Here is a 67,614-nt window from a genome sequence, read left to right on the forward strand (position 1 = left end):
TAAGAAAGAGGAAGGATGTGGTCAGTGAGGTTTATTCATATTATGTTACTGTTGCAAGATGACACTTTTTTTAATTTTTATTTCTTATATTTATTATTTCAGATGCTATTGTGAATGTATGAACTGTTTCTCCATTTTTATATGTATGTATGTATGTATGTATTTTGAGATGGAGTCTGGCTAGGTCACCCAGGCTGGAGTGCAGTGGTACGATCTCGGCTCACTGCAACCTGCGACTCCCAGGTTCAAGCGATTCTCCTGCCTCAGCCTCCTGAGTAACTGGGATTACAGGTGCACCCCATCACATTTGGCTAATTTTTGTTTGCTTTTTGTTTGTTTGTTTGTTTTTTAGTGGAGACCAGTTTCCCCATGTAGGTCAGGCTGGTCTCGAACTCCTGACCTCAGGTGACCTGCCTGCCTTGGCCTCCCAAAATGCTGAGATTACAGGAGTGAGCCACCACGCTTGGCCTCTCCATTTATTTAGATCTTTAACTTCTCCACAGCATCTTTTGTAACTTTTAGTATACACATCCTTTATTTATTTTACTAAATTTCTTCCCACTCATTTTATTACTTTGGAGGCTTTGTAAATAAAATTCCTCTCCTCACTTCATTTAAAAATTTTTTTTTGTTAGTATACAGACACATGATTGATTTTGGTGAATATGTCTCCCATCCTGCTAGGAATGTATTGCACTTTTCAACCAGCGCTTCCATTTAGTTTTATGTTTTAATAATTTCACAAGATTACTGTGCTCACTGGTCACTTCATGTAATTAATATTTCTATTAGCCAAGCGTGATGGCACATGCCTGTAATCCCAGCTACTTGGAAGGCCGAGGTAGGAGAATTGCTTGAACCCAGGAGGCAGAGGTTGAGGTTAGCCGAGTTCGCGCCATCGCACTCCAGCCTGGGCAACAAGAGCGAAACTCTGTCTCAAAAATATATATATATGTGTGTGTGTGTGTGTGTGTGTGTGTATGTATGTGTATATATATGTGTATATGTATATACATATATGTATATATGCATATACATATGTGTATGTATGTATGTACATATATGTGTGTACATGTATGTGTACACGTATGTGTATGTGTACATATACGTGTATATATTTATATACATATATGTGTATATATTTATGCGCATTATGTGTGTAAATATATATACATATATGTATTTATATTTATATACATATATGTATATCTTTGTGGATTTACTGGGTTCTGGACTGCTCTCCTTCAGATTTCTTGTGCTAGCTTAATGGCTCTGTTGTCATTGGACGCAAGTTTTATTTTTTATTTTATTTACATTTTAGCAGCTTTATTTAGATATATTGTTCTACTAAAAAACCCTCTCACTTAATATACACAATTAGATGGATTTCGACCTATGCAATAACCCCTTGGAAGACATTCAAGTGCATGCGTTGTTGGCTTTTTGCTTCTCACGGGAACATATTTCAGGCATTTCCATCTCCACGCTACACATGGGGAAATAGAGGCTCACAAAGGAGAAAGGGTGTGGTCCATGTCACACCTGTCCGTGGTCCTCCAGGCTGCAAGAGTTTGACACGTATCTTGAGCGCCCTCTTGTGGTCTCAGTTGAGAAACTCCCTGCTTAGTTCATTTCTTTTCCGTGGAGCATTGGTTTTTCTCATTCCGTATTTGTTGGTCCTCTCCCGTGTGCCAGACACTGTTCGAGGCTCTAGTGGTCCATCAATATACAAAACAAACATCCTTGCCATTGAGAAGCTTTTTTTTTTCTTTTTTATTATACTTTAAGTTCTAGGGTCATGTGCACAACGTGCAGGTTTGTTACATGTGTATACATGTGCCACGTTGGTGTGCTGCATCCATTAACTCGTCATTTACATCAGGTATATCTCCTAATGCTACCCCTACCCCCTACCCCCACCCCTCGACAGGCCCCGGTGTGTGATGTTCCCCGTCCTGTGTCCAAGTATTCTCGTTGTTCAATTCCCACCTATGAGTGAGAACATGCGGTGTTTGGTTTTCTGTTCTTGCGATAGTTTGCTGAGAATGATGGTTTCCAGCTGCATCCATGTCCCTACAAAGGACACGAACTAATCCTTTTTTATGGCTGCATAGTATTCCATGGTGTGTATGTTGACCAGCCTGGCCAACGTGGTGAAACCCCGTCTCTACTAAAAATACAAAAAGTAGCTGGGCGTGGTGGCAGGCACCTGTAGTCCCAGCTACTGGAGAGGCTGAGGCAGGAGAATTGCTGGAACCTGGAAGGCGGAGGTTGCAGTGAGCCGAGATCTCACCATTGGCACTCCAGCCTGAGCAACAGAGTAAGGCTTCGTCTCAAAAACAAACAAAAAAAGAAAAGTCGCTGGGCAACCCATGAAGCTGGCCCTGCTTTAGCCCCACCTCCCTCCCAGGACCTGAGCTCTGAGGGGCACTGTGGTAGGCAGAATAGCCCCACCCACCCCCACCCCCCCACCCTGCCCTACATGCAAGGTGTCCACGCACAAATCCCTGGGACCTGCGAGTATGTCTGCAGATGCAGTTAAGGTTGTTAAGGTTGTGGATCTTACGTCAGGGAGATTATCCTGGCGTGATGGTTAGTTGTTTTGTTATTGTTGTTGTTGTTTTTGTTTTTTGAGAAGGAGTCTGGCTCTGTCGCCCAGGCTGGAGTGCAGTGGCCGGATCTCGGCTCACTGCAAGCTCCACCTCCCGGGTTCACGCCATTCTCCTGCCTCAGCCTCCTGAGTAGCTGGGATTACAGGCGCCCGCCACCACGCCCGGCTAATTTCTTTTTGTATTTTTAGTACAGACGGGGTTTCACCGTGTTAGCCAGGATGGTCTCGATCTCCTGACCTCATGATCCACCTGCCTCGGCCTCCCAAAGGGCTGGGATTACAGGCGTGAGCCACCGCGCTTGGCCGAAGGTTAGTTTTATGTGTCCACTTGACTGGGCTCTAATCTCCAGTTATTCCATCAGACTGCAGTCTGGGTGTCGCTGCGGAGGCATTCCGGAGACGCCGTTAACATCTGCAGTCCATGGGCCCTTATATGGGTGGGCTTCATCCAAGCCACTGACAGGCGTTGTGCAAAACGGAGGTTTCCCAGAGAAAGAAGAAATTCTGCCACCAGATGGCAGCACTAACTCCCGCCTTAGTTTCCCTCCTACCCTATGGATTCCAGGCTTGCGCAATTCAATTCTGTGAAATAGATCTCTTTTCTTTCTCTTTCTTTCCTTTCCTTCCTTCCCTCCCTCCTTCTTTTCTTTTCTTTTCTTCTCTTTGAGACTGAGTCTCGCTCTATTGCCCAGACTGGAGTGCAATGGCACGATCTCAGCTCACTGCAACCTCCACCTCCCGGGTTCAAGCGATTCTCCTGCCTCAGCCTCCCAAGTAGCTGGGATTATAGGCACCTGCCACCACGCCCAGCTAATTTTCGTATTTTTAGTAGAGACGGGGTTTCACCATGTTGGCCAGGCTGATCTTGAACTCCTGACCTCATGATCCGCCCATCTCAGCCTCCCAAAGTGCTGATGCTGGGATTACACACGTGACAAATAGATCTCTTATATACATTTCTTTCTTTCTTTCCTTCCTTCCTTCCTCTCTCTCTCTCCCCCTCCCTCCCTCCCTCCCTCTCTCTCCCTCTCTCTCTCTCTCTCTCTCTCTCTCTCTCTCTCTTTCTCTTTCTTTCTTTCTTTCTGCGAGTCTTGCTCTGTTGTCCAGGCTGGAGTGCAGTGTCTCGATCTGGGCTCACTGCAACCTCCGCCTCCTGCATTCAAGCGAGTGTCCTGCCTCAGCCTCCTGAGTAGCTGAGACTACAGGCACACACCACTGCGCCCGGCTAATTTTTGTATTTTTTTAGTAGAGTCAGCGTTTCTCCATGTTGGCCAGGTGGTCTCGAGCTCCTGACCTCAAGTGTTTCACCCGCCTTGGTGGCCTCCCAAAGTGCTGGGATTACAGGCATGAGCCACTGCACCCAGCCTTTATACATATCTGAAGTACATAATACGTGTAATGAACCACTGGCACACGCTACACACGGACGAACCTGCTTATGTGATGGAAGTCAGATAGGTAAAGCTGTACGATGTGTGATTCCATTTATGCGAGTGTCCAGAAGAGGTAATCCATGGAATCAGAAAACAGGAGAGTAGTTTCCAGGGGCTGCAGAGAGTGGGGCATGGGGAGTGACCGCTTAATAGGGTTTTCTTTTGGGGTGATGAAAATGTTTGGGAACTTGATAGAAGGGATGGGTACACAATTACCAGTGTACCAGTTAGGTAAGTTCCATTGGGAATGTACTAAATGTCACTGAACTGTACACCCTAAGATGGTTAATTTTGGCTGGGTGCAGGGGCTCACACCGGTAATCCCAGCACTCTGGAAACAGAGGCAGGCGGATCACCTGAGGTCGGGAGTTTGAGACCAGCCTGACCAACATGGGGAAACCCTGTCTCTACTAAAAATACAAAATTAGCTGGGCGTCGTGGCACGTGCCCGTAATCCCAGCTACTTGAGAGGCTGAGGCAGGAGAATCGCTTGAACCTGGGAGGCAGCGGTTGTGGTGAGCCAAGATCACACCATTGCACTCCAGCCTGAGCAACAAGAACAAAACTCCATCTCAAAAAAAAAAAAAGGATGGTTAATTTTACATCAATAGAAAATACTTAATAAAAGTCTGTAACATATACATATACATCTCTCTCTCTCTCTCTTTTTGATTATTGAGTTTCTGGTGACCACTGCCCCCTCCCTCCTTACATTTTTCTGTGGGTGCTGAGTCCTGACCTGATTTACTCCATCCCCTGCAGGGACCCCAGAGGGAACTTTCTAACACCTGGATCTTTCCCTGCCATTCCTCCGGGGTCCCCCACGCCTGCAGGGCAAAGTGAGGCTCCCAGTGGCTTTCAGGCTGGCTTCTCCAGGCAAATCAAACTCCACCTGGCATCTGAGAACCTTCTGCCCCACCCAGCTTCTCCACTCTGCTCCGATATCCATCCTGCTCTCCCGGGTTCCATCAACTCTCACTCATCTTTCAAGACCCAGCTCAAGGCTGCTTCCTCGTTATCACAAATTGACTATCTTCTCTCCAGCGCTACAACCCCATCCCCAGCTAGGGATAAAACCACTGACTTAGCCTCCCACCTGGGGGCCTCCCCTTTCTCTCACCAAGCTGCCTCCTACCTAGGCTTCCCTCTACCTCTCCCACTGACCCTGACCCAGCCTCCCACCTGGGCCTCCACCTCCCTCCCACTGACCCAGCCCCCCATCTGGGTCTCCCCTCTCTCTCAATGAGCTTCCTCCTACCTGGGCTTCCCTCTACCTTTCCCGCTGACCCTGACCCAGCCTCCCACCTGGACCTCCACCTCCCTCCCAATGACCCAGCATCACACCTGGGCCTCCACCTCCCGCCCACTGACCCAACCTCCCCCTGAGCCTCCACCTCTCTCCCATTGACCCAGCCTTTCACCTGGGCCTCCCCTTTCACTGAGCTGCCTACCACCTGGACCTCCACCTCCATCCCAATGACCCAGCATCACACCTGGGCCTCCACCTCCCCCCTCACTGACCCAGCCCCCCACCTGGGCCTCCACTTCCCTTCCACTGACCCAGCCTCCCACCTGGGCTTCCACCTTCTTCCCACTGAGCTGCATCCTGCCTCAGGACTCTGCTCTCCCCCTCTGCTCTCTCCCTGCCCACACTGCCCTGAAGGAATTGTCCTGACACCCAAACCTCACTCTCTTGCCATCAGTAGACACGGGTGCTTAGAATGAGATATGACCTTTCTATGAGTGGCTTCAGGCAGGGAAGTTCATCTAGGGGATGTGGCCGCAAAGCCTCAGACACCCTCCATGCTCTTCATCCTTCTGCTGCTTTCACTGTCTGACCTTCTCCCTCTCTCCCTCTCTCTCTCCCTCTCTCCCTCTCTCTCTCCCTCTCTCTCTCTCTCTCTCTCTCTCTCTCTCTCTCTCCATACGGCTGCAATCTGGAAGAAATTACTCTTCTAAACAGCCAGACTTCCCCAGTTTCAGGAAATTCCAAGCTGGGCAGGGGAGGGGCCAGGCTGGGGGCGCGCCCTGTCCCTCCCCACCCCCTCTGCGAGTTCCCCCTGCACGCTCAGTTCTGGCTTCCTCCCGCCCCCACACTCCGCCCAGAGGGGCCTCAGCTTTTCCACCACTGCTTTCCAGTCCTTTAAATCCTAGAGGCAAACTTTTGGGGGATAAGAAAGGCTGGGAGGGGCCTGTGCCAAAACCCGCTCTGCCTGAGGACTGGGCGGTGATTCCGCTTCTGCCTGGGCTCCTACCATGGCCCCCGAGAGGGGCTGACACTTTAGTTCCCGGCGCAGGTAAAGGGGCCTTATGCCAGGGCTTGCCAGGGGTGGGGTCTGGACTCCTAGGCGTGAGGGAGGAGGGGCTGGGGGCCTGGACTCCTGGGGCTGGAGGGAGGAGGGGCTGGGGGGTCTGGACTCCTGGGTCTGAGGGCGGAGGGGCTGGGGGTCTGGACTCCTGGGTCTGAGGGAGGAGGGGCTGGGGGGTCTGGACTCCTGGGTCTGAGGGCGGAGGGGCTGGGGGGCTTGGGCTCCTGGGTCTGAGGGAGGAGGGCCTGGGGGGCTTGGGCTCCTGGGTCTGAGGGAGGAGGGGCTGGGGGCCTGGACTCCTGGGTCTGAGTGAAGAGGGGCTGGGGGTCTGGACTCCAGGAGCTGAGGGAGGAGGGGCTGGGGGCCTGGACCCCTGGGTCTGAGGGAGGAGGGTGCTGGGGCGTCTGGACCCCTAGGTCTGAGGGAGGAGGGGCTGGGGGCCTGGACCCCTGGGTCTGAGGGAGGAGGGGCTGGGGGTCTGGACTCCTGGGTCTGAGGGAGGAGGGGCTGGGGGGTCTGGACTCCTGGGTCTGAGGGCGGAGGGGCTGGGGGGCTTGGGCTCCTGGGTCTGAGGGAGGAGGGCCTGGGGGTCTGGACTCCTGGGTCTGAGGGCGGAAGGGCTGGGGCCTGGACTCCTGGGTCTGAGTGAAGAGGGGCTGGGGGTCTGGACTCCTGGGTCTGAGGGAGGAGGGGCTGGGGGCCTGGACCCCTGGGTCTGAGGGAGGAGGGTGCTGGGGCGTCTGGACCCCTAGGTCTGAGGGAGGAGGGGCTGGGGGCCTGGACCCCTGGGTCTGAGGGATGAGGGTGCTGGGGCGTCTGGACCCCTAGGTCTGAGGGAGGAGGGACTGGGGCCCTTGGCTTTTGGGTCTGAAGAAGAAGGGGCTGACTTTCGGGTCTGGGGTGGGATTAAGAAAGCTAAGAGCTAGGACACCTGGGACCTGAGGGCGAAGGAGGTGGCTCTGCGGACCCGGGTGCCTGGCTCCTGAAACCCCCTCCGGGTTCCTCATGACACTTTCTGTACCAGGTGAGATCCCGCCCGGAGGAAGAAGGAAGAAGGCGCGGGCCGAGGATTAGGGAGGTGGAGGCGGACGCGGAGCCAGGGAACCGCGGGTCCAGGCTAGAGCCGCAGTGGTGAGCGCGCGCCTGCCCCTCTCTGGGAGGACCGCGAGGTAAGGTGCGGTGGGGGACAGGGGTCCTGGGTCCTGGTCGGGAGGGAAGAGGGGGCAGAAAGCGCAGGAGACGGCGGCCGCTGAGTTCCCGGCCGCAGCCACGTGGCTGCAGGAAGCGCGCAGTGAAGCCCTTACCGGGCCGGGGGTCTCCCAATCTGGGGTCCCCACCCGCCTCCCCGCAGCTCCCACGGGTCTGAGAACCAGTCGGGCCGGATCTAGAGCGGGTTGTTATTTCCGTCCTGGCGGGGCCGGGACTGAGAGAGGACAGAGGTGAACCAGCTGTGCCCACCACCCCTGCAACTGGAGCCGTAGCCCTGCCCCAGCAGAAAAGAGAGGGGTGGGTGGAGGCCGGGGGAGAACGCGAGGCCAGGGGCTCCCGGGGCTGCACGGTCGCGCCCCGCTTTCTGCCTGTTCCACGTTGGTCGCAAACAACAGCCCCTCTGTCCTGAGGCCTGGCAGCGGGAGGGACTTTTTCCAAGCATGACCTCATTGCTTTAAACACGACTCAGCCAGAGGGAGGTCAGAGGCTTCTGTTTAAGAGGACACCCAGGCTGGCAGAAGTGAAGTGACTTACCCAGGGTCTCAGAGCTAGGGCGCAGGGGTGGCATTCGAAAACGACTTCCAACTCGTTGTTCTGGTCTGGACTGGAAAGGAAAAAAGACAATCAAGGGTGTCAGAGGAAATCCCTGGCGTTCATATCAAATCAGAACATGATTTTTTTTTTTTCCCATGGGGTGGCGTGTCCATCCTCTCCTGTGGGGAGCTAGAGTTCATCTGGATTCCCAATCTGGTGCCCAGCATTTGCTGCTGTGTGACCCAGGGCAAGTTACCTAACCTCTCTGTGTCTCAGCCGTCACGCATCTGTAAAATGGGGTTGTCCTGAAGATTAAATAAATTAGTTCATTCATGGGGAGGCACTCAGGCAGGATAAGCACTTGGGAAATAAAATTTCGGCCCCCTGAATGTAGTCTTTCTTTTCTTTTCTTTCTTCTTTCTTTCTCTCCTTCCTTCCTTCCTTTTTTTCCCTCCCTCCCCTCCCTCCTTTCCTTTCCTTCCTTTCCTTCTCTCTCTCTCTCTCTCTCTCCTTTTCTTTTGTTTTCTTTTCTTCTTGAGACAGGGTCTTATTCTTTTGCCCAGGCTGAAGTGTAGTGGGACGATCATAGCTCACTGCAGCCTCAGACTCCTGGGCTCAAGGCATCTTCCCTTTTCAGCCTCCCAAGTAGCTAGAACTGCAGGTGCATGACACAGCACCTGGCTAATGTTTTGTTTTTATTGTTGTAGAGAGGTCATCTCACTTTGTTGCCCATGCTGGTCTCAAACTTCTGGGCTCAAGCAATCCTCATGTCTCAGCCTCCCAAAGAGCTGGGATTTTAGGTGTGAGCCACGGCGCCCAGCCACAAACAGGAGTTCCAACCCCTGTTTTTCGAGGAGTAAACTGAGCTTTAGGTTGAGGAAGCCAGTTTGGGGTCCCGCAAGAAGGAAATGGCAAAATTTGAGCCCAGGTGTGTTTGATGTCAGAAACCAAGACTTTATGTGTGTTGCCAGGGTGCTGGAAAATGGTGACCACTGATAGGGCAATGGAAGGGGGATGCGAGATGCATGTTGGGAGCTGGGTTTGAGCAGAGGCAGGAGCTGAGAGCTGTCCAGGAGTCAAGAGGTAGCAGAGTGGAGGGAGCCAGCTCTGGACACTGGAGTTCCCCAGAGCTGGCTTTGTGATCTTGGGCCGTCACGTCCTCTCTCTGATCACCCATTTCCTTCTCTGGAACACTGGGAGAATGAGCCAAAGTGCGACTCCATTGAACACGTGCTAATTGAACGTTCCCTGTGTGCTGGGCGCTGTGCCAAGACTTACATGGGTATATCATCCCACCAATTCTTGCAAAAGGACTGGGAAGTATTATCTTCATATCATGCCATTTTCAAGATAAGGAAATGAGGTCAGAAAGGTCAAGTAAGTTGCTCAGAGCCACACAGCAATCAGCACAGCCAGATTCAAACCTGTGTATTGGGCTTTCGGAATTCCACTTTTCACCTCTGACTCACTGCAGAGGAAGTGCTGAGATCATAGGCTGTGTTCGCAGCTGGAGAGGATTTTTAAACTGTGGATCCAGAAGATACATTCATGAGCTGAGTTCAACATTTAAAAACAAAATCGAGTATGATAGAAAATATCAGAGTAGGGGCCGGGTGCGGTGGCTCACGGCTGCAATCCCAGCACTTTGGGAGGCCGAGGTGGGTGGATCACGAGGTCAGGAGTTCGAAACCAGCCTGGCCAACATGGTGAAACCCCATCTCTACTAAAAATACAAAAATTAGCCAGGCATGGTGGTGTGCACCTATAATCCCAGCTACTCGGGAGGCTGAGGCAGCAGAGTCACTTGAACCTGGGGGGCGGAGGTTGCGGTGAGCCGAGATCATGCCATTGCACTCCGGCCTATGCGACAGAGCAAGACTAAGAAAGAGAGAGAGAGAGAGAGAGAGAGAGAAAAGAAAGAGAGAGAGAAAGAAAGAGAGAAAGAAGGAAAGAAAAAGAAATAAAGAGAAAGACAGAAGAAAGAAAAAAAAAGAGGAAAAGAAAGGAAAAGAAAGAAGGGAAGAAAGGAGAGAGAAAGAGAGAGGAAGGAAGGAATAAATAAATAAATCAGAGTATCTACCACGTTGTAAGACAAGTATTGGCCAGGCTTGGTGGCACACACCTGTAATCTTAGCACTTTGGGAGGCCAAGGCGGGCAGATTGCTTGAGCTCAGGAGTTTGAGACCAGTCGGGGCAACATGGCGAAACCCCAACTCTACAAAAAAAAATACAAAAATAACACTACATGGTGGCATGAACCTGTAGTCCCAGCTACTCAGGAGGCTGAGGTGGGAGGATCACTTGAGTCCGGGAGGCGGAGGTTGCACTAAGCCAAGATCTCACCACCACACTCCAGCTGGGTGACAGAGTGAGACCCTGTCTCAAAACAAGACAAATCTTGTTTCTCAAAATGTTTGTTTCCATTATGGGTAAGGAGGGAGCGGAGACTGTGTGCTAGGTAACGATAAAAATATATTTATTCATCTAGGTTGAGGTCAGAGAAATTTGATAAATGCTGCAGAGGTAGTAAATCAAAACTGGTTTCCCCATGGAAATCAATGTAAAGTGTGTGTGTGTGTGTGTGGCAGAGGCCAGTCTTCCAAATCTAGCCATCTACAATTATTTTAAATCCCTTTGGCTTTCATTTTCATCCATATTATCACCAATACTTCCCAGGGTGCCTGTTACTATGAAAACAACATCAGTGTTCTATCCAACCTAATTTTTGTTCCACAGTTATTGTTAGGGAAATATTTTCCCCCCAATGCTAGCACCACCAATAGGTTAGCACTATTACAAGCATAGTGTTCTCTGATCAGACTTTTCTATGTATCCTGAAAGGAAGGTAGTGTTATTTTATTTATCTTACAGATAGAAAAATAGACAGGGAAATAAAGTAATTTATTCCAATTCATACAGCTGGCAAAGGGTAGGGCTTCAACTGAAATAGGTTTTTATTGTTGCGATAACAGTGACTGTTAAAACAAAAGTACAAGGTCATCAGAGTCCCTCCCAGAAGTTCCACACAAAACATGCAATGACCAGGATATGGGCAGAGGCTGTGACTGCATTTCTATTTCTCATTGAATTTAGGCCACGCATGGTGGCTCATGCCTGTAATCCCAACACTTCGGAAGGCCAAGGCAGGCGGATCACCTGAAGTCGTGAGTTTGAGACCAGCCTGGCCAACATAGTGAAACCCCGTCTCTACTAAAAATACAAAAATTTGCCAGGCATGGCAGCACATGCCTGTAATTCCAGCTACTTGGGAAGCTGAGGCAGGAGAATCGCTTGAATCCCAGCCTGGGCAACAGAACAAGACTCCGTCTCCAAAAAAAATGAATTTGGTGCAGTTTCACATATATGCAATTCTTCCCATCTTTTAACATAGGGGATTTTTTTTTTTTTTTTTTTTTTGAGACAGTCATACTCTGTCACCCCGGCTGGAGTGCAGTGGCACAATCTCAGCTCACTGCAACCTCTGCCTCCCAAGTTCAAGCGATTCTCCTGTCTCAGCCTCTCAAGTAGCTGGGATTACAGGCATGCACCACCACAACCAGCTAATTTTGTATTTTTTTTTAGTAGAGACGGGGTTTCACCATGTTGGTCAGGCTGGTCTCGAAGTCCTGACCTCAGGTGATCCACCTGCTTCAGCCTCCCAAAGTGCTCAGATTACAGGTGTGAGCCACCGTGCTGGCTAGGGAATTTGTATTATTATTATTTTAGAAAACGTAAGACATCATAATGTTAGGTTGTAGTCTTTCAAGATCAGGTACAGTTGCCCCTTGGTAGCAGTGATGGGATTGGTTCTGGGACCCCCCATGGATACCAAACTCTGAAGATGTTTAAGTCTCTTATATAAATGACCTAGTATTTGCATATAATCTATATACATCCTTTCCTACACTTTAAATCATCTCTAGATTACTTATAATGCATAATACAATGTAAAAGCTTTGCAAATAAGTGTTATATTGCTTGAAACTTTTATTTGTTTTTTTATTACTGTATTTTTCCCCAGTATTTTTGATCAGCAGTTAATTGAATCTGTGGATGCGGAACCCACAGATACCAAGGACTGTAATTCAAATCATAAAATGCACCCTAGGCAAAGTCTGCCTGGGCCTCTTCCTTGTGTGCCTGGTGGGCTCTTGGCAGGATCTGCTTTGCTTAATGGACAAAGTCAGCCCTGTCTTCAGAAAAGGAGCCTGGGAATTTCCATCTTTGACAAGCTGGAGTTTTCTTTTTCTTTTCATTGAGCCAGGGTTTCACTCCTGTTGCCCAGGCTGGAGTGCAGTGGCCAGTGCAGTGACACAGTCTCGGCTCTCTGCAACCTCCGCCTCCAGGGTTCAAGTGATTCTCCTACTTTAGCTGGGATTACATGCGTGCGCCACCATGCCTCGCTAATTTTTGCATTTTTTATAGAGATGGGGTTTTGCCATGTTGCTCAGGCTGGTCTCGAGCTCCTGGCCTCAAGCGATCCGCCTGCCTCGGCCTCTCAAGCTGGGATTACAGGCGTGAGCCACCGCACCCGGCCCAGCAAGCTGGAGTTTTCTATCAGTCAAGTCTGAGAAGCACTCTGAAGGGTTTGTGAAATATTTGTTATTTGGCCTCTAGGAAGGCTCAAGTATTCGCTCTTAGGAGGATCGGCATAGTGTGGTGGTCATGGACATTCTGGAGTCAGGTTAGGAAAACCTCGATCCAAATGTGAGTTCAGCAGCTGTGCCCATGGGACCTCCTGGAGTCTCATCTTACCCCATCTGTGACACGGGAGGCCGGGCGCGGTGACTCACGCCTGTAATCCCAGCACTTTGGGAGGCCGAGGCGGGCTGCTCACCTGAGGTCAGGAGTTCAAGACCAGCCTGGCCAATATTGTGAAACCCGTCTCTACAAAAATACAAACATTGGCTGGGTGTGGTGGCGGGTGCCTGTAATCTTAGCTACTCGGGAGGCTGAGGAGAAAGAATCGCCTGAACCCGGGAGGTGGGGGGGTTGCAGTGAGCTGGGATGGCGCCACTGCACTCCAACCTGGGGGACAGAACGAGACTCCGTCTCAAAACAACAACAAAAAAACGGGAGCCGTCCCCCATCGTCCTTTGAGCAGTCTCGCGGCTGCGAGCCCTGGGCTGGGGCCTCGCTGACCCTCCCGTGCCCCTCGCAGATGCCCGTGCTGAAGCAGCTGGGCCCCGCGCAGCCCAAGAAGCGGCCGGATCGCGGCGCCCTGTCCATCTCCGCGCCGCTTGGCGACTTCCGGCACACGTTGCACGTGGGGCGCGGCGGCGACGCCTTCGGGGACACCTCGTTCCTGAGCCGCCACGGCGGCGGGCCACCCCCAGAGCCCCGGGCGCCCCCCGTAGGGGCCCCCCGCTCCCCACCGCCGCCCGCCGTCCCGCAGCCCGCGGCGCCCTCGCCTGCCGACCCGCTTCTGTCCTTCCACCTGGATCTGGGGCCCTCCATGCTGGATGCGGTGCTGGGCGTCATGGACGCGGCGCGCCCGGAGGCAGCTGCCGCCAAGCCCGACGCGGAACCCCGCCCCGGGACGCAGCCCCCCAAGGCCCGCTGCCGCCCCAGCGCGGACCTGGAGCTGGACGACATCGGCCTCTAGGTTTCCCCTTTGCCCGCGCCCTTCCTGCCCGGCACCCCACTTCTGTATACATAAACGTCCAAGGTGTGTGCCCGGGCTCTGACTTTTCACTTTGCACGTGGGAAGGGATGAATGATAGGGTCCTGGCGCCTCTGAGAGCCGGAGGTGTCACCGGGAGATCTGGTCCGGGTCGGATGATTGCCCTGGGGTGGGATGCGGCTCCTTTAAGAAAGCCCGGGGGCGAGGCCAGGCGGTGCCGCTTGCAGAGGCGGCCGCTCCCGCAGTCCCGTTCGTCAAATACTGAGCGCCACCGCTGGCCGTACTTGGTCCTGGGGCCGGGCCAGACTCAGCCACCGCAGAACCCGCCGAGGCGGGGCTGCCGATTGCTGTAGCCCCGGGAGTCCTTCTGGGCCTCCACGCCTCGGGTGGACTGCGACCGGGCGGGGCCGCCCTTTACCCTAGGAGCGGCTGCAAAGGGAAGTGTCTGGGAACCTTTTTAGAGCAGTCGGGGCCTGGTCTCCGTGGGGGAAGGGTCCGCTGGCATCTTGGTTCTTTAAGGTCCCAGAAGGATGGGGCGAAACGTGCAAATGATTTGGACTGAGGGGCCACGTTCTCTTAAGTTTCCCTGAGGGACGCGGCCGCAAATGTAAATCCCTTGGACTGAGGGCGGGTCCAGGTTCCTTGAAGACGTCCCCTCAGGGGCGGGGCACCACATGTAAATTACTTGGGGAGAAGCACATATGTAAATCACCTAAAAAGGGACAGGGCACACATATAAGTCACTTGGAAAGGGGAGAGGCACACATATAACCTAAAAGGAGCGGGGCACTTCATGTAAATCACCCGGAAAGGGGCGGGGCACTACATGTAAATCACCTAAAAGGGGGCGGGGCACTACATGTAAATAACCTAAAAAGGGGTGAGGCATTACATGTAAATCACCCAGAAAGAGGCAGTTCACACGTATAACCGGGAAAGGGGCGGGGCCAGGCTCCCTAGAGCTCCCGGAGACCCAGGGGGCCGCAGCCTTTACGGAGCTTGCTTTCCTGGCGCTGGGGGAGGGCGCAGCCGGGAAGTCCCAGAGTAGCGGTGTCAGGCTCTCCACGAGGGAGGGATGAGGCCAGAGTCCTCGCGAGGGCCCGGGGCGTGGTCCTGTTGGAACCTAGTTTTTAGATTCCTTCCTGGGCAGGGGTCGTCGCGAGAGACCACTCGACACGGAAGTCACAGCGGAGAGATTTATTGCTAGCGCGCTAGGGTCCTATGTCCGAAGTTGGCCACAGGACCCCGAATGCCTAGTACAGACAGTTTATAAAGGCAAAAACCACAAAAATTCACAAAGCTTGAGGCGCAAGATGATTGGAGCAGGTTATGGCCTGAGCAAGGTGTCTTACTCTGATTGGTTGGTTTGAACCTGGTTTGAACCCGCGCGGGGTATTTCCCGGACTTGTTCTTCTGTTTGAGTTCCAGGAATTTGGGTGGGTGTTTTAGATAGCCACACGGACATCGGGCGGGTGCTTTAGATGGCCACCTGGTCATTGGGTGGGTGCTTTAGATGGCCACCTGGTCAGTGGGCGGGTGCTTTTAGATGGCCACCTGGTGTGGCTTTTCTAAGCTTCTAAGTTTCTAAGTCTCTAAGTCTCTAAGTTTCTAAGTCTATAAGTTTCTAAGCTTCTAAGTTTCTAAGTCTCTAAGTCTCTAAGTTTCTAAGTCTATAAGTTTCTAAGTCTATAAGTTTCTAAGCTTCTAAGTTTCTAAGTCTCTAAGTCTCTAAGTTTCTAAGTCTATAAGTTTCTAAGTCTAAAAGTCTAAAGGTTTCTAAGTTTCTAAGTCTATAGGTCTCTAAGTTTCTAAAGGTTTCTAAGTTTCTAAATCTATTTTCATTCCCTCCTCTTTTTGTGACCAAGAGGCTCAATCTTGAGCCTCCTCTTCTGTCCTGAGGGCTTGGTACTGTTGGGTCAGGACCATAGCCTGCACAATGTTTAACTTATCTTTAATAAAGGTGAGCAAGCGGTTAAGTATACACGGCCCGAGAGTCAGGATGAGCATGAGTAGGATAAGGGGGCCTAAGATGGTGGAGACTAAGGTGCTGAACCAAGGGGACTGGTTGTACCAGCTTTCAAACCAATTTTGTTGAGACTCTCTTTCCTTTTTTTGTTTGTCTAATTTTTCTCTTAGTTTTGCCATAGAATCTTTAACCACTCCTGAATGGTCTGCGTAAAAGCAACATTGTTCTTTGAGGGCTGCACAGAGCCCGCCTTCCTTTAAGAAGACAATTTCTAGTCCTCGCCGGTTTTGCAATACAACTTCAGACAGAGAGGTTAGAGATTCTTCAAGTTTTGAAATAGAGTGTTCTATGGCTCTAAGGTCCTCATCCATGGCTGCCCTAAGTTGTTGCAGATGGTAGCTACCACGTACTAAAGCTGCTGTTCTGGTCCTAACCTTGGCTGCTACCCCCACTCCTAGCATTACAGCGAGGGTGAGTGAGACAGGTTCCTTTTTGGGTCTACTATAAGCTTTCTGTTCATACCGGAGGTCAAAGGAGTCCCCAGAGTGATAGTATACCCGGGGAACAACCTGTACTAACACGCAGTAGTCTGTGCTGCGGTTAAACGCTGCTGTGGATACACAGGGAGTGAGTCCAGTGTTGCAAGCCCACCAGTCTGTCCTGGAAGGGACCAAATAGTGATTGGAGCTAGGCACTGTCAGAGTCTTGTCACAGAGATGCTGATGGCTAGTGGGCACCTTTCCTATACAGATTCCTGACCCGGAAACTTCAGCCAGGGTCAGCTTTTTATGTGATCCCATGCACATCCAGTAGGATTAGTGGAGTTGGTGAAATTATTAGTGGAGGCAATGCCCTCATAATAAGGGGGGGCTGTCGCTAGGCACAGCCAACAAGAGGAGGTGGATTCTGGCCTGGTCTGGTTCAAGACAAAGTAAGAGCCTTTTATGAGATTAAGGAGCCTGTCACCTAAGCCCGGAGAACTCAAGGGCAGGGTAGTGCCTTGAGGGGCCTTTGGCTGAGGGCCCTGAGGGGCCTCCGGCTGAGGAGGCCTTGATTCTGGTAAAACTGGGTTTTGCCCTATTGAGACAGGAGCTGAGGCAGGGCTGACTGCTAGCCTAATTTGGATGGGGATCCTAAACAGTGGCTTTTGGTGTAAATATAGGCCCCATATTAACCCTGACATCTAGCGGCCATCAGATTTCGCCGCTTTTTTGAATTTGATGCGGACCAGATTACAGTCGGCCGAATACTGGGTTCTGGTGCAGGGCTTAACAAAGGACATGGCTATGTACCATGGTGTTGTGGCCTATTTTCATTCTCCATCATTAGTAGTTACACAAGTCCAGCTAGCGCAATACAGGGAAGTTATATCCCCGCAAGTTTGTTTCATTTCTCCTGTCCGGAATCCGGGGCAGGCATAGAACCCGTTCCGGCTTATGGACACCTTTCTAGCCTGTTTTCTCCATGCTCCCCCTTCCATGTTATTTACCCCTGCTACTTTATCTAGGTTGAGATAGAGGTCAGGGAACCAAGTTCCCACAGGGGCAATTTGTGAAGTCTCATATAGGACTTCATGGGTATTAAAATTAGTTACTCTCCAGGTTAGGTTAAAAGGTTGGTGGGGGTTTTTGGTGTCAGCGATGCGGGGAAGGAGGGCTAGTAGTAAGCAAAGGGTTAGGTACGAGAGAGTCTTTATCTTGAGGGGGTCCTCGGAGCGACGGAGTCTCCATGTCTCAGGTGGTCCGGGCGTCTCTGGAGCAGCCTTGGCGTGGGATGCGTGGATCCAAGTGGCGATTCCGTCAACCTTTATGGCTGTGGGTGTGGTCAGGAGAACAATGTAGGGTCCTTTCCACCAAGGCTCCAGTCCTTGAGAACGGTGTCGTCTAACGTAGACGGAGTCCCCCACCTGGAAGGGGTGGCTTGTCTGCGAATGTCCTGGCCGGTACAGTTCTGCCAAGGGGGCCCAGATCTGGGCCTGTACTGCTTGTAGTCCTTTTAGCCGGGCCTGCAGGTCAGTCTTAGAGTTGGAGGGAGAAAAGGAGTCAAGCAGGGTTGACAAAGGGGGAGGTCCTCCGTAGAGGATTTCATATGGAGTGAGCCTAAAGCGGTTAGGCGTATTTCGGGCTCTTAAAAGAGCTAGAGATAGGAGGCGTCTCTAATCTTTTAAGCCAGTCTCTAAGGTCAATTTAGTAAGGGTCTCTTTTATTGTTCTATTCATTTTTTCTACCTGTCCTGAGCTCTGGGGTCTATAAGCACAATGCAATTTCCAATTAATCCCCAGTATCCTGGCTAGCCCCTGACTTACCTGGGAAACGAAGGCCGGCCTGTTGTCTGACCTAATTACCTTGGGAAGTCCAAATCTAGGAAAGATTTCTTCCAGAATCTTCTTGGCTACTATGTGTGCCGTTTCTTGCCGGGTGGGGTAGGCTTCTACCCATCCTGAAAAGGTATCTACAAACAGTAGTAAGTACTTATACCCAGCATAGTGAGGTTTTACTTCAGTGAAGTCTACCTCCTAATAAGCCCCCGGGCGGCTGTCACGGGTTCGTATTCCTGCTGGCACTCGAGTAGCCCCAGCGTTCACCTGCTGACAGACCTTGCAGGCAGAAGTCACCTGTTCCATTAGAGTACTTGCCTTAGGAATTAGAAAGTCAGTTTTTTCAATCAACATTTTTAACTTCCGGCTACCTAAGTGTGTCCAGGCGTGCATCTGCTGGATCATAGCCACGGCTTCTTTTTGTGGGAGGACTGTCTTCCCTTCTTTTTTCCAGTTCTTGGTGTCCTTGTTTTCTATAGCTCCTATGGCTCTTGTCTCTTCCTGGTCTTCTGGGGTGTAGGTGTGTCCATCCTGGTCGGTTTTGTCGGGTTCTGAGGCTAAGGTTAGTACTTCTGCCATGGCTGCCTGCTTGACCACGTGGTCCGCCTGTCTGTTTCCTACTGCAACTGGATCCTGTCCTTTCTGATGTCCGGGACAGTGGATTATGGCTACTTCTCGTGGGAGGAAGAGGGCTTTTAATAAGGCAATTATTTCAGCTTTGTTCTTGATTTCTTTCCCCTCTGATGTTAGGAGACCTCTTCTTTCATAAATACTTCCATGGGTATGAGCCGTTGCAAAAGCATATCGGCTATCTGTATAAATATTAGCCTTTTTCCCCTTGGACAGCTCTAGGGCCTTTGTTAGTGCTATTAGCTCAGCCTTTTGTGCAGACGTGCCAGGGGGCAGTGACTGTGCCCAAATGGTGGTGTGGCCATCTACCACTGCCGCTCCCGCCCTCCGGGTACCTGAGTCAAGATAGCTGCTGCCGTCTGTATACCATGTGTGGTCCGCGTCTGGGAGTTCTGTGTCCTTGAGGTCTTCCCGCGTTCCGTGGGTTTCTGCCAACACCTGCCGACAGTCGTGAGGGCTCAGTTGGTCTTCTGGTAGCGGCAGCAGCGTTGCAGGGTTCAGGGTGACCAGAGGGCCAAACCGAACGCGGTCTGTGTCCAATAGGAGGGCCTGGTAGTGGGTCAAGTGTGCGTTGGTAATCCACCGGTCCGGGGGCTGTCGCACTATGGCCTCTAGAGCATGTGGAGTAATAACAGTCAATGGCTGCCCAAGGGTTAACTTAGCAGAGTCTTTGACTAACATGGCGGTGGCTGCCATGATGAGGAGACACGGGGGCCAACCGGCTGCTACAGGATCTAGCTTTTTAGACAGATACGCTACCGGTCTCTTCCAGGGCCCCAATTTCTGGGTTAAGACTCCTTTTGCAATTCCTTGCCTCTCATCTAAGAAGAGGGTGAAAGGTTTTGAGGTATCCGGTAACCCAAGGGCTGGGGCAGAGAGGAGTGCTTCTTTTAGAGTCTCAAAAGCCAATTGATGTTCCTCCTGCCAGGTAAAAGGGGTGCTTCCCTTGGTGAGGGTATAAAGGGGGGCGGCCAGTTCAGCGAAACCGGGTATCCACAAGCAACAGAACCTAGCAGTTCCCAGGAATTCACGCACCTCTCTGGGATTCCGGGGCGGTGGAATGCGAGCCACAGTCTCTATGCGCCCAGGGGTGAGCCACCTTTTCCCCTCACTCAGTATGTACCCCAGGTAGGTTACCTTGGTCTGACAAATTTGTGCCTTCTTGGCGGATGCCCGGTATCCTTTCTCACCCAGTTCCTGGAGTAGATGCCTAGTACCTTGCATGCAGGCTTCCTTTGTGGGGGCCGCCAGGAGGAGGTCATCTACATACTGGAGCAGGGTCACTTCTGGATGCTGGGTCCGGAAGTCGGTTAGGTCCCGGTGGAGAGCCTCATCGAAGAGAGTGGGAGAGTTCTTGAACCCTTGGGGAAGTCGGGTCCAGGTCAATTGGCCTGAGATTCCTCTCTCAGGGTCTTTCCACTCAAAAGGCAAAGAGTTCCTGGCTTTGGGGGGCCAGCGGTAAACAAAAGAAGGCATCTTTTAAGTCCAGTACTGTATACCAGCTGTAGTCTGGTTTTAAGGTACTGAGCAAGTTGTAAGGATTGGGGACCGTGGGATGGATATCCACAGTTCTTTTGTTAATTTCTCTCAAATCTTGGACGGGCCTGTAATCCTGGGTACCAGGCTTTTTTACTGGCAGAAGAGGAGTATTCCAGGGTGAGCGACAAGGTCGCAAAACTCCAAGTTCTAGAAATTTGATAATGTGCTGCCGAATACCCATATGAGCCTCTAGGCTCATGGGATATTGTCTGATAGACACCGGCACTGCCGTGGGCTTTAGATCAATTATAATTGGGGCTTAACACTTGGCCCGCCCAAGTCCTCCCGTTTCCGCCCAAGCTTGGGGAAAATCTTGTAACCAAACATCAGGGAGGCTGGTGGTGACCGGGGTGTCAAAAAGCCAGTGTTCATCTTGCAGAGACACAGTCAAAATTTGGATGGGCTGGCCGTCCCGGTTTAACACTTGGGCCCCTTCCTCGGAGAAGTGAATTTGAGCTCCGAGCTTGGTCAAAAGATCTCGCCCTAGAAGGGGGTATGGGCATTCGGGCACCACCAAGAAGGAATGTGTTACCATCCTTTGTCCAAGATTAACTGTCCAGTGGTTGGTCCACTTGTGCAGCTTTCCCCCTGTTGCCCCTTGAACCCAAGAAGTACGAGAAGACAGGGGCCCGTTTGCCTTTGTCAACACCGAATGCTGGGCCCCTGTGTCCACCAGGAAGGTGGTGGGGTGCCCCCCTACAGAGAGAGTTAGCCGGGGCTCGGGGGGGGCTCCAGAGCCTTGACACCCCTATTCGCTGTCCTCACCTAAGGTGAGGACAGGGGCAGGTTTCTTCTGGTCTCTAGGATGCTTGGGGCAGTTCCTGATCCAATGCCCTCGTTCTTTGCAGTAGGCGCACTGGTCCTTGTCTACTTTTGGCCGCCTCCGCTTTTCCCCCTGTCTCCTTGGCCCTTTCTCTGTTACTACTGCCGCCAGGATTTTTGTCAAGTGCTTATCTCTCTTTCGGTCTCTTCGATCCTCCCGTTCCTCTTGTTCTTTCGCTAGCCTGGCCTCCCTTTCCTCGGGGGTTTCTCTCTTATTATACACTTTTTCTGCCTCTCTGACTAATTCCTGTAATCCATAGGTCTGGATCCCATCTAATCTTTGGAGTTTCCCTTTAATATCTGGTGCTGCTTGGTCTATGAATGACATGGCCACGGTAGCCTTATGTTCTAGAGCCTCTGGATCAAATGGGGTAAACATTCGAAACCTTTCCAGAAGTCTTTCCATAAAGGCTGCCGGGTTTTCGTCCTTTCCCTGAATTATGGTCCTTACCTTGGCCAAATTGGTGGGGCGTTTCCCTGCCCCCTTGAGACCCGCCAACAGAGCCTGGCAATAGATTCGGAGACTCTCCTTACCTGGTGCTGTCTCATAATCCTAGTCCGGGCGGGTGAGGGGAAATCCCTCGTCTATTTCGTTGGGGAGCTGGGTTGGAAGGCCTCCTGGCCCCGGCACATTTTTCCGGGCCTCCAGGAGGACTCGTTGCCTTTCTTCGGTGGTCAGAAGGACCTGCAAAAGCTGTTGACAATCATCCCAGGTAGGCTGGTGGGTGAGGAGAATGGATTCTATCAATGAGGTTAAGGCCTGAGGGTCTTGGGAAAAGGGGTGGTTGTGAGTTTTCCAATTGTAGAGGTCGGAGGCAGAAAAGGGCCAATACTGGATCGCGCGGTTGACCGTGCGAAGGGGGAAAAGGGAGGACTGCCAGGTGGGAGTGCCATCCGGGTCTTCAGTCCGCCGCAAGCGGAGATGAGGTGTTGGTGGCGGCGTTCTAGGGGTTAATTCGGGCGGGGTTGGAGAGGGAGGCGAGGTCGAGGAAGGGACCGATGAGGGGGCTGGAGAAAGAGTAGGGGCCGAGGGAGTAGTGGGAGGGATTGGGGATAGGGTAAGGGACGAGGGTGAAGCGTAAGGTGGAGGCCTCAGGAGGGGGTTGTGAGGAGGAGGAGGAGGCGGAGGGTCAAAAAGGAGGAGGTCTTGCTGAGTTCCATCAGGGAGGACTGGCTTAGGAGGATCTGGAGTCTGATTCTTTGGGGCTTCCACGGCAAGGAGGGTAGATTGGGACGGGGAGGGGGAATGGAAGAAGGGTTTCACCCAGGAAGGGGGGGTTTCGGACCAAATTTTCCCAGGTGATTATGTAAGCCACTTGGTCCTGGTGTCCTTGTGGCCTAGGATTTATCACTTTTGCTTTAACCTGTAAGATAATGGAGAGGTCAAATGTTCCGTCTTGGGGCCATCCAACATGGAGGGTTGGCCATTCAGACGAACAGAAAGTTTGCCATCGTCCTTTACGGACTTCCACGGAGAGATCGCGGGCTCGCGCCCGGACGTCAGGGAAGTGGGTCAAAGTCAAGGCTAAAGGAGTTGTTAGTGTCTGTCCCATAGTTTCGTCCAGAAAGTCACGCACACACAAGGACGAAATGACAACAATATACACAGTGACCAAACACAGAGGAGCCGCGCGGCCGGAGAGTGGCGCCACAAGTTTACAAAAGATTCAGACGGCAGGGGCGACCTGCCTACCGATTTGAGGAGGCCAACAGAGTCGTCAGCTTTCCTCCCGACAACCGCCAGGGCGTCCCCCGGGGCGCAAGGGGGAAGGTGCCGGACACGTCTGTCCCCCTTCCCCACTTGATTATTCAGACGGAGTACTCCTCAGAGCTAGCCGGCAAGACAAACAGAGCACAGAGCGAAACGAAAGTACCTGACAGAGTCCGTTCGTCCGGTCAGCAGTCGGTGGCCCGGGCCAATTGGATCTCCGCCGGAGGGGTCGAGGGTCCTCGGGCGACCCCCATTCCCGGCCAACGCACCAAATGTTGGAACCTAGTTTTTAGATTCCTTCCTGGGCAGGGGTCGTCGCGAGAGACCACTCGACACGGAAGTCACAGCAGAGAGATTTATTGCTAGCACGCTAGGGTCCTATGTCCGAAGTTGGCCACAGGACCCCGAATGCCTAGTACAGACAGTTTATAAAGGCAAATCCACAAAAATTCACAAAGCTTGAGGCACAAGATGATTGGAGCAGGTTATGGCCTGAGCAAGGTGTCTTACTCTGATTGGTTGGTTTGAACCTGGTTTGAATCCGCGCGGGGTATTTCCCGGACTTGTTCTTCTGTTTGAGTTCCAGGAATTTGGGTGGGTGTTTTAGATAGCCACACGGACATCGGGCGGGTGCTTTAGATGGCCACCTGGTCATTGGGTGGGTGCTTTAGATGGCCACCTGGTCAGTGGGCGGGTGCTTTTAGATGGCCACCTGGTGTGGCTTGTCTAAGCTTCTAAGTTTCTAAGTCTCTAAGTTTCTTTTTTTTTTTTTTTTGAGACGGAGTCTTGCTCTGTGGCCCAGGCTGGAGTGCAGTGGCCAGATCTCAGCTCACTGCAAGCTCCGCCTCCCGGGTTCACGCCATTCTCCTGCCTCAGCCTCCCGAGTAGCTGGGACTACAGGCGCCGGCCACCTCGCGCGGCTAGTTTTTTGTATTTTTTAGTAGAGACGGGGTTTCACCGTGTCAGCCAGGATGGTCTCGATCTCCTGACCTCGTGATCCGCCCGTCTCGGCCTCCCAAAGTGCTGGGATTACAGGCTTGAGCCACCGCGCCCGGCCCTAAGTCTCTAAGTTTCTAAGTCTATAAGTTTCTAAGCTTCTAAGTCTCTAAGTCTATAAGTTTCTAAGTCTATAAGTTTCTAAGTCTAAAAGTCTAAAGGTTTCTAAGTTTCTAAGTCTATAGGTCTCTAAGTTTCTAAAGGTTTCTAAGTTACTAAATCTATTTTCAGTCCCCTGGGCTGGGCCGGAGCGAGAGCCGCTGACGTCACTGTCGGGTGAAGCTCGGTGCCTCCAAGCGGAGCCGCCCTCCGTACGGGGTGACCTGGTCCGTGCGGCGGGCGTGCCAGCTCCCCGCACCCATGGCAGCGGCCAAAGGGCAGCCAGAGTTGCCGCAGGAAGCCCCCGCCGCGGAACCCGCGCCCCCACCGGCCTGCCGCTTCTTCCTGGAAGGCCGCTGCCGCTTTGGCGCCCGCTGCCGCCAGCCCCACCCTGGGGCGCCGGCGCCGCCTGACTGCGAGGCGCAGCCCGAGGCCGGAGCCAAGAAGCCGCCGCTGCGCACAGCCGCAGATGTCATCCAGCGCATCCGCTGGGACCCGCGCCTCCACCCCGCCGACTTCTCGGTGGGCTACGTCGACCGCTTTCTGGGCGTGCGCGAGGAGCCCTTCAGCGCCTTCTGTTGGGACGAGCCGCTGGCGGCGCTCGGGCCGGGCGTGCTGGCCGTGCCCCAGCACCGAGTGCGCTTCTTCCGCTTCCGCGGCCGCCTCGTGTGGGACCGCGCCTCGCGCACCGACCTCGTCTTCGGCTCTGGCTCCACGGCGGGACGCGGGCCCACCATCCTGGACGCGCTGGACAGCGAGGGCGCCCACGGGGCGGAGGATGGCGAGTGGACACCGGCGGTGGCAGGTCAGGAGGCCCAGGCTGCCCCCGAGCGGGGGAGCACAGGGCCACTCTGCACAGGGCACCAAGAGCCAGGCGTGGAGGAAGCCGGAGAGCTGGAGGCGGCCCAGAAGCAGGCGCTGGGCGCAGCTGCTGATTTTGAACACTGGCCCCCGCAAGAGGACGCCTCGCAGGAGTGACTGAGGCGGCACTGAAGCCAATAGCAGCCGCCAGGATCACATGGCTGTGAAGCAAGGAAGCACAGACCTTGGCAGCCCCAGGGGACTCCGCTGAGGAGACAGAAGCCGAGTGGGGTCCTGGGGCCTCGCCTGAGGACAAAGGGGCCCGCCTTAGTGTTGCAGCCCCCCCGCCAACCGCACCCCATTTTGTGGCCCTCATGGTGACCCAGCCTGGGCTACAAGCAGAAGTGACCAAGGCCCAGGAATACCTGGTCCACGTGGCCCCGCACTGCGCCGACTTCCTGGTGCCCACATAGAACCTACACCTGCCGCTGGCCCTGCTGCTACCGGCAGGCGCCGAGGAGGCGGCGGCTACCATCAGGTCTCTGAGACGACCCTCTTGGCCCTGGGGCTAAACACACCCCCTCAGCTGAGCTTTAGGGAGCTGGTCTTCCTGGGCCCTCATGTGCTCTGTGCCCCACCCTCTCCCACACTGGAAGGCATGGCACAAATGCTGAGCCAGAGGCTGGAAGCCGAGGGGCTGAGAGTGCTACAGTCTCCAGGGCAGCTGCATTGACACCTCACCGTGGCCAAGGTGCCCCATGGTTCCCAAGTCCACCTCCCCAAGCTGGAAGTCACCCTCAGCCAGGAAGTGGGCTGCCAGACCCTGCAGACACTCTGGCTGTGCCGGACCGGGAGGACACGGGGGCCTTTCCAGCCCCTGGCTGAGATCCCACTGGAGTGACACCCCCAAACCTCTGGAGGAGACAATGGATGCAAACAGCCCACACAGGAAGGACAAAGCGGGAGCGTGCGCTCTCTCTCTCTCTCTCTTTAATTTTGGTTTCTCTCAAGCTTCCAAATGGTGCTCAGTGCTCCAAGGAAAGGAAGGAAGGAAGGAAAGGGAGGGGAGAGGAGGGGAAGGGAAGGCAGAGGAGGAACATCTGGAAAAAAAGCAGCCTGACAGTCCAGCTGTTTGCAAACTCATAGCACATCCTCCAGTTACATGGCAGAAGAGGGAGGGAGGGAGGGCCAAAAAGAAAAGGGAGAGGAGGAAGAAAAATAACTTAAACACACACACAAAGAAAAGAGAAGGCAACATGACGTGAGCTGGTGATCCATGAAGGCAGGGAGGGAGGGGAACCATTTTACCTGTGCTGAACCAAGGGAGGAATGCGGGGAGGAGGGAAGGAAAGGGGAAAAAAAAATCAGAAGAGACATTGGGGCAGAGGGAGGAGGGGACACGGAGACAACTTTATACAACTTGAGACGAGGCGGCCCGGCCGGCGTGTCCTCAGTGCGGTGTGGCGGCGGAGGATCTGGTGCTGGTGGTGCTGGCACTTCAGGGTGGGGGGCCAAGGACGAGCACAGTCTCTAAGCAGCTCCCCTCACCCCAAACACGGAGGCCCCAAGGGGCTGGGAACAAGAGTCTGTGGCGAAGCAGGTGAGGCAGCAGGCGGTGGGCGGGCTTGCTGGATGCCCCCGCCGCAGGCGGGCACGGGCTGGACGGCCTGTCTTCTTTCCACTGGCCCCCCGGCATGGGATGGGCCAGGGCGCCGGGTCGGGTACCGGAGTGCAAGCTCGAAAGAGAGAGAGAGAAAACACTGAGACAGCATTAGTGGAGTGAAAGGCGGACACAGATGAGCCTGCAGACCATGCCCCCAACCCTCCGCTGCCCATCCCCTCCTCCCCAATCCCATCCCTCTGAGACAAAAAATAAAAACGTAGAAAAATCTCTGTACAGACTCCCCGGTGGGAAAACGGGGGCAGGGATGGTGGCTCTTCCTGGAGCCCACTCCCCACAAATAAATTTACAACCCAAGTCCACGGCTCAAAAACAGAATCCGCAAAGGCAGCGCTGGGGGCTGCAGCCCCTGCCCCCGCCCCCTCCTCGCTGGGTGCTCAGAAGGCTGACAGCTGCGCCAGGCTGAGGCGGCAGTCGATGCTGGAGTTGTCCGGGCCCGTGTAGGCCAGGCCCAGGGGCTCTAGGAAGGCCCGGCAGGCGGCCTCGCCCTCGAAGGCCAGCTCGGCCTGCAGGTAGGAGACTGGCAGCGCAGGGCGGAAGCTATGGAGACAAGAGGAGAAGGTGATGAGGCGGGCGGGAGGGCAGGGGAGGGCCCCACGAGCGGGGAGGCCCCCCCATTCGGGTACCCACAGGATTTCCTCAGCACAGTACCTGCTGGCTTCCCCACCCGCCTCCCAGCCTCCCCACCTCAGGGGCTTGGGGGGGCCCGGGGTGGGGTTAGTGGCCCCAGCCCCCAGCTGTGCCCCCCCTCGCCCTCACTTACCTGTGCAGGGGGCCAGGGAGGAGAGGGGACAGGCAGGGAAGGGCCCAGCGGGCTCCTCCGCTGGCTGAGGGGCAGGGGCCAGATGGAGGGAGCAACACGCGGCCAGGGATGGGGATGGCAGGGCTGCCAGGGCCACCATGGGGACCCGGCCCTCGCTGCTTCCCCTGCCCTGCATTACAGTGTCTTTGGAAAGCCAGGCACAGGGCTGCCAGCCAGCACTCACCACTGCATGCTGAAAGCAGTCACTTCTGGCTGCTGCTAAGCGACATCACTAAGCATCTAGCACGACCCAGGTCCTCAGAGCTCCCTGAACCCGCTTCCACAGGCGGTGCAGCCCTACCCTTTCCACACACACAGGAACCAAGGCACCAAGTGAGGGGCACTAAGAGCTAGAACCCGCTTCTGCTCCAAAGCCAGAGCTTCATGGAGGCCCTGGGATCAGAGTCCACGCCATCTCCCAGTCTCAGCTGGCAAGGCAGCGTCAGCCTCCTTGGGGGAAAGGTGCTGACACAATGAGGTCGATGACAGACTAGGGCCCCCCCACGAGGAGCCTCACGGCTATGTTCCCAACCAAGGCCAATTAGGCATCGATTCACCAGGACGCTCCACCACAGGACCCTGTGCAGTCGGAAGCCTGAGAGCCGCTATTCATGGGGCCCATCATGGCAGCAGACTGGGCAGCCTCCTGCCTCTAACTTCCCAAGCTGGCATGGAGCTCTGGGCACGGCCTCCCACATGCTCGTCTGCTCCTGAGACTCCTACCCTGGCTCAGCCTCTCCCTGAAGTTGGCTTAATCCACACTAGATTCCAGGATGAGTCTCCCAACCTCCAGGCTGACAACCCCTCCCTAGCTCCAAACTATGCTGTGACTATGACCTCAAACAGAGGGCCACCCGGCCAGGCACTCAAGGCCTCTCCAGTCTACTGGTCAACCTCTTCAACCAGAATTTCTCCACCTCGGTAAGACTGACCTCTGGGCCCCAGTGGCAGTGGTGGGGCTGCATACCTGGCCTCAGCACCCCTGGCCTCCACTCACTAGATGCCAAGAGCATCCCCTTGCTGTGACAACGGAAAACCTCTCTTGACATTGCCCAGCATCGCCTGGGCACCTCAATCACCAGACAGAACCGTGCGTCTAAACATCAGTCAAGCAACTGTCCCCTACCCACAGCGAGCCAAGAGCAATGTCTAGTGAACAAAGGACACTGCACGGGCACAGCCTGACCAGGGGCCTTTGGCACTGCACCCAATGTGGCCTCATCGCAGGTGTCTCCCTAAGTGTTTCTGGTGCTCTCCAAGGAGCTGCGTGGGACAGGGCCTTGTCCTGTTAGACCAGAGACTGCCTGGATGGTCTCTATGGTGGGAGCACAGCGACAAGCTGAGAAAGCAGAGACCTCAGGGTTCTGAGGAAGCCCAGAGCGAGGAGTGAACTAGGGGATCCAGGCAGGAGAGAACAGGAGGAAGAGACGCACAGACGGGGTGGAAAAGAGGCCCCAGAGGCAGTGAGCTGGGAACAGTGGGGAGGCGGGGAGGAGTGACCCGGAACACAGAGGTGGCCAAGAAGGAAAGCAAGAGGAACTGGAGAGGGGAGGGCTGAATGGAGAAAGATGGGGGAGCAAGGACCAGGAGAAGGGTCGAGGGCTGGGGGAGGCCTGTGGCCAGGAGCTGGTCTGAGAGGCGGTGTGAGGCAGAAGGATGGGAAGAGCAAGGGCAGAAGGGAGCTTGGCACCACATACGTTTTGATCATGGCTTTGAGGGCGACCTTGCGTTCCCGATCTGCAAACTTGTCCACGAGGTAGCCAGACATGCAGGGTGCATGGCAGTAGAGCCGGAAAAAGCGGTGGTAGTTGCCCAGGGCCCAGGCTGTCCTTAATGCCAAGGCGTGGGCCACGCAAGGATCTGCCTTCAGTTCTCGTGTGAGGTATGCCAGCTCCGTGGTGATGTCTAGCGCCAAGACAAAGAGGGTCAAGTCAGCAGAGCTCAACCCTGGGCACCACGGCCTCCGTCCCGGGGACTGGGCCTCACCTCCCGAGTTCTTGGTGAAGATGTAGTAGAGGATTCGGTAAGCAGTAAACTCGCCCACGTTGCCAGGCAAGTTCTCGGCGTACAGCGACTTGAGCTGCGTCTGGCACTGGTTAAACTCTTCATGGTCACCCTGCAAGGCAGAGGCACGGAGGGAGGAGAGCAGAGTGAGGGTGCTGAGGGCAGAAGCGCAGCAGGAAAGGGGCTGGGGAGGCCCCCAGAGGCCAGCTCACCTTCTCCAAGGCAATCCGGGCGTGGGTCTCATAAACCTCCACCGTGAACTCGGTGCGGATGCCCTGCACCTGGGGCCATGGGGCGAGAACAAGAGTTACAAGGAGCGGGAGGCAAGACTGGCTGAGGCCAGGACCTTCCCAGCGCGAGACTCACCGTCAGATCCTGCCGTATCGACTTCATCTGCTCGCAGGCAAATGCGTAGTCCTGCTTCTCTTTCCAGTGGGACTTGACCATGCACAGCGATTTTTTCAAAACCTAAAAAGGAAACTGAATTAGCACTCGGAGTACAGCTCAGGTCCGCTGGGCAAGGGTTTCCACTGATTTGGTAGGAGAGTTGCAACATTAAGGAAAAAAACAAAAAAAAAGGCCGGACGCAGTGGCTCACGCCTGTAATCCCAGCACTCTGGGAGGCCAAGGCAGGTGGATCATCTGAGGTCAGGAGTTTGAGACCAGCCTGGCCAACATGGTGAAACCCCGTCTCTACTGAAAATACAAAAATTAGCCAGGTGTGGTAGCGCACGCCTGTAATCCCAGCCACTTGGGAGGCTGAGGCAGGAGAATCGCGTGAAGCTGGGGAACGGAGGTTGCAGTGAGCCAAGATCACGCTACTGTACTCCAGCTTGGGCAACAGAGCAAGACTCTCTCCCCCAACAATTAAAAAAAAAAAAGAGAAAACACACACCAGACATGGGTTAAGAGTAGCCGCCCCATGCCCATGTCCCTGTAAGCACACGGCTGTTCACATGTTCCGCAGCAGAACAGTGAGGACGCAAACCCTGGAAGCGCAGCCCCCCGTGCCCCACAGCCCGCGGGCCTGGGAGAAGGCTCTGTGCTCCATCACCTAAGCCAGGGACCACGGCCCAGAGGGCAAGCGATTCGCCGGCCAAGCTGCACACCCGCCACGCAGGACCCGGGGCAGCAGTGTGCCTTCGCGCTCCCCTCAGAACGCAGACCGCCCGAGGCTTCCCTGGCCAGGCTTCCCCTGCCATACCGGAACCCCCGTGTGGCCTCTGCCACCCTCCCTGGGTCGGCTCTCCAAGTCCTGAGCCAGCAGGGCCTCACAGAGCAGAACTGCCCAGCCCAACCGGGCACTTACTGCCACAGGGCGCACGGTGGACGGGTCGGGGGCACAGGTGAGGCGCAGGTAGTGCTTGGTGATGTCAGGGCAGGTGCCCACGATCTGCAGCTCCTGCCAGTCAGGGTCGGCCCCGCTGCTCTCCAGGCTGCTCATCTGCAGCACCAGGGGCTCGAGGCGCAGACGGCGGGAGTGTCCATGCTGGAAGCGAGCTGCCCGCTTCTGCTTCTTCAGCTCGCGCTCGGGGTCCTCACACTCCAGCGCCGCCATCTTCTTTCGACTGCGCTTGGTGGAAGCCAGATCATGCCTAGGAAGGGGTGAGGGGCAGTGAGCGGGACGGGGGTCTCCAGCCACCCTACAGCCTCGCCTCTTTGGCAGCTGGCTATCCACCTGTCTAGCCCTCTTCCTCCTTCTCCCACGGGTCCCCAGTACCCTCCTCCACCCTGGCCTGTGTCTCAAGCCCCCACCCAGTCTCACCTCTTCCCACGCTGCGCTCTGCCTCGGCCCCGATCCATATGGGCCCCTCGACCGCCCCGGCCCTTAGGGGGCGGGTTCCTGCGGCCCACAGGGTGACACTCGTTTCCTGAGTAGGAACTGTCGGAGTCTGAGTGGGAGTCACTGCAGGAAGAAGCAGGAAGATCAGGCCTGAAATGCCTCCCCGCTCCCCCACACACCCCCACCCCAGCCCTGAGCCTCAGTACCTTCTGCGGAAGTGGCGGGTTGGGGACCTGGAAGAGGAGCGGGAGCGGGAGTCTGTGCTGGACGAAGAGCTGTTGTCCTTCATGAAGACGTTGCGGTTGCCAAACTTGGTGAAGCTGTTGCCCCGGGCTCGACCAGCACCTCCAGCCCCCGGCGTCCCTCGCTGGGACGGGGCACCCCCACCCCTAGTCGCTGAGCCCGCCCCTCTAGGAGGGTGAAGGCTGCTAGGAGCCTCCCAACGCTTCTTCTTAGGGCTCTCGGCCACAGGCTCCCGGGTCAGCCTGAGGATACAGCAGGACAGGGCATCACCATCCCCGCCAGACACCGGCAGGACGGCCAATACCACCTCCCTCAATCTACCAACCCACCTCCGAAAGGAAAGGCACTTACCCCGGGCGGCTCAGCTATTACAGTGCAGAAATGAGATGCAAACCCAGGTTTTCTGTGTCCAGAGGGTGCGCTTAACAACTAAGCAATGCACACCTCTCCAGCATCCATGGTCCCCACCCCACCCCACTGGCCTCCCTCCAACCAGGACTTCATTCCCCCGGGATCCAACTTTCCAGTTCATTTCTCTTTGGAGCTCCTGGTACCTGGGACCCCCAACTCTCCTACTTCCATACCCGGCCCATGCCTCGCACGGCACCGCCCTCCCACCTACGTCCCCCACCCACACTAACCCTGGCAGGGGCTCCCGGCTCCAGTCAATGGTATAGGCCGAGCCGTCCTGCAGCCGCGCCTGCAGCACCTCCTTGAGCAGCTTTTCCGTGCGGTCCTTGTCCTCCTCCGACTCACAGGCAGTGAAGCAGCGCTCCACATACTCTTTCATGTCCTGGGGCCAGTCGTCGGGCTTCCCAGACAGGTTCCCCCGGGCAGAGGACCCACTGTGGGAGGACAGATGAGGGGCTCAGTTGTAGAAAATTCCCAAACTCAGAAGACCATCCCCAGCACCACTCTGAGCTGACACACAGCGGGACACAGTCCCCATGTTTTCCTTCTATCTCCTTCAGTGCTCACAGCAACCCCTAAGGGAGGGTCCTTCTCCCCTTTCCAGAGGTGCACACTGAGGCTCGGGGTGGGCAGCTGGCCAGTGGCACTGGACCACAGATGCTGAGTGCAGTGTGTGGGGCTGTGACGGGGCAAGTGGGCAGACGTCACCTGTGGTTCTGAGCTTTCTCAGGGTTGGGCTGGGGGCCGAAGCCGCCGTGCTGGCCCTCTGCGTTGGAGCCAAAGCTCTGGGTGGTGACAGCAAAGGGTCGCTTCTGGATGTTGAACTTGAGACCTCCAGTCCCAGGGGCTGCTGTGAGGGCAGCAAAAGCTAGAGTTAGGCCCTTCCCCAGCACATCCAGAGGTCCCCAGGAGACAGTAGGATGTGGAAACGCAGGGAGGAGCGGACAGGTTCTAGAGGAGGGCCCCAGCACACATGTGCTGGTCCAAAACAGCCCCACCCCAAGCCTGGCGATCACAACCCCCAGAAATAAGGAGCAGCACACACCATATGCCTCACACCTAGGAGCTCTGTAAGGGCCCCAACCCCTCGAGCCTCCACACGGCTTTGCCGACTTACGTTTCATGCGGTTCCACAGTTGTTGGCCCTTCTTGGGCTTGGCAGGTTCAGTGTAGCTGTGTGGCCCATAGGCCTGGCCTGTGGCGGGCCCCGCCTGGCTGTGCTGTGTGGCTGGAGCTGTCCCAGGCTGAGGGCCACTGTTCAGCGTGTGAGCCCCATGCGGGGGATTTGAGGGCTGAGGGGGCTGAGCCGACGGCAGCTGCTGAGGGGGAGCCTGGTAGGACATGCTCTCATCCATGCCGGGGACTGGGGGCTGCAGAAGGAAGCAGGCGCTAAGCACGGGAGGCAGATACGGGAGCTGGCGAGTGGCACTCAGCCCTCACCATGAGGACACAGTGGTCACAGCACTCGACCCTCCTGTGACCTTCCCACACGTGCTCATTCGAGTCCTCAGTAGCTCGCTGAGGTTAACATTTGTTAACAACCCTTTTCACAGCTGACAAGGCTCCAGCTCAGAGACTAAGCAACTTCCCAGGGCCCTGAGCTACGAAGCAGCAGCTGGCAGCATCTCAATGCTGGAGTAACAGCCACCGACAACACACCCACTCCAGCGTTGCCATGTGAGCACACACACTCACGGAGCACGAGGACGAGGCCGCCATCCTTCCCGCTTCCGAGAGCGGACCGAGATGCACACGTAATTACACCTGGGTGGGCACGCTGGGATTCAAACCCAGTCCTACCTGCCTCCTATGCACTAGCCTGGCCATCCCTCCAAGCTGCACCTTAAATGCAAAACCCAACCCGTGTGCGTGACCACACTGCGGAAAAAGACGTCTTTCAACATCTCAGGTCTGGCCTTGGCTCGGCCTCAAACCCACCCTAGGTTCAAACACTATGCTTTGTCCTCCTCATTTTCAGACCAGGAGTTGCTTGGAAGGAAAAAAGCAGTTTAAGGAGCACAGGCCATTCCTCACTGACAGCTCATTCAAAAATCTATATTTCCTCTGCTTGAGCACGGCATGGGAGCTGGGCTAGGGTGTTACCTGGTTCAGAGTCCCTTGGTGCTGGGGTGCGGATGGCTGCTGGGGTGTGGCTGAGCCATAGGAGCTGGCCATCCCATACTGGGAAGGGGAGCCGTAGCTCTGGTACATGCTCTGCAAAGGTGCAGGGAGGGAGGGTTTAGTGGGAGGCCTGCCCTTTCCACTTCCCCAGCCCGCTCAGGAACTACACCAGCCATGGCCCTCTACCGATCCCTCACCCCTTTCTCTCTCCACTATATTAATGCACCACACCCTCTCATATACTAAAAAAAGAAAAACCTCTATCAATCCCGCATCTCACTTAGCTAGTTCTCAGAAAAATATAATCAACAATACTGAGTGCCAACTTTTCTAAGCACCACGACGAACAGTAAGAAGGAAAACCCACGAACTAATGAAGCTTGTGCTTGAATTACATGCCCGGCTGTAGACATCAATATATAACATATCCAGCAATAAGAATCATGAACAATAAAAAGGCAAAGAAAGGGAGAGAGACAGGCTGCAAGGCAGGAATGCTACTTTCAATCAGTGTGTCAGGTAGAGGCTCTCTGAAGGCGGCATCTGAGCAGAGACCTCCAAGAGGTGGCAACACAGGGAGCACTGCAGCCAGGGCAAAGCAAGAGTGGGCCTGGCGGGGGCGAGCATCAAGGAGGTCTCCGCTTTGATGGCCATGGCAGAATAAGCATGAGGAGAGAAGGGACCAGAACCAGGTACGTAGGACCTTGTGGCTCAAGGTGGGGACCCTGGAATGCACCTCGTGGGCAAGTAGAGGGTTTCTGAGCAGTCATCACCGCTATCTCCAGTCCATCCACCACCGGGCCCCATCCCGGCAGACTCCGCCCCGCCCCGCCCCGCCGGCTGGGCACTCACCATGGGATAGTAGTAGCTGTAGGGGTAGGCATAGTTGTACTGCTGGTACCACTGGTAGTACTGCTGCTGCTGCAAAGCTGAGGCTTCTGCCTGGGACACGTACTGTGGAGACAGAGAGGCACACGTGCTGTCAGCAGCCCAAATCCACAGGCGGCCCCCAAAGTGCAAGCCTGTTGTTTACTGGTGGGTAATTGCCAAGGGATGAAACTGGGTTCATGTATCTGCAAAGTGAGCCACCGTCTCCACCATGAGACTCACGGACGTTAGAGACCAGGGACATGGGCATGGCCTCCCTCTTCAGAACCACATCACACCCTAGATTCCTCAAGGAAACAGAACTTTTCCGTTCAGACTTAGATACCCTGGAACATCTTTTTATGTTTCCCCTCAGAGCACCCCGTCCGAATGATACAAGAGGACGCCAGACTGTCTCTCTCCCACGACCACTGGCTCAGGGTACCCCAGCCCCATGTCCTTCTCACTTGTGCACTGGCCACAGGCCCATTGCTGCTGGACTTGGCAGAGCTGCCGGCGGCTCCTGACTTGCTGATGCTGGCCAGGGCCTGGCGGGCCTTCTCCCACTCCGGGTTCTCGTGCATTGGCGTCTCCATACCATTCTCTCGGCCTGCCCCAGCCACCATGCTGTACTGAGAAGACCTGCAGAGAGAGGACCTCAAGTCACACCTGTTCTCCCCACTGTACACAGGTGGGCAAGTTGGGAGGCAAATTCCAGTCCCTGGATCCCAAATCTAACTGTTACTACCTATCTAAGCCTATGTTTTCTAATCTGTACTATGCTGATAAAGGGTTTCTGCTTCAGAGTCTTCTGGGAGGGATAAATGAGATCACCCACTTAAGGTACTTATCCCAGAGCCTGGCACACAGGAGTTGTTAAAACCAAACAAACGAAACAATTAACAGAACCCACAGAACTGAACACAGGCCCTGGCACCTCCTAGGGCTATGTCTTTCATGAATCAATGAATTCCATCTGACATCACCCCAGTCAGCAGGTTATCACACTATTTTGAGAAAAAATAAGGAATTTCCAGAAAAACAAATAAATGAGTATCTATTGAGTGTTGGGAACCTGCCTCCTAATTATACTTGCTTGAATGAATCATCACAATTCTGCAAAGCAAGCACGGTACTGCGAAAAATGAAAGCTCAAAGAGGTAAGGCTTGCCCCTCTCCACACAACCAAATGCTTCCCTCTGTGTTTGCCTCACCACCACCCCCAATCACAGGGATTGTGGCATCACTTCCCCTAAGGCCACGTGAGGTCCCACCCCAGAGGATAGCACTGGGTCTTGCTTCCTCTTTCCCTCTCGACCAGCCTCCATCCCTCTTGCCACACTAACCAATCTGTGCTACGTTGATCACCCACGTTGGCCGCCATCTGGACCTTGGGGTATAAGGGGTGGACCTCGGGAGCCAGACTGCTTTTTCACTGTCTATGAGAAAAAGAATGAGTTAGGGAGACTTAAGGGGGAGCTAAAAACATGTCACAAAGTGGGGAGGAACAGTAGATGGACTCACGAGAAGCCAAGTAGAAAATGGGAGGCTGACAGAGAAGCCACTGGGGTCAAGGATCTGAAGAGTTCTGGGTGTGGACTAAAAAGGCTGGAGTATGAGGAGAAGCCCCTGGCCACTTTGTAGTGCTCCAGGTGGAAAACGAAGGATTTGGAAACAGGGAAGCCAGAACAGACTTCCCAAAGGGAAGGAGAAGGGTCTGAAATCCATGTGAGCAAAGAGAGGGTGTGATGAAAGGTCGAGAGGGTGGGAGTGCCTCCACCAAGGGGAAAAGTTCTAAAAAAAATTCTAGGGGCCAGGTGTGGTGGCTCACGCCTGTAATCCCAGCACTTTGGGAGGCTGAGGCAGGCGGGTCACCTGAGGTCGGGAGTTCGAGACCAGCCTAACCAACATGGAGTAACCCCGTCTCTACTAAAAATACAAAATTAGCTGGGCATGGTGGCACATGCTTGTAATCCCAGCTACTAGGGAGGCTGAGGCAGGAGAATCGCTTGAACACGGGAGGCGGAGGACGGTGAGTTGAGATTGCGCTCCACTGCTCTTCAGCCTGGGCAGCAAGAGTGAAACTCTGTCTCCAAAAAAAAAAAAAAAAAAAAAAAAAAATAGAAAAAATTCTAGGGAATACGGGTTGTGAAAGGAACCTGAACCAAGAGAATGGATGTATAATGAGAAGAGTCTGAGGGAACCCTTAAGGCTGAGAGGGTGGAAAGGTTTCCGAGAACCCTAAAAAAGACAATGCCGACGTGAACCCCAACGTGAAGAAATGGGTTCTTAGCACTGAGAGACTGATTTCAAACAGGTCTCTGAAGGGCTGTAAAGAGACCGAGGTGGGAGTCCTCAGTGGGACTACCCCTGCCTGCTTCCACGGGAGGTTCCCGGAAGCAGGGGTAGGGCTGGGAGAGAAAAGGGATCACCTTGGTTGGGTGTCTGGACATAAAGCTTTGGGAATGCCAAAGAAGACCCAAAACATGTTCAAGGAATTAAGAGTGGGGTAGAGAGAACTAGAAGAAAAGTGGAGTGTCTCCGGGGCGAGGACGGCGAAGCCTAAACTCCCGAGAGGGAGTAACCGATAAGTAGGATAATGAATCCCGCAGGAGAACCGGAATTCTCCCAAGTCGACGGGATAGGAACAGAAGTCTGGAGCTGGGGAAAAGCCCTAGAAACGCAAAGGCTTAACTTAAACAGGACACAGGGCGTGAGTGGAGACGAGGGATCTGGCGGGGACACAGGAAAAGGCGCCCCCGGGCAGAACGGAGATCAGAAATAAGGTCAGGAGTTGGGGGCTGGGGAGAGGACTCCCCGACGGGTCTCAAGAACGGGGACAGGCACCAGACGTGAGGCCTGGGGTCCCGGGAGCACCTGGCCGTCCCGCAGGCTGGGCGAAGGCAAAGGAGGACGCCGGGTGGAAGAGGCCGCCCGGATCCCCAAGACTGGCCACGGAGCCACTGCCCAGGCCGCGCCTGCGCACCACCCCCCAGAAAGACTCGCTGGAGTCGCCCGTCGCCCGGGGCAACACCCGGTCAATGGAGAGTGAGGGGCGCGCCCCGGGGCCCCAAGAACTCCGAGGGAGAGGGACGGGGAGTGGAAGACTACGGCGCACGCGCGCTAGTGCCCGAACGCGCGCCCCCAGGCCCGGTGCGCAGGCGCAGTGGCTGCCCCCTGCCCCGCCACACCCTGTCGACGCTCGCGCGCGGCGTCTGCTGCTGCGACAGCCGAGAAGGCCTCGGGGCTCGCGGGACGCTAGACCGAAAGGAGATGCTATCCCCGCCCGTCTGCTCGCCCGCCGCTCCCCTTACCTACCAGGACCCTTCGCTGCAGGGACACGCCAACAACCACCCAGGCGATTACGAACACGTCCACGACACAGCTCGGCCACCCGGCTGGCTCTGGTCTTCTTTGGCTTCGACGTCCTGACCGCGGCGTCCTGACGTCACGCGGCGGCCTCGCCCCGCCTCGCTCGGCCCTGCACAGCCAATGACCGCCACGAGCTACGCTTGAGCCCGCCCTCCCGCCCACGCACTTACGCATGAGCATTTTAAGGCAGGCCGGAAGTCTGGGTGGGGACGGTGGCCCCGAGGGGACAAGTGAGGCCGCATTAGCTGTTTTTGCCTCCCACGCAGCCCCGTTTTGTTGTTGTTGTTCTCGTTCTTGGAGACAGAGTATTGCTCTTGCTCTGTCATCGCCCAGGCTGGAGTGCACTGGCGCGATCTCGGCTCACTGCAACCTCTGCCTCCCGGGTTCAAGCAATTCTCCTGCCTCAGCCTCCAAAGTAGCCGGGATTACAGGCGCGCGCCACTATACCTGGCTAATTTTTGTATATTTAGTAAAGACGGGGTTTCACCATGTTGGCCAGGCTGGTCTCGAACTCCTCACCTCGTGATCCGTCCGCCTCGGCCTCCCAAGTGCTGGGATTACGGGCGTGAGCCACCGCGCCCGGCCGCAACCTTGTTTTGACTGAGTCAGTGGGAGCCATTACTGTTCCTCCATGTACACTGGCGTGACAAGAGTTCCGGGGTTGTCCCCAGCACCGTGATGTGGAAGCCCTGGGGAGAGAATGATAAAGAAAGGGGGTGAGGAACAGCTCCCCCGGGAAGAGCGGGCTTCCCTAGTCAATGAATCTGGAAGGGCGCAGTGGAGGGGGCGCGGCGAGTTCAGATGGAGGGAGGCTGGAAGCTGGTTGGAGGGGGATGGGTGTCGCATTGGCAGGGGCGCTGGGGTGGAAGTGTGTGGGGTCACAGGTGTGTAAGGGTGGGCGTGGAGCGGACCCCCAAAGGTCACTGAGGTCAGGCTGAGACATTGGACCAAATCTGTACATAGGCATTTCTCTGAACTCCGCGCCACCTGTTTCCATCCAGGACTCGGATACAAATTATCCAGTCTGCTGCAGGGACCGGTCACTGTGTCACAGTAAGTGGTAGGATTTAAGAGGCAGTTTTCCTCCTTATTTTGTACCATTATGAATTTGTAGCTTGAAAAGCACATACCGTTTTCATAACTGTGTATTATTTTGTGAGTGCCAGCATAGATCTTTTTCCGTTATTTTACTGTGTGTGGGGCAGGGGTTGTTTTCGTTTGTTTTTGTTTGGGTTTTGTTTTTTGTTTTTTGTTTTTGTTTTGGTACCACACTTTTTGTTCCGGAATAATTTTGGATTTATTCAAAACCTTATCAAGGCCGGGCGTGGTGGCTCACACCTGTAATCCCAACACTTTGGGAGGCCGAGGTGGGTGGATCACCTGAGGTCAGGAGTTCAAGATAAGCCTGGCCTGGCCGACATGGTGCAGTCCTGTCTCTACTAAAAATACGAAAATTAACTGGGCGTGGTGACGCGTGCACCTGTAATCCCGGCTATTCGGGAGGGTGAGGCAGGAGAATCGCTTGAACCCAGGAGGCCGAGGTTGCAGTGAGCCGAGGCTACGCCACTGCACTCCAGCCTGGGCAACAAGAGTGAAACTCTTGTCTCAAAAAAAAAGAAAAGTTGCAAAGATCATATGTAGTCCAGCGTATTTTATGCCGAGTTTCATCTGATGCTGTCATCAGAAGCATCAAAAGTGCTTTGTTGCAGATACTGACAGGATGTGTTAGTGTAACTAAACCCCAGACTTTACTGGGATTTCACCTTTTCCTCCAATGTTTTCTTTACATGCCAGAGTCCAAACCAGGACCCACACTCCATTTAGCTTTCTTTTACCTGTTGTATTTAGGGCGGGTTTCTTGTAGATAGCATGTAGTTGGATCTTGCTTTTTTTTTTTTTCCCAAGCGAACAGTCTCTGCCTTTTAAAAGAGGTGTTTATAACTGTACTTATATTTTTTATGTCTTATTCTTTTAGCATTCTGTAACAGACCCAGCAATAAAATGAAATGACTGGAACTTAAATGTGAAAACTCTTTACAAGTAAGCCCACAATTAGATACATTTATCTTACATGTCAGTAAAAAAAAAAGAAAAGTTATGAAAACAGGACGAATTATATCACAAAAGAACCCCAAAATAGAAAAAATACCTAAGAAATGTGTCTAACCATGAAAAGTACTGTTCTCTTGGTGTCTTCCATGTACTTAAGTACAAAACATTGTTGCCTCTGATTAATGCACCCTGTACTTATTTTTCTGTTGTCCAGTTACATATTTGGTCGAATCCAGGGCTACGTTCATGTACCATCCAGGCAAACCAGCACCCCTCCCTTAATCCACTTCAGAATTTTACCCCAACTGTGTGATGATTTGCTCTAACAAGTCACTAGGGGGTTGCTTTTTTTTTAATCTATTATTTTATCTTTTTTTTTTTTTTTTGAGACTGCTCTGTCGCCCAGGCTGGAGTGCAGTAGCATGATGTCAGCGCACTGCAACCTCTGCCTCCCAGGTTCAAGCAATTCTTGTGCCTCAGCCTCCCAGTAGCTGGGGTTACAGGCATGCACCACCACACCCAGCTGATTTTTGTATTTTTAACAGAGATGGTTTCACAGTGTCGAGCAGGCGGGTCTCGAATTCCCAATCTCAGGTGACCCGCCCACCTCCGCCTCCCAAAGTGGTGGGATTACAGGCATGAGCCACTGCGCCTGTCCAGTAGGGCGTTGCTTCTGAACACTTATTTTAATAATCTTGGGTGGGCCAGGTGCGGTGGCTCACGCCTATAACCCTAGCACTTTGGGAGACTGAGGCAGGTGGATCACCTGAGGTCAGGAGTTCTAGACCAGCCTGGCCAACATGGCGAAACCCCGTCTCTACTAAAAATACAAAAAAAATTAGCCAGGCGTGGTGGCGCATGCCTGTAATCCCAGCTACTCCAGAGGCAGGAAACCTGAGTTGTAATCCCAGCTCTTTTACTTAACCAGCCGTATGAGTTGGAAAACTCATTATTTCCCTTCTCTTGGCTCCAGATTCCTCATCTTGCAGCTGGGATCCAGAGTTCTCACCCCAGGAGCCCAACCACAGCAAAAACCAAAACTACCTTTTTTTTTTTTTTTTTTTTTTTTTGGAGACAGGGTCTCTCATTCTGTCACCCAGGCTGGAGTGCAGTGGCGTGATCTCGATCTCAGCTCACAGCAGCTTCAACCTCCCAGGCTCAAGTGATCCTCCTGCCTCAGCTACACAGTGTGATGGTATTTTGTTATAACAACCAGCATGTAGTTAAGACATTTATTGAAGGATGTCTTGGTTCCTTCCAAGTTTTTGGCAATGATCCATAAAGCTGCCATAAACATGCACGTGCAGCGTTCTTTGTGGGCACAGGTTTTCAGCCCATCTGTGTGAGTACTGGGGAGCACTGTTGCTGGTTTGTATTCTACCAGTATGTTTAGGATTATGACAGACTGCCACACTGTCCTCCAAAGTAGCTGTACCATTCTGCATTGCCAACACCAAGTAATGAGAGTTTCTGTTGCTCCACATTTCTGCCAGCATTTGGTGGTGCCAGCATTTTGGATTTGGCATTCTAATAGGTATGTAGTGGTGTCTTGTTTTGTTTTTTTTTTTTTTTTTTTGAAACAGAGTCTCGCTGTGTCTCCCAGACTGGAGTGCGGTGCAGTGGTGTGGTCTCAGCTCACTGTAACCTCCGCCTCCCGGGTTCAAGCGATTCTCCTGCCTCAGCTTCCCAAGTAGCTGGGGCTACAGGCATGTGCCACCACGCCTGGCTAATTTTTGTATTTTTAGTAGAAACGGGGTTTCACCATGTTGGCCAGGATGGTCTCGATCTCTTGACCTCGTGATCCACCTGCCTCAGCCTCCCAAAATGCTGGGATTACAGGCGTGAGCCACCACACCCGACCAGTGGTGTCTTGTTTTAATGCGCAGTTCCCTAATGACATACGATGAACATCTTTTCCTGTGCTTATTTGCCATCTATATTAGGGTTCTCCAGAGGGCCAGAACTAACAGGATATATGTATATATTGAAAGGGAGTTCATTAGGGAGAATTGGCTCACACGGTCATCAGGCAAAGTCCCACCATAGGCCGTCTGCAAGCTGAGGAAGGAAGAAGCCAGTCATGTCTCCAAGTCCGAAAGCCTCAAAAGTAGGGAAGCCAATGGCCAGCCTTCAGTCTGTGGCAGAAGGCCCAAGAGTCCCCAACAAACCACTGGGAGACGTTCAGGAGTCCAAAGGCCAAAGAACCTGGAGTCTAATGTCCAAGGACAGAAAACATCCAGCACAGGAGAAAGACAAAAGCCAGACGACTCAGCAAGCCAGCCCCTCCTACCTTCTGCCTGTTTTATTCCAGCCACGCTGGCAGCCAACTGGATGGTGTCCACCCACACTGAGAGTGGGTCTTCCTCTCCCACTCCACTGACTCGAATGTCAGTCTCCGCTGGCAACACCTCACGGACACACCCAGAAACAATCCTTTTTTTTTTTTTTTTTTTTTTTTTTTTTGAGACAACATCTCACTCTTATCACCCCGGCTGGAGTGCACTGGCACCATCTCGGCTCACTCCAACATCCGCTTCCCGGGTTCAAGCAATTCTTCTGCCTCAGCCTCCTGAGTAGCTGGGATGACAGGCACGTGCCACCAGGTTCGGCTAATTTTTGTGTTTTTAGTAGAGATGGGGTTTCACCATATTGGCCAGGCTGGTCTCAAATTCCTGCCCACCTCAGCCTCCCGCAGTGCTGGGATTACAGGTGTAAGCCACCATGCCCGGCCTCTTTTCCTGTTTTTTAATCAGATTGTTTTCCTGTTAACTGAGTTTTCAGAGCCCTTTATATATCTTGGATAACAGTCCTTAATGAGATAGGTCTCTTGCAAATAGTTTATCCCAGGCCGCAGCTTGTTTTCTCATCATATTAAAAATGTTTTTCAAAGAGCAGAGGGTTTTTTCATTATTATTTTAATAAAGTCCAGCTTGTAAGTTTCTTTCATGGAGCACGCCTTTGATGTATCAAAAAATTTATCATGGCCGGACACTGGCTCACAGCTATAATCCCGGTATTTTGGGAGGCCGAGGTGGGCGGATCACTTGAGGCCAGGAGTTTGAGGCCAGCCTGGCCAACATGGCGAAACCCCATCTCTACTAAAAATACAAAAATTAGCCGGGCGTGGTAGCGCACAACTGTAATTCCAGCTACTCAGGAGGCTGAGGCGTGAGAATCACTTGAACCCAGGAGGCAGAGGTTGCGGTGAGCCAAGATTCTGCCAGTGTACTCCAGCCTGGTCAACAGAGTGAGACTCTTGTCTCAAAAAAAAAAAAAAAAAATTTGACAAAACCCAGTCATCTAGATTTTCTCCTAGGTTGTCTTCTAGGAGTTTTATAGTTTTGCGTTTAACATTCAGGTCTATGATCCATTTTGAATTAATTTTTGTGAAGAGACTAAGGTCTGTCTAGATTTTATTTATTTATTTATTTTTGGCATGTTGATGTCCACTTGTTCTAGCACCATTTATGGAGAGAGGTTTCAGCATTTTTATGATACTGTTCTTTTTCTTTTCTTTTTTTTTTTTTTTTTTTTTTTTTTTTAAGACGGAGTCTCACTCTGTTGCCCAGGCTGGAGTGCAGTAGGTGCGATTCCGGCTCACTGCAAGCTCCACCTCCCAGGTTCAAGTGATTCTCCTGCCTCAGCCTCCTGAAGAGCTGGGATTACAGGCGCCCGCCACCACGCCTGGCTAATTTTTGTATTTTTAGTAGAGACGGGGTTTCACCGTGTTGGCCAGGCTGGTCTCAAACTCCTGACCTCAGGTTTTCGCCTGCCTCGGCCTCCCGTAGTGCTGGCATCACAAGCATGAATGACGGCGCCCCGGGGCCAACTTCTTGATAAATGATCACCCCCAGGCTCATTGTCATGGGAGATCAAGCAGCTGAATCTCAAAGTACTTTTCACCCACCAACAGTAACAGTCAGCGGTTGCCTGTGCTTGGGAAATGGGCTCAGGGGCACTAGAGGGCAGTGTTTGAGAGGAAAGAAGTCAGCATGGCACAGCAGGGCCGGACCCGGGGCAGACAGCCCACATGGTCAGGAAAAAGTGAGTGAACGGATGTGGCCCCCAGAACCCCTCCCTGAAATTGCAGTTGATTTTTATTCCCCACCTCAAGCCCACATATCCAAAGCTTTCTCTGAATGCTCCTTGCAGTGCACAAGATAGAAATGATTGACAGGCACAGAGCCGCGGCAGGCCCCACGCTGGACACCAGCGTCTGGCACCGTGGGTCACCAAGCACCAACCTGATCTCCTCGGAGCCAGGTGTGTGTTGGGATTCAGGATTTTTCCGTTTCAAAGGTAATATGATCTCTCCTCCACAGGGCACACGGCACCCTCAGTGCTCAGCACAGCAGTGGGCAGCATCCTGGTTCGCTTTTCTGCAGGGAAGTGTGTGAACGTTCACACCGAGCGGGGTCAGTCACGTCTGTAAGTCATCTCCCACCAACACAGGTCAGGTTTTCCCGCCCAATGAGCTTGGGGATGGCTTCACTTCGAAGCTCTTTGGATCTGTGGATTCTGGAATTTTGGATTTGTGATACCCATTTGATCAAAGAGGCAACCAAAGGCCAGGCGCGGTGGCTCACACCTGTAATCTCAACACTTGGGGAGGCCGAGGCGGGAGGATCCTGAGGTCAGGAGATCGAGACCATCCTGACTGACACGGTGAAACCCCGTCTCTACTAAAAATACAAAAAAAAAAATTAGCCGGGCATGGTGGCGGCGCCTGTAGTCCCAGCTACTTGGGAGTCTGAGGCAGGAGAATGGTGTGAACCCGGAAGGCGGAGCTTGCAGTGAGCCAAGATTGCGCCACTCACTCCAGCCTGGGCAACAGAGCGAGAGTCCGTCTCAAAAAAAAAAAAAAAGAGGCAACCAAGGTCTAACTGGTCAAGTGACTTTCCACATCCGTGAAGGTCGTGAGAAGCAGGACCAGGATGGTGGCCCAGCGGTGTCTTCAATGATAAGCTGGGCCCTTCACCTTGCAGGCCCCTCTCCGTCGGTCCACTCTGCGACTGCTGTCTGCCACACCCTGCCCTGATATCTCCTCTCTGCCAGGTTTCTCCCTCACATCCTCAACTCAGCCAAGAGCTGGTTTCTTCCAGAAAGAGCCCTGCTGTCAGGTGATTTATCAGACTTCTCTTTTTTTGGATGTTTGTTTTCAGGGTTTAGCTGATCAAAGTGGTATCGTTGTAACAGGCAGCTCTAAATATAAGTCTTCAGAGGCCTGTGTGTCTTTTTCTGTAAATCAATTCCCAAAAGCAGGATTGTTGGGGCATGGAGTGTATGCAGTGTTGATCTGATCACATACAAGCACATTTTTTTTTTTTTTCAAGGGATAGTGGCAGTTCGCAGCCTCAGGAGAAGTGTTTTGAGTGCCTGTTCCTCCAGATCCTTGCCCGCCCAGGACGTCACCACGCTTGTTAATTTTATTGTATCTGGGTAGTGAAAAAGAATAGTTTCTCATTCTTTCAAACTACATTTCCCAATTATTAGAGTTTCAATCTTTTTATCTGTTTACTGATGTTGGAATTTTTACTTTATTGAATATTCATCTCAGTTGATTACTTTTAAATGGGTTGTCTTTTTCTTAGTTTATGAAAGCTTTTGTAGATTATATCTGTTAAGAATAATATATTTAGATTATATCTTTTAAGAATAATATATTTCTGCATCACAACTGTTAACACATACACAGACACTCACACTCTCTCTCACTGTTCCCCAGTCTATCAATTTGCCATTTGACTTTACGGCATTTTTTTCAATGTATAATTTGTCAAATAAGCTATCTTTTCCTTTCTGGTTTTATGATCTCTTGCTGAAACTCCTCCCTCCCCACTTTCCCTACCCAGTTATACAACATGCAGACAACATACAAATATTCTCCTAATTTCTCTCTTTTTTTTTCCCCCAGAGATGGAGTCTCACTCAGTCACCCAGGCTGGAGTGCAGTGGGTGCAACCTCCGCCTCCTGGGTTCAAGCAATTCTCCTGCCTCAGCCTCCCGAGTAGCTGGGGTTACAGGCTTGTACCACCCCGCCCAGCTAATTTTGTTTGTTTGTTTGTTTAAGTAGAGACGAGGTTTCACTGTGTTGGCCACTCTGCTTTCAAACTCCTGGCCTCAAGGGATCCACCCACCTTGGCCTCCCAAAATGCTAGGATTACAGTCATGAGCCACCGCAGCCAGCCTCTCTCTGTTTTTTTGTCTTTTTTTTTTTTTTTTTAAGAGACAGGGTCTTGCTCTGTTGCCCAGGCTGGAGTGCAGTGGCACGATCACAGCTCACTGTAGCCTCGAAGCAGGCTCAATCCAAGAGCCTCAGCCTCCCGCGTAGCTGGCACCACAGGCATGCACCACCATACCCACCCTCCTAATTTCTCTTGAAATTCTTCTGTGCCTTTACTTATACACATCCAGATCTTCCACCCATCTTATCTATAGAAGGTTTTGGCCAGATGGAGAGCCGATATGTCACTACTGCTGCTAAACCAACCATCCTTTCCACACTGACTTGAAATCTGTCTTCTGTCATGCGTGTATATATATATATATACACACACACACACACTTAGATCTATTTCTAGGCCATCTATTCTGTGCCAGAGATGTCTGTGTCTTCCTATGTCAGGACACATGTATTACTTTTAGAATCAGAAGAAAGGGTTCTTTTTGTTTTTTGATTTTTTTTTTTTTTTTTAAAGAACAGTGTCTTTGGAGCCCCTGCTGAGCTGGACAGGCGCAGAAATTCCCGGCGGCTGGGAGGCCAGGGGAGAGAGGACAGCAGGGAGGATGTCACAGCCCCGAATCAAGGGAGAGGAGAAATAAGGAGGACCCAGCTGCTTGTAAAATAGTCTTCCCTTTTATTTTCAATCAACCCTTTTCCAAGTTAGTGCCACGAGTTGAGATCAGGGGGTCAGAGCCCACTGGGACGTGGCAGGTGCAGCAGGGGCACTCATGTCTCCCGCCCCCAGCTCAGTCCCTCCAAGGATGGGACCGGCAGCCAGGGACGAAGGGTGTGAGGCTGTCTGCGCCCTGCCCTGCCAGCCCTACCCCCTAGTCTGCCCCCTCAGCTACTCCCAAGGCCAAGGACAGGGAGGCGGTCCTGTGCGGGCTGTCCGTGGCCAAGGGTGTTAGTGGTCAGAGCCCAGGCAGGCTGGGTTAGTGGGGTCTCCTCCGGCAGCCAGGGAAGGAACTGCGGAGAGACGGAGAGACGGGGCAGTGATGCAGGTGGGGGGGCCTGCCCCGTGTGACCCACCCCGCAGGAAGCACGCAGCCCATGCCTGGAGCAGCTCGGAGGGCAGGAGGAGAGGGCAGAGGCCAGGCTGTAGGAGCTGGGGGTGTCCCTTGGAAGCTCACCGAAGAGGGGAGCCAGGGTCCAGTCCGGCAGGGAGGAGGGGCTCAGATAGACGACTGCCACTGCACAAAGCGCTTGGATTCCTGCTGGAAGATTCAGGGGAGAGGAGGGAATGGAGTGGGAATTGGTTTTGTACTGTGGGAGCCCTGCCCCTCCTCCCTCAGGCCTGAGTCCAGGCCCCCAGCCCCTCCTCCCTCAGACCCAGGAGTCCAGGCCCCCGGCCCCTCCTCCCTCAGACCCAGGAGTCCAGGCCCCCGGCCCCTCCTCCCTCAGACCCAGGAGTCCAGGCCCCCGGCCCCTCCTCCCTCAGACTCAGGAGTCCAGGCCCCCAGCCTCTCCTCCCTCAGGCCTGAGTCCAGGCCCCCGGCTCCTCCTCCCTCAGACCCAGGAGTCCAGGACTGCAGCCCCTCCTCCCTCAGACCCAGGAGTCCAGGCCCCCGGCCCCTCCTCCCTCAGACCCAGGAGTCCAGGACTGCAGCCCCTCCTCCCTCAGACCCAGGAGTCCAGGTCCAGCCCCTCCTCCCTCAGACCCAGGAGTCCAGGACTGCAGCCCCTCCTCCCTCAGACCCAGGAGTCCAGGCCCCCAGACCCTCCTCCCTCAGGCCTGAGTCCAGGCCCCCAGCCCCTCCTCCCTCAGACCCAGGAGTCCAGGACTGCAGCCCCTCCTTCCTCACACCTGGGAGTCCATACCCCAGCCCCTCCTCCCTCAGGCCCAGGCATCCAGTACCTGAGGGTTGAAAGGGTCATCATCGTCTGTGTCATCGTAGTCGTCACTGGGGTTTGATGCGGGGCATGGCAGAGAGGCGGGATGGGGACCCATCAGGAGGCTGCACCCCCCACCCCAACCATGGTCCCCAGGTGCTGCCCCCGCTCCCCAGGACCCTGCCCTCCCCCGCTCCTGACCTGGGTGGGAAGAGGGCCCAGGCTCGGGGCAGGCTGCAGAGTGCAGTGGCCAGTGCTCCTGCGGACAGCAGGGAGAAGAGCAGCAGGAAGAGCAGGCCTTCCAGGGCGTCTTCGCACAGGCCCCGCAGGGCTGCGCCGTAGTCCTGAGGGGAGGGCGTCATCGGGCAGTGCCCCCACCCCCTCCCCCACCAGCACACACTGTGCACACCAGTCTGGCTGTCCTCCCAGCTGTGGTACTGCACACGTCAGCTGACTGCTCTGTGACTCAGTTTCCCCTGTCAAAGGGCAGTTCTGAGAACACAGTGGGGTCGTTGGTGTGATAGGCCTGGCACTCAGGAATTAACTGCACAGGCTCCAGACTTGGCGTCTCCTGAGCTACACACACCCCACCTCCAACCCTGTGTCATTGCAGGCCCCCGTCTCCCTTTCACATGGATCCTTCCCCACCAGCACCCCACCTCCAGAACCAGTCCAGCATCTCCCAGCAGCCCTGGGCCCTCTCCTCCATCTTCATCTGCCCCTCCCATTTCCCTTCTGCCTCCCAGCAGCGGCACCCCCTGCAGGAGCATCCTCTCCCGCACCAAGCGCCCGCAGGCCAGCCACCGCCAGCTCCGCCTTGGCCCAGGGGTGAAGGCTTCATCACCTGGGCCCTGCTGACATTTCGAGCCAGATCGTTCTCTGTGGTGACAGCACTGCCCTGTATGTTGTGGGGTGCTGAGCAGCACCGCTCAGTTCCACCCACCAGATGCCAGGAGGACCCCCTCCCGCAGTGTGGCAACCAACAGCAACTCTGCACCCAGCCAAGTGTCCATGGGGGCTAGAGCACATGGAACGGCACGTTAAAGAACCAACCAGTGGCTCAGGATGACACCACACACACGATACACACTCAACACGCCAACAAATGCTGGCTCTGATGACTGTCATCCCAAGAAATCAGCAGAAACGGCCTTCACCGAATGCTAAGCACCTGCACAGCCTAATGCATTCAGTGGGGGTTGACAGAGCCTGCTCCGCCCCGGGCGCTGCCCCCGGTACCAGGAAACTTCGGTAAACAGGACAGAGAAGGTCATCTCAGAGGGTGGTGTGTGCAACGAGGTAGGAGGGCGAGGGTCAGTGCAGGGTGGGGGTAGGTCGGGTGACCCCACCAGCAGGGATGGGTCCTCCAGGAAGGAGCCAGGCAGAGGGCTGTGCAGAGGAAGCTGGGAAGGGCTGAGGCCAGAGGCAGACATATCCAGGACTGGCCACCCAGGCCCTTGTAGGTCAGGGTGAGGAGCAGGGATTTTAATCCGTGTCCAGGGGGAATCACCAAGGGTTTTAAGCAGAGGAAGAACTTGATCGGATTGTGTTTTAAAAGGATCACCCGGCTAGCTGGCTGCTGCATGCAGGGCAGACGGGGGTAGGGGAGGGGGTACAGGGAAAAGGCCCCTGCGGTCATGGCGTTTAGGATGCGGGGACCCGGGCACAGTGGTGGAGGTAGGAACAGTGGTGGGAGTCCAGATAGGTTTCAGAGGAAGGGCCAACAGATCTTGTTCCGAGAATGGTTGTGGGAGGTAAGAGCCTGAGTTTCTGGCAGGAGCACCTGGTTGAGGTGGGATGTCCGTTACTAAGCCAGTGAGGCCAGGGGTAGGGACCTGTCGGGGCAATGGAGGCTCTGTTTGGAGAGTATTGGTACATGCACACTGTCCTTCATCCTCACAACAGCCCTGCCAGGCAGACACTGACCCCCACACGCTGCTGCCTTTTGCAATGGTGGAAAGAAGTTGCAGCCCAGAGAGGGCAAGCTACTTGTCCAGAGTCACACAGTCTGGAAAGGGCAGAAGTGAGATGGAGCTGATTCACTTAGGCTCCGGCGCATACCCTCCTTCCTCCTCATCCCCGATGTCCCTTATTGTTGATTTTTTTTTTTTAATGTTAAAATAGAGATGGGGTTTCACCATGTTAGCCAGGCTGGTCTTGAACTCCTGAGCTCAAGGAGTTCTGATCTGCCCCACTGGGCCTCCCAAAGTGCTGGGATTATAGGCACAAGGCACCCATGCCCAGCCCCCTCTATTTTTTTTTTTTTCTTTGAGATGGATGATCGCTCTGTCGCCCAGGCTGGAGTGCAGTGGCATGATCTCAGCTCGCTGCAACCTCCACCACCCCGGTTCAAGCAATTCTCGTGCCTCAGCCTCCTAAGTAGCTGGGACTACAGGGGTGCGCCACCACGCCTGGCTAGTTTTTCTGTATTTTTAGTAGAGATGGGATTTCGCCATGTTGGCCAGACGGTTCTCAAACTCCTGACCTCAGGTGATCCGCCCACCTTGGTCTCCCAAAATGCTGGGATTAGGGGCATGAGCCACAGTGCCTGGCCTGGCTGATTATTCTTGATTTTTAATCTGTGAGGACCCTGATGCCCTGACAGGGGAGATGGAGGCCCAGGGTCTCATGGTGCAGCCGTAGGGGAGGATAGAGTGATCTGTCCTCCTCCTTCCCTTTCCTCCCTCCACGAAGGAGTCTGGGGGCCTGTATTCCAGTTTCTGCCTGGGCCACAGAAAAGTGCCTGGACCCCAGTTTATCCTTATGCAAAAGATCAGGGCAGCCCTGGGCTGGGTGGGGGCCCAACCTTTCTCAGCTCAATAGTCGGCAATTCTGAGCGTGGCTTCAGTGCTTGCTCCCCACTCCCTTTTCGGAATGCCAATTTCAGAAGGGTGGAGGGCAGTGGGAGCCACAGAAGGGGTCTGTCTGAGCCAGACCAGGGAAAGCTCAGGTCCAGCTATGGTGTAGATGAATCCATTTTGGGTAGGGTTGCCAGATCAAATTCAGGACTTCCAGTTCAATTTGAATATCAGATGCCCATAAGGATAAACCGGGGTCCAGGCAGTTTTCTGTGGCCTAGGCAGAAACTGGGCTGGAATACAGGCCCCCCAGACCCTTTTGTGGAGGGAGGGAAGGGAAGGAGGAGGACAGATACATGATTTTCTAGGGTAAGTATCTCCCCAGCATTGCACCAGGCATACTTATAGCAGAGTGGTTTGCTGTTTGCTGAATCTGGCAGCCCTATTCTAGAGTCCATGGGGGGACAGATGGGGAAGGGACCATGCTTCCTTCTCCAGCAGACAGAACAAGGCCTCAGCTGCAGTAGGGGCATTGGGCATTGAGAGTAGATGGATAAAGACATTCCAGAAGCAGAAAGGACAAGACTGGGCAACTGCCTGGCTGTGGGGGGCAGAGGGTGGGGCCCTCCGGAAGGTCCCTCTCTCTTCAGTGTGCACAGGCTGGCTGGCCGTGGGACCTTGGGAAAGTCCCTCAACTCTGCACCTCATCTTCTAAGTCTGTTCAGTGGGATAATCATAGTTCCTTCCTCATAGCATTGCTATGAGTCATCGATGAGTTACCACCTGTGAAACGCAACAGGGTCAGGTACTCGGTGAAGCTGTGCACATGTGCGGTCTTTGATGGGCAGACTGGCCGGGGAAAGGCATCCTCGGGTGTGTGTTTTAGAACAGCTCTCACTGGTTTTATTTGTTTGTTTGTGACAGAGTTTCGCTCTTGTCGCCCAGGCTGGAGTGCAGTGGCGCAATCTCGGCTCACTGCAACCTCTGCCTCATGGGTTCAAGTAATTCTCCTGCCTCAGCCTCCCGAGTAGTTGGGATTATAGGTGTGTGCCACCACCACGCCTGGCTAACTTTTTGTATTTTTAGTAGAGACTGGGTTTCACCATGTTGGCCAGGCTGGTCTTGAACTCCTGACCTCAGGTGATCCACCCGCCTCGGCCTCCGAAAGTGCTGGGATTACAGGTGTGAGCCTCTGCGCCTGGTCAGCTCCTACTGTTTTATAAGGGAATTTTTTTTTCAATCCTCACAACCATCCAGTAAAAAAATAAAAATAAAAATAAAAAATAACACTCGTCCTTCCTCACGGTACGGGTGGGAAGCAGAGTCAGCCATGCTCACCTGCCTATGGCCGTGCAGCCTACAGCAAAACCCAAGCTGGAGTCTGCAGGACACCAGATATCTTTCCTCCTGGGCATCCTGCCCGCCCCTGTCTGTCCAGTGTATGAACAGCATACGCCCCAGGGGAGCTGGACAGGTGCCCACTCTTGCAATCCCAGTTTTATAAGTAAGGGAACTAACTGAGGTACAGAGAAGTTAGGTGACTTGCCCTTGGTCAAGAGCTAGGACTGGAACCCAGGCAGTCTTACTCCAGAACTCACTGAGCGGTAGCCTCTAGGAGGGAGGGAGAGGCAGGAGGAAGGAGAGAGGAGAGAAGACAAGGAAGGAAAAGGTGGCAGGAATGGACGGGGAGGGTGGGATGTGGACCCAGGGAGGAGTGCGGGAGTTGGAGGGGGGAAAGGGAGGGAGGAGGGAAGGAATATGGATAATGCTTGATAGGTAGGTGGACGACAGGTAGAGAATAGATATAGGACAGATAAATCATATAAACAGAGGATACAGAGATATCCTCAGGCGCAATGGCAGGGGTCCAAGGAGAGGAAGGAGGTAGTTCTGTGGGTCGAGGCAGAGGCTCCCGAGACTCCCCGTGGGAGAAGAAATTGGGAGGGGGAAGGGGGTTCACCTTGTGCAGGCCACGGCAGTGCAGCAGTGCCACCAACTGGTGAAAGTTTCCTTCTGTCACATTCAGAGTCTCCTCCAAGGACAGCAGAGGCTTCTGCAGGGCGAGGAGAGGTCGTTTTCCCACCTACTCGTCAGGCTCGCCCATCGCCCTGGCCCCGCCCACAAGATAGGGCCCCGCCCAGCTCTGCGGCCCCGCCCACAACCCAGAGCCCCGCCCACACACGGCCAAGGGGCCGGGTTCTTTGGGTCCCACCTACGCCCCACAGCTCCACCGCGCCCCTCCCGCCTTCCCCTTGGGGTCCGCGTGTCTGGGGAGCGCCCACCCACCGACCTGCGCTGAAGGGAACTGAGGCACAGCTTCTCTCTCCAGGCCCAGCAGCTGGGAGTGGATGTTGGCCAGAGCTCGCTGGGACAGAGTCAGCCTCTGCAGAAAGAGAAAGGGAGGGAGGAGGACCCAGGAGTCGACGCCCCCGGCCCTCTTTCCTCTCCTCCGGACACAGCACTCGGGCCCCTGGCCTGCATCCTCCCCGGAACCCAGGAGTCCAGGCCCCAGCCCCAGTCCCTCCCCCTCCCTTCAGAGTCCAGATTTCTGGTTCCCTCAACACCCCTTTCCCTTGCCCGCAGCCCTAACCTGTTGGAAGGGGTTGGAGACGGCCTGGTTGCAGAGGAAATAATAGCTCAGGATGTCTGAAGTGGGAGGAGGAGAGGGGAGGAGGCCATGAGCCTGGGCCCCCAGGGACCTCCCGGGGGAAGGCCGGGGACTGGGGGGTTAGCAGGGTTAGGGGCCTCAGCCCAGCTCTGGAGGCCTCCTGGAGCCAGATGGCCTTACCTTCAGAGACCCGCCAGCCCCGCGTCCCTTCTGCTCCTGCCACGGCCAGAGCAGGCGCTGGTGCGCATCCCTGTACTCCCTGGGAACCCCTGACTTAATGGTGCCCCCCAGTTTTCTCCAGGGGGCCAAACCCCCCATTCCTGATGCCCAGAAGCACCCTTTCCTGACCCTCCTCTCTCTTCCTGGCACCAGCATATTTATCCCGCCCTGTTTTCCAGCGCACCAGGAGAGGCGCTGCCAGCTGGAGCGGAAGGGATGAGGGTCTGGGGGGTGGAGGGGCTCCAGGAGGGCTGGGAGCTGGGGAGTGGCCAGGAGCCCTGCTTCCCTTCCAGAGGGCTGGGTCCCGCCTTGCCGGCTGTACCCCCACCCCACCCTGGGCAGGACCGGGCACAGAGGAGGCCTCAGGAAGCCAGAGCCTGCACTGCCCCACCCAGCGGACCCACCGGGCCCTTGGAAATCACCTGAGCTGAGCCCTGTCTCCTCCTGGGTCAGGTTCAGAACATAAGGGTCTGGATTGGAGCAGAAGTCACTGAGGCCCTGCGTGAGGCACCAGAAAAGGGGCTCAAACCTGAAACTGCCCGGATTCCGCACTTCCACAGCACCCAGTGCCTGGCTCCCCGGCTCCCCTCTGCACCCAGGGGTCCAGGTCCCAGCCCTTCCTCCCTCAGACTCAGGAGTCCAGGCCCCAGGCCCCTCCTCCCTCAGACCCAGGGGTCCAGACTCCCCAGCCCTTTCTCCCTCAGACCCAGGAGTCTAGGCCCCCAGCTTCTCCTCCCTGGCATCCAGGAGTCCAGACCCCCAGCCCCTCCTCACTCGTTCCTAGGAATCCAGGCTTCCAGCCCCTCCTCCATTACAGCCTAAGCATCCAGGACACCAACCTGTACCCACTCAGGACCCAGGAAACCAGCCCTAAACCTCAGAGCTGTGATCGTGCCCCCTGATTCCTTTCTCTACTAAGCCAATCCATCCCAGGATCCAGAAGTTGAAGTCTCCAAGCCCCCTGAGTCCCAGAGCCCAATGGCCTGGCCCCAGCACTCACCACGGCCGTGGCTGCCTCCAGGCCCATGGAGCCCCAGCTCAGGATGAGAACCAGGAGACTCATGACCGTCATCCTAGAGTGGGGGAGGGAGGATCAGCCTGGGGTTCTTAATCTCCTAGCCTAGCCTCTTTCCACACCCCAAATCCCATCACAGCCGCCCCCACCACCCCACACCCACCTCTGGAGCCTGGAGGATCAGAATTAGGGACACAGAAGTTCGGTGGTGGGGGGTGGGCCAGTGGCTGCTGATGTCCAGCTGGACATCTGGCTCCTGCCCAGATGAGCAGGGTGTGGGGTATGAGCAGGGCGCTGGGCTAGGGGGTCGTGGCTTGGATCCCAGCTCCAGGACCCTGAGATGGTGACTGCTCACCTCTGGGCTCACTTCCCCCGAAGGCTCCCAAGTCCACCCACAGCCTGGTCAGCCTCTGGCTCTGCCCTGTCTCCTCTGAGAATGGGAGACAGTTCCAGGGCTGAAATCTGAAAGTCTCTGGACTTTCTAGGTGGGGAGGGGTGCAGGGGGCGTGTCAGCATTGGTAGGGTGACCAACAAGCTGGAAGGGCACCCAGGGGTCCCCAAACTGAAGGCCTGGCCTCCAGTCCCAGACTTGCCCCGCGTTGGCTAGGTTTACCTGTCTGCAAACCTTCGCGGGGTCTCTCCCACTCTCTTAGGGACAATGGAGGCACGAGTTCAACTCCGCCCCACCCCACCAGGGCCAGAGAGGATGCAGGGACTCCTCCAATGGGAATGGCCTGCCTGGTTCAAATCCCAGCTCTGGCACTTCTAGCTGTGTGGCCCTGAGCAAGTGGCCCAGCCTCTCTGATCTTCAGTCTCTCCCTCTGTTAAACAGGGAGAAGGGCCGGGTGTGGTAGCTTGTGCCTGTAAACGCAGCACTTTGGAAGGCTGAGGCAGGCAGATCACTTGAGGCCAGGAGATCAAGACCAGACTGGGCAACATAGCTTTGTAGACTCCATCTCTACAAAAATATGCAAAACTTAGGCCAGGCGCGGTGGCTCATGCCTGTAACCCCAGCACTTTGGGAGGCAGAGGTGGGCGGATCACCTTAGGTCAGGAGTTTGAGACCATCCTGACCAACATGGAGAAACCCCGTCTCTACTAAAAATACAAAATTAGCCACATATGGTGGCACATGCCTGTAATCCCAGCTACTTGGGAGGCAGAGGGAGGAGAATTGCCTGAACCCAGGAGGCAGAGGTTGCAGTGAGCCGAGATCGCACCACTGCACTCCAGCCTGGGCAATAAGAGCTAAACTCCATCTCAAAAAAAAACTTAGCCAGGAGTGGTGGCATGAGCCTATGATCCCAGCTATTCTGGAGGCTGAGGTTGGGGGATCACTTGAGCCTCAGGGGATACAGGCTGCAGTGAGCTGAGATCGTGCCACTGCACTCCAGCCTGGGCAACAAAGCAAGACCTTCTCAAAATAAAAAACAAAAATAGGCCGGGCGCGGTGGCTGAAGCCTGTAATCCCAGCACTTTGGGAGGCCGAGACGGGCGGATCACGAGGTCAGGAGATCGAGACCATCCTGGCTAACATGGTGAAACCCCGTCTCTACTAAAAAATACAAAAAACTAGCCGGGCGAGGTGGCGGGCGCCTGTAGTCCCAGCTACTCAGGAGGCTGAGGCAGGAGAATGGCGTGAACCCGGGAGGCGAAGCTTGCAGTGAGCTGAGATCCGGCCACTGCACTCCAGCCTGGGCGACAGAGCAAGACTCCGTCTCAAAAATAAATAAATAAATAAAAAACAAAAATAAAAAACAGGGAGAAGGAAGCACCTTCCTCACAGGGTGGGCATGAGGCACTCCAGGGAGTACAGAAAAGAGTGTCGGGCGCGTAGATCGATCTGTGAAATAAGCGTGGTCCTGCGGCTCTGCCACGACACTTAAGGGCCACTTAGCCTCGGACTTGGCCACCACCCTCTGCCTCAGGTCCCTGACTGGCCACATGGAGTCTTATGGTAACTCCTTTATCTGAAGGAATCAGCATGCATGACCCTCAATAGATCATCATCCTCATCTTTTTTTTTTTTTTTTTTTTTTTTTGCACTCTTTCGCCCAGGCTGGAGTGCAATGGTGTGATCCTGGCTCGCCGCAACCTCCACTCCCCGGGTTCAAGCAATTCTCCTGCCTCAGCCTCCGGAATATCTGGGACTACAGGTGCACACCACCACACCTGGCTAATTTTTGTATTTTTAGTAGAGACTGGGTTTCTCCATATTGGTCAGGCTGGTCTCGAACTCCTGACCTCATGATCCACCCAGCTCAGCCTCCCAAAGTGCTGGGACTACAGGCGTGGGCCACAGCGCCTGGTCTCATCCTCATCTTTATTGCAAACACAATGATTATTTCTGCCATGATTCCAGCATACTTCATACTGTGAGGGCTGCCTGTTTTCAGGTCTGTCTCCACCTCCCTCCTGGGCTGCTCTGACTCTCTTTTCTTCATGTGTACCCAGCCCTGAAGGACCACCATCCTCCGTGTAGGACAGTTGTAAGACTGAGGTCCTGCCTGCCAGGAGAGTGCCAGGCACGCACTGAGGAACCCCTACTGCCTACACTTACACGATCACCAGCCACTTGCTCTGCTTCGCCAGGCCCAGGAGGGTGAAGAGGCAGACCAGCAGCTCCAGGAGCAGCAAGAGGACATAGGCCAGCCACCTGGGAGGGGAGATGGTAGGGCTGAAACCACAAACCTGCCTCCAGGCACCCCGGCGGAACAGCAACCCCGCCACCAACGTTCACCCCGCACCCCCAGCTCAGCCTCACATTCACTATCCTCCAAGCTCAGCCTCCTGCTATTTACTGTGTCTGAGCCACAGCCCAGCTCATCTGTGAAATGGGCTCATCAGGAGATGGGTCACTGGAGAGGTTTAGAATACAGGTCCTGAGCACCTGGGACTATCCCCTGGCTGGGCCGCACACACGTGCCCTGGACCAGGGACATGTGATGTGTCCTCTCCGAGCTCCCCATCCCCGACTATGCCCTGCAGAGTGGAGATATTCCTTCTCAGACTGCACCGAGGATCCCACCGCATCCCCTGAGGGCATGACGTCTGGAGGCAGAGGCTGCCTGGTCTCAATCCCAGCCCCTCCGCTTAACCGGCCGGGTAACTGTCTGGGTAACCTTAGCCTCTTGTTCCTCAGTTTCCCCACCTGCAACGTGGGGAGCACAGCACCACTGGCTTGAGAATGTTGCCTCGAGTGGGATGTGTGACTACAAGTGCTTAGAGAGTGCCAGGCACGTGGACACACTTAGAGGTTAGCCTGAGCATGAAAGAGGGAACTGAGATGTTATTTAATGGTTAATATTTGGCCAGGCGCAGTGTAATCCCTGCACTTTGGGAGGCTGAGGCGAGCGGATCACTTGAGGTCAGGAGTTTGAGACCAGCCTGGCCAACATGGTGAAACCCTGTCTCTACCAAAAATACAATTAGCCGGGTGTAGTGGTGCACGCCTGTAATCCCAGCTACTTGGGAGGCTGAGGCAGGAGAATCATTTGAATCCAGGAGGTGGAGGTTGCAGTGAGCCAAGATGGCGCCATTGCACTCCAGCCTTGGCAACAAGAGTGAGACTCAGCCTCAAAAACGAAAAAAAAAAAAAAAAAATAGTTAATACTTAAATATCTGCGAAGCGCCCACCACCATGATTCAGGAGGTGCAAGTACCCAAGCCACAGTGAGAGACAGGACCAGCTGGATTAGTTCCTAGGCCCACCAAGAATCCCTAAGCCTAGCTGGGAAGGTGACCGCCTCCACCTTTAAACACGGGGCGTGCAAGTTATTTCACACCTGACCAATCAGGTAGCAAAGAGAGCTCACTAAAATGCTAATTAGGCAAAAATAGGAAGTAAAGAAATAGTCAATCATCTATCGCCTGAGAGCACAGGGGGCGGGACAGTGATCGGGATATAAACCCAGGCATTCCAGCCGGCAACAGCTACCCGCTTTGGGTCCCCTCCGTTTGTATGGGGGCTATTTTCACTCTATTAAATCTTACAACTGTACACTCTTCTGGTCTGTGTCTGTTATGGCTTGAGCTGAGCTTTTACTCGCCGTCCACCACTGCTATTTGCTGCAATTGCAGACCCGCCGCTGACTTCCACCCCTCCTGATCCAGCCAGGTGCCCATTGCTACCCCCAATCGGGCTAAAGGCTTGCCTTTGTTCCTGCACTGCTAAGTGCCTGGGTTCGTCCTAATCGAGCTGAACACTAGTCGCTGGGTTCCACGGTTCTCTTCCGTGACCCATGGCTTCTAATAGAGCTATAACACTCACCGCATGGCCCAAGATCCCATTCCTTGGAATCCGTGAGGCCAAGAACCCCAGGTCAGAGAACGAGAGGCTTGTGGCTATCTTGGAAGCAGCCCACCACCATCTATGGAGTTCTGGGAGGAAGGACCCCCCCTAGGGAACAACAGTGCAGTGCCCGGCACATAGTAACTGCCCAGTTAATCCTGCCATTCTCTGCAGGCCCCACAAATTTGGGCTTCACTCCTTACCCTCATCTCTGGCTGCTTCCCCCCAGCTCACAAGTGCCCCCTCCCGCAAGACTCCCTTGAGGGCCCCTGATTTGTCTCTCGAGGGACTCCCAAGTGTGGGGTGCTTTCGCAGTGGTGCACCCGGAATCTATTTTCTAGCGATGGTGGGTCTGTCTCACCCTGGCGTCACCCTCATGGCTACCCCCACTTCCCTGCCCTCCCCCAGGAGGAGCTGAAGCCCGGCTTGGGTGGCCCCTGGGCCTGACCACAGTGCAGGACCTGGATTTCTGCAAACTCAGGCCTGTCTGTCTGTTGCATCTGCTGCCCTGCGGGTGTGTCTTGACCTCCAGCTTTTTCAGTCCCAGTCTGCCTTCCCCACTCCCGGAAGGTCTGACGAATCTCAGCCCATGCCCCGCAGGCAGGGCCCCCAGCTGACGTTGCATGAATGAATGAATGAATGAATGAATGATTACTAATGGTCAAAGCGATGAGGATGCCATCATGGTGGCCGTTGGGAAGGGTGGTTGCCTGGACGCTGCACAGCCCCCTGCCTCCTCTCCTCCAAATGCCACCTTCTCAGTCCCCCTGATGAACTGCCAGACTCTGTTCCGCCTCATCTCCCTCTGTAATTTTCTTTTTTTCTTTCTCTCTTTTTTGTTTTTTTGTTTGTTTGTTTGTTTGTTTTTGGGTTTTTTTGTTTTTTTTTTTTTTTGAGACAGAGTCTCACTCCACCACCCAGGCTGGAGTGCAGTGGCGAGATCTCCGCTCACTGCAAGCTCCGCCTCCCGGGTCCACGCCATTCTCCTGCCTCAGCCTCCTGAGTAGCTGGGACTACAGGTGCCCGCCACCACTCCTGGCTAATTTTTGTATTTTTAGTACAGATGGAGTTTCACTGTGTTAGCCAGGATGGTCTCCATCTCTTGACCTCATGATCCTCCCACCTCGGCCTCCCAAAGTGCTGGGATTACAGGCGTGAGCCACCGCGCCCAGCCCCCTCTGTAATTTTCTCCAAAGTTCTCACGACCCAATACCTTACAGGCGGTTTTGCTCTGCGTTTGTCCCTTGCTGGCGCCCCCTAGAGGACGCAGCCACGTGGCAGGGATTTCTGCCACTTGCTCACTGCCCTGCCCACCTACCTGGGCGGCTGCACTTCCCGTGCACCTCTGCGGTGCTCTCCCTGTGCCAATCGCCCTTCTCAGCACTCAGATGCCAACTCAACAGTTCCCAACAATTTAACAAGGGGGACGCTGCCCCGATTCCCATTTCACAGACGGAGCCTGCAAAGTAACTTGATTGCAGCCGCGTGGTTAAGGAGGGACTGGCTGACTTTCAAGTGCAGGTTCCTAACCTGTAGGTCCGCTGCCTCTTTCCCAGAGGGTACTAAATAAATGGTGCGGAACAACACTTGGGGAGGCCTAGGAGGGCAGATCACGAGGTCAGGAGTTCGAGACCAGCCTGGCCAACATGGTGAAACCCCATCTCTACTAAGAATACAAAAATTAGCCGGGCGTAGTGGCGCATGCCTGTAATGCCAGCTACTCCGGAGGCTGAGGCAGGAGAATCGCTTGAATCCAGGAGGCGGAAGTTGCAGTGAGCTGAGATTGCGCCGTTGTACTCCAGCCTGGGCAACAGAGCGAGACTCCATCTCAAAAAAAAAAAAAAAAAAAATGGTGCTGAAAAAATGCACATGTCACACGGATGAACGGGTGAGTGACCTGCTGGGTTAGTTCAGGAGTGACTGAGTCCAAGAGTGACTTGCTGAATGAGTGAGTCAAGGAATGAACGCATGTGTGAATAAGTGAGTGGAGTGATGATGGAGGGGGTGGGTGAGTGAATGGGAGAAGACATGGGTGTCAGGACGGCCATGGGGTCCCGTGATCTGTCCCTCCACAGCAGGGTTTATCGACCTCATCATATTTTTTTTTTTTTTTTTTTTTGAGATGGAGTCTCACTCTATCGCTCAGCCTAGTGGCGAAATCTCGGCTCACCACAAACTCCACCTCCCGGGTTCAAGGGATTCTCCTGCCTCAGCCTCCCGAGTAGCTGGGATTACAGACGTCTGCCACCACACCCAGCAAATTTTTGTGTTTTTGGTAGAGTCGGGGTTTCACCCTGTTGGCCGGGCTGGTCTCAAACTCCTGATCTCAGGTGATCCACCCACCTCAGCCTCCCAAAGTGCTGGGATTACAGGCCTGAGCCACTGAGCCTTGCCAGCCTCGTCATAATTGACGTGGTGGCTGGATCATTCCCTGCCGATGGGTGGGGAGGGGGGTCCTGTGCCTTGCAGGGTGTTGAACAGTCCCTGGGCCCTACCCCCTGGATGCCAGAAGGTGCACGCCGCCCCCCACCGGCTGTCACAACCAAAACGGTCTCCAGACATGGCCAACTGTCCCCCCGGGGACTCCGTCTGAGAGCTGCCAGCACAGAGAGCAAGAACAGCAGTAGCCTCTCACCTGTATTCCTCCGCGAAGGACACATCTTCAGCCACCTGCAGGGGGCTCAGGGGCACTCCCTGCCAGAAGGCCAGCCCCTGCAGCTGCTGGGCCACCGCCTCTGCCTGCCGCCGAGCCCCTCGGGCAGCAGCCACCAGCTCCGTGCGCGGCTCGAGCACCTCCTCCAGGGTGGTCAGCTCTGTCCTCACTGCCTCACCCAGCCTCTCCACCGTCTCCAACACCTGGGGACAGGACAGGGGCTGAGGTCTGGGAAGGACATCCTTGGGGGAGCCCGCGGTCAAGGCCTGGGGTTTTAGAGGTGAAGGAGGGGTGCATAGTAGCGGGTGTCTGAGAGCTGGAGTCTGGGACATCTGAGGATTGAGGAAGGGAAGGGGTTGGGGAGGGGCTCCAACATCAAGTTCATGGAGTTCTGTGGCCTCTACCCAGAGCTCTGGGCGGTTGGTAACTTGAGCCCAGGGTAGTGAGTCCAGCCCCAGGACTGAGATTAAGTCTGGAGCTTTAGGTCTGAAGTTTTCATCTGCCTTCCAGAATCTGGGGTCTCAAGTCTGGGTCCCATGGTCTGGGGTCTACAGCTGGACATGGAATCTAAGGCCTGAGGTGGGGCCAGGCCTCAGCCCCAGGGCCCAGAATCCTGGAGCTGAGGTCAGAGCTGACGCCTCAAGTCGGGGACCTGAGCCTGAGGGCGGGGGTCCCTGAGCTTGCTTATGGGCCAAGAATCAGGTCTGGGGCCCTGGATCTGGCCCGAGGACAGGGGCTGGGACCCTGGATCTGGCCTGAGGACAGGGGCTGGTGTCCCTGGTAGTTGGTTTTTCTGTGTGGTTTGGGGGTTTCAGGTAAGGTCCAGGGCTGGGCCTGGGTGTGAGGTCCTCAATTTGCAGCCAGGGTAGGGGGTTGGGTGGACAGTCTGAGGTCTGTGGGTCTCAGGATGAAGTTCCGAATCTGGGGTCCTAAGCTTCAAGCCTGGGGTCTTAGCTCTGAGTTTGGATCCCTTTGTTTTTGAGCCCATCCGGGTATGGGTCTGGGGTCCCACTGGTCGCTGGCCCCTCACCAGGTGGTCAATGGTGCTGAGTGTGTGGTTGGCGTGCAGCAGCGCGGAGCTGAGCTGGGACACCCCATCACTGGTCTCACTGTTGCCATAGAAACCGATGCCAATGCCAATGCTGAGCAGAGGAGGAGGGAGAGGAATCTCAGCGGGTCCCAGGACCCCAGGGGCCACCGTCCCCTCCCACCCCATCCCCTCCAACCCGCCTTCTTATCCACCCCTCCCATCTCTCAGCCCCACCCCATTGGTCCAGCCCGTGGGAAAAGGGCGACTTCAGCCTGGCCCCCATCGGTTGCCAAGGTAACGGGAAGGCCTCACTCCCCCAGCGGAGGGACGTCATTGTGATGCTAATGGTGGGTGGAGTGGTAGGGGGGAGGGAGCCCCCGATTTAACTCGCACCTCCCTGGAGCAGAACCCCAGTCACACCCAGCTTCGGGATGGGCCGTCTTCCCCTCCCGATGACTGCCTGCCCCACACCCTTCCCCCGAATCCTTCGCCAGGCAGGCACCTGTCCTAGGGTGCCCTAGGGTCCTTGGAGCCTGCAGCGTCAACCCCTCAGTGCTGAGACGTCCCCCGCCCCCACCTGCTGGGGGTTCCTAAGGGTATGAGGGGGCAGCTGCCACCATCTCCTGGGGGGGACGCTGAGCCTGGAGCTCTCAGCCTTCCCCCACCCGGGACCCAAGCGTCTGGCCAGCTGGGAGGGAAGTAAGGGAATGTGGGAGGGAGGCTGGAGGATGGGCCAGAAGCCGTGCCCCCGCCCGGGCCCTGCCAACACACAGAGCTCCATTGTGGGGCCTGAATGTGGGGCCCCCGACCCCTCCCGTCCCCGCCCCTGGCCGGTGTCCCGCAGTGGAGGGGGGCGGGAGCCTGACACCCTCACAGTTCCCAGCCCCGGCTGGGCCTCCACCCCCATCCCTCGGGTCGGACGCCCAGTGTCCCCGCCCCATTGTTTGGAGTCCTACAAAGCTCCTCTTGTTCCCAGGCTGCGCGGGCTGGGGCCGTGTCTCTCCCCCACTGGGCCTTTGTCCACCTCCCCTGTCTCCCCCCACGCCAGAGAGCTGGAGGAGGAAGTGTCCTGGATACAGGGCACCCATACAGGTCCCTCTCCTTGCCCACTGTGGGTCTGGGGGCAGGCCTCTGGCCCTCTGGGACCGCCCCCCCATCTGTGGAAGAGGATAGCCGTCTGTAACTTGTGGGTGCCGCTGTGCTGGGGAGGGGGCTATGCTCAGAGCTTGCTCTTGGTACGTAGTGTGTTCACATTGGAAGCCCCCTAAGCTCCCTTTGAGGGGTGTGATGGGGTCCTACTAACCTGGGTCTGAATCTCCATGCTGCCTCTTAAGCCACGTGGCCTTGAAAGGTGACCTCCCCTCTGTCCCTGAGCCTTCCTCTTTGGAAACTGGGCCTGACACCCCTGAATCCAGCAGCGTTATTGTGAGAAGGAATTAGACCAGCTCAGGTCTGGGCACAGATGAGGTGCTCTTGGAGGGTGAGTATCTATTTATCGTCCATCTCCCTGATTAGAACATAAGCTGCATGAGGGGCTCCTTGCCTGGCTTGGTCAGTATCTGGTACATAGTAGATACTCAATAAATAGTTGTCGAATGAATGAGCTGGTGAATGACGGAATGACAGACATCACCAGTTAACGTTGGTTGAGAGTAGCTGCAAGCCAGACACTGTGCTTTCTCTCCATCTTACCCTAGCAGGAGGTGGGCGAGACGGTAATACCCACTTTACAGAGGTGGACATTGAGGCCCAGGGAGACTATCACTCCCTTAGGTCACACAGCTCTTCAATGGGAGAGCCACCAAAACCAAGCCATCTGACTGCCCCTGCACCTTCTCACCAGATGGCTGCCCTTGATTCACTTCCTCTCCAGAACCTCACTTTCTCCATCCATCAAATGGAAGAGTCCTCCCTGCTGTGCGCTGAAGCGGGCTTGCAAATGGCGGGGAGAGGGACGAGGGAATTTCCTCCTTCCTGTCTGCTTCCTCCACGTCCCCGGAGGACACCCCCAGGAAGGCCAGCAGAGAGCTTGGGGAGCCCTGTCCCCACCGCCCACCCACCCTGGGGCCCCATTACCAGCCGGCGAGAAGGGCGACAATGCAGCTCCAGGTGACGCAGCCTCCTCCGGGCGAGGGGGTCTTGGACCCGGGAGGCTCGGGGGGCCGGCAGCAGCAGAAGCGGATGAGGTAGACAGCGATGAAAATGAGGCTCAGGCCCAAGCCCAGGCCCGCCAAGGCCGCCACCAGCAACAAGGCCTGGGGAAGGGGGTGACATCAGGCCTCCGAGGGCACCAGCGTGTTCCACACTCAGATCCCCCTTCCTGCGTGGCTTGGGGGTCGGGGTCTGGGATGTCGGAGTGAAGGTTGGAGGCATCCCTGGCCTAATCTTGGGGGAGATTGGGGTCCAGCCCCTCCCAGGCCAGCAGCTGGGGCTCCAGGTGTCAGGGCCAGCTTGCTGGAGGGAGCTTCCAGCTGGGGGCCCCAAGCCTTGGGTCCCAGGTCTGCTCTGCCCTCCAATGGCTGTGCAACCTTTAGCAGGAACCACCCCTTCTCCGAGCCTGGGTTTCCTCCTGCAGCCAGCAGTTGGAATGGAGCATTTCCCGAGGCCCCTCCACAATCGTGTGGGATCAGGGGGCTGGTGGGGGTGTGGGGGCACCTGTTCCTGGTGCCTTGGGCCAGGCTGAGGGAGGCGTGCTTCCTCCCCCTCTGCTCCCTGCTCACTGTCTCCCCTGCTGCTAAGCGCCACACCCCACTACGCCTGAGCTTGTCACCCAGAGACGGGGCGAGGGGCTGTGTGGCAATGTGTGTGTGTGTGTGTGTGTGTGTGTATGTATGCAAGACTCAGATATGGAAACTGGGAGAATGAAGACAGAACAGAGAGAGAGAGAGAGATGGAGGGAGGCGCAGGCAGAAAGAAAGACACAACCAAAAGAAGAGACAAAGATAAGACAAGGTTTGGGCATGAGTCAGAAAAAGGCAGAGAGCAAAAGGGATCAAATCAGAGAGGAAGAGCAGAATAAGGGAGAGAGAGGGTGAGAACACCATAGAGACAGGAGAGACACACAAGGACAGAGAGGCTGAGAGAGCCAAGGCCTGGGAAGACAGAGGCAAGCAGTGGAAACATTCTGCGGTGGGGAAAGCCTTGCAGAATAACAGGGTGTCCACGTGGCAGGGATTTTACAGCTGACCTGTGCAGTCCCAGAGGCCCAGAGGACCACAGTGGCCCAGGGGGTTTGCACTGAGCCCCAGAGCTTGGAGGGACAACAATGGGATCAGAGTCACACTTCTGGACTTGCTAAGGCTGTTTTCCCTAAACCATGGTATTTCTGCCTTTGTCCCCACACACACACACACACACACACACACACACACACACACAGAGGCACAGTGTGTGTGTGTGTCCCAAGTGTGTGCAGTGTTTGTGTTTCTGGTGTGAGACTGGATGTGTTTATCTTTGGGTTGTCTCTGTGAGATGAGGATGCACCTGAGTGTGCCTCCTGGGTGCACTGGTGTCTGCAAATGAGAACATCTGTGGGCATTTGCGTGTTCTGGGCACAGTTCCTTGGGTGAGTGGGTCCGGTTGTGTGTGTTTAACAGTGTGGGTGAGTGTGTGTGGATGCGTGACTGCATGTGAGGGTGTGTGTGCACATGAATGTTAGAGTCAATGTATGTGTGCATGTGTGTGTATATGTGAATGTGAAATGTATAAATGTTTGTGTGTGTGTGTGTGTGTATGGGAGTATAAACGTGTATGTGTAACTGTGCATGCATGAGTGTGTGAGCATATATATATAAGTGCAGTGTGTGTTTGTATATGGGAGTAAATGCTTATGTGTGTATGTGAGCGTGTGTTGAGTCACTGTGTGCAGTGTGTGTGTGCATATGTGTGATTGTGTATGTGTAAGTGGGTCTAGCCATGTGAGTGTATGCATGTGTCTATATGCGCGTGTTGTATGTGGGTGTGAGTGCATAGTGGGAGTAGTAAATGAGTATATGTGTGTGTGCATATGTGTGTGCATCTGGTGTATAATGAGAGTAAGTGGGCGTATGTGTGCCTGTGCAGATGTGTGTGAGTGTGTGCATGTGTGTAATGAGAGTAAGTGGGCGTGTGTGTGCCTGTGTAGATGTGAGTGTGTAATGGGAGTGTGTGCATGTGTGTAATGGGAGCGTGTGTGTGCCTGTGCATATGTGAGTGTGTACTGGGAATAAGTGGGCGTGTCTGAGTGTGCCTGTGCGTATGTGAGTGTATGCATGTGTGTAATAAGATTAAGTGGACTTGTGTGTGTGCCTGTGCATATGTGTGTGTGCAGGTGTGTAATGAAAGTAAGTGGGCATGTCCGAGTGTACCTGTGCATGTGTGTGTCTGCCTGTGAGTGTGTAATGGGAATAAGAGTGTGTGTGTGTAATGGGAATAAGTGGGCGTGTCTGAGTGTGCCTGTGCATATGTGAGTGTGTGCATATGAGTGTGTTGGGAGTAAGTGGGCATGTGTGTGTGCCTGTGCATATGCGGGTGAGTGTGTGTGTGTGTGGCTGTGTGCCTCCCCACGGGCCAGTGTCCCAGAGGCCCTGGCTGTGTCTGCAACTGTGCCCACGGTGGTCGCGTCCTGGAGGGGTCCCCCTCTCCCCCCTCGGCTGTGGGGCTCTGCCTGCGCATCCCTGCCACCCTGACCCTGACCCCCGACCATGGGGGCGGAGTGAGGCTCCCCCAAACCCGTGCCTCTGGCGGTGACTGGGGCCGCGGATCCCTGCGTAAGGCTTCGGGAGGTCTCGGGGCCAGAGCGGGCGTGAGTCTGGGCCAAGGCCTGAGCCGGTGGAGCGGCGGGGTTGGAGGTGGCCGTTGTATAACCGCGAGGCTGTGGGCGAGGGGACGACGGTCCCCGTGTGTGGGGAGAGGGGGCGGGCGAGGAGCAGGCGGGGAAGAGCTGCTCAGGGCTGTGCCAGCCATGACCCAAATAGCTCAGAACACAGCACGCATCCCCTCTGCGCTTTTCTGGGACCCCCTCCACGCCCCC

General features: G+C 54.8%; 5 protein-coding genes and 1 pseudogene across 9 annotated transcripts in view; 2 read left to right on the forward strand and 4 right to left on the reverse strand.

The window, feature by feature from the left end:
* Positions 1 to 6,076: 6,076 nt before the first annotated feature.
* Positions 6,077 to 13,776, forward strand: CDC42EP5 (CDC42 effector protein 5). 2 transcript variants are annotated; one of them, XM_073015947.1, is made up of 3 exons: positions 6,077 to 6,341; positions 7,378 to 7,527; positions 13,258 to 13,776. In XM_073015947.1, the coding sequence occupies exon 3, from the start codon at positions 13,258 to 13,260 to the stop codon at positions 13,699 to 13,701; it is 444 nt and encodes a 147-aa protein (XP_072872048.1). In that variant the 5' UTR covers positions 6,077 to 6,341; positions 7,378 to 7,527; the 3' UTR covers positions 13,702 to 13,776. The 2 variants fall into 2 exon arrangements, with proteins under 2 accessions (XP_072872048.1, XP_072872047.1); XM_073015946.1 differs by having other exon boundaries at positions 6,079 to 6,341; positions 7,378 to 7,522.
* A 652-nt stretch (positions 13,777 to 14,428) lies between these two features.
* On the reverse strand, positions 14,429 to 22,578 carry LOC140711805 (uncharacterized). Its single transcript, XM_073015943.1, has 2 exons — positions 15,241 to 22,578; positions 14,429 to 15,208 (listed from the first exon to the last, which is right to left on the reverse strand). Exon 1 carries the CDS (start codon positions 20,106 to 20,108, stop codon positions 18,201 to 18,203), a length of 1,908 nt encoding a protein of 635 aa, XP_072872044.1. The 5' UTR covers positions 20,109 to 22,578; the 3' UTR covers positions 14,429 to 15,208; positions 15,241 to 18,200.
* An 881-nt stretch (positions 22,579 to 23,459) lies between these two features.
* Positions 23,460 to 25,558, forward strand: LENG9 (leukocyte receptor cluster member 9). The gene is given in 3 exon segments (XM_007998052.3): positions 23,460 to 24,736; positions 24,739 to 25,149; positions 25,152 to 25,558. Coding segments are annotated over 3 exon segments (1,437 nt in total). The 5' UTR covers positions 23,460 to 24,060; the 3' UTR covers positions 25,502 to 25,558.
* A 15-nt stretch (positions 25,559 to 25,573) lies between these two features.
* LOC140711806 (uncharacterized) lies at positions 25,574 to 26,413 on the reverse strand (annotated as a pseudogene).
* LENG8 (leukocyte receptor cluster member 8) lies at positions 25,574 to 37,956 on the reverse strand. 2 transcript variants are annotated; one of them, XM_007998056.3, is made up of 16 exons: positions 37,831 to 37,956; positions 35,859 to 35,951; positions 34,980 to 35,154; positions 34,498 to 34,599; positions 33,628 to 33,738; positions 32,642 to 32,894; positions 32,233 to 32,374; positions 31,755 to 31,958; positions 31,077 to 31,355; positions 30,853 to 30,993; positions 30,397 to 30,682; positions 29,454 to 29,555; positions 29,300 to 29,368; positions 29,070 to 29,199; positions 28,781 to 28,988; positions 25,574 to 26,821 (listed from the first exon to the last, which is right to left on the reverse strand). In XM_007998056.3, exons 2-16 carry the CDS (start codon positions 35,894 to 35,896, stop codon positions 26,659 to 26,661), a joined length of 2,403 nt encoding a protein of 800 aa, XP_007996247.1. In that variant the 5' UTR covers positions 35,897 to 35,951; positions 37,831 to 37,956; the 3' UTR covers positions 25,574 to 26,658. The 2 variants fall into 2 exon arrangements, with proteins under 2 accessions (XP_007996247.1, XP_007996245.1); XM_007998054.3 differs by lacking the exon at positions 25,574 to 26,821 and having other exon boundaries at positions 27,048 to 28,988.
* Positions 37,957 to 46,770: 8,814 nt separating this feature from the next.
* TTYH1 (tweety family member 1) overlaps positions 46,771 to 67,614 on the reverse strand; it is a 22,041-nt gene continuing 1,197 nt past the window's right edge. Inside the window, exons 2-14 of one of the 3 annotated variants that reach the window (XM_073015944.1) lie at positions 64,680 to 64,858; positions 62,604 to 62,715; positions 61,556 to 61,776; positions 57,190 to 57,285; positions 54,615 to 54,687; positions 54,037 to 54,112; positions 53,378 to 53,433; positions 53,078 to 53,170; positions 52,748 to 52,840; positions 48,191 to 48,333; positions 48,015 to 48,060; positions 47,290 to 47,373; positions 46,771 to 47,125 (exon numbers count right to left, since the gene is read on the reverse strand). In XM_073015944.1, the coding sequence (XP_072872045.1) occupies positions 47,332 to 47,373; positions 48,015 to 48,060; positions 48,191 to 48,333; positions 52,748 to 52,840; positions 53,078 to 53,170; positions 53,378 to 53,433; positions 54,037 to 54,112; positions 54,615 to 54,687; positions 57,190 to 57,285; positions 61,556 to 61,776; positions 62,604 to 62,715; positions 64,680 to 64,858 (1,230 nt within the window). In that variant the 3' untranslated portion in view covers positions 46,771 to 47,125; positions 47,290 to 47,331. The remainder of the gene's footprint in view (positions 47,126 to 47,289; positions 47,374 to 48,014; positions 48,061 to 48,190; positions 48,334 to 52,747; positions 52,841 to 53,077; positions 53,171 to 53,377; positions 53,434 to 54,036; positions 54,113 to 54,614; positions 54,688 to 57,189; positions 57,286 to 61,555; positions 61,777 to 62,603; positions 62,716 to 64,679; positions 64,859 to 67,614) is intronic. The other 2 variants (XM_073015945.1, XM_007998041.3) reach the window with 2 other exon arrangements.

The sequence above is a fragment of the Chlorocebus sabaeus genome, chromosome 6 (assembly GCF_047675955.1).
Source record: "Chlorocebus sabaeus isolate Y175 chromosome 6, mChlSab1.0.hap1, whole genome shotgun sequence".
NCBI classification, from domain to species: Eukaryota; Metazoa; Chordata; class Mammalia; order Primates; family Cercopithecidae; genus Chlorocebus; species Chlorocebus sabaeus.

Coding starts and splice junctions, on each gene's coding strand:
- CDC42EP5 (XM_073015947.1), top strand. CDS start 13,258: ATGCCCGTGCTGAAGCAGCTGGGCCCCGCGCAGCCCAAGAAGCGGCCG.
- LENG8 (XM_007998054.3), bottom strand. CDS start 35,896: ATGGCGGCCAACGTGGGTGATCAACGTAGCACAGATTG. Junction 32,895..33,627: donor ACCAAGGGACTCTGAACCAG/GTAACACCCTAG, acceptor TTCCTTCTGCAG/CCCCCAGTCCCCGGCATGGA. Junction 31,356..31,754: donor AGCCGGGAGCCCCTGCCAGG/GTTAGTGTGGGT, acceptor CTGTATCCTCAG/GCTGACCCGGGAGCCTGTGG.
- LOC140711805 (XM_073015943.1), bottom strand. CDS start 20,108: ATGCCTTCTTTTGTTTACCGCTGGCCCCCCAAAGCCAGGAACTCTTTG.